This window comes from Chrysemys picta, chromosome 1 (assembly GCF_011386835.1).
Source record: "Chrysemys picta bellii isolate R12L10 chromosome 1, ASM1138683v2, whole genome shotgun sequence".
Classification (NCBI taxonomy): Eukaryota; Metazoa; Chordata; order Testudines; family Emydidae; genus Chrysemys; species Chrysemys picta.
Window position 1 is genome coordinate 308,772,472 of NC_088791.1, and position 72,089 is coordinate 308,844,560.

The following is a 72,089-nucleotide window of genomic DNA, read 5'->3' on the forward strand; positions in this document are numbered from 1 at the left end:
ATTTGTGCAGACATAGGCAGCCTGCAATATGGTTCCTGCAGGAGCCTGGGGGAATAGGGGCTTCATTCTCTGTGATCTCTAGAGGTCCCCCCAGACCTACCCATCTCATGGGAGAATGTATTGGAAATTCTTGGAGCTTAAACCTTGAAAAATCTCCTAACCCCCAAACCTACTTCCTTAGTAGTTTTGCAGGCAGGTACATGTTCACCCAATCATTCAGTAATATTCGGGAAGCATTATCAGAGCTAATCTAATACCTGTAAATTTCCATTGTTAAGTAAGGACTGTGCAGATTAGTAGAGACACTGCCTTTTATCAAAGGGAGTTACAGTTGCTTTTACATTGACTTTTCCCAGAAGCCGATAGATTATGTCACCAGAAGCGTACATGGTGCAGCACAATAGGTGAACAGCACCAGACAGATAACAAATCACTGATCTGAAGAGCTCTGAAGGACATGAGACAAAAAGGTACAACACAGAATAGTGCAGTGGCCCCCAAATTGTGGGGCATGCCCCTTAGGGTGGCGTGGAGGAACGTTTGGGTGTGTGTGGTGGGGTCCAGGCCAGCCCCCACAGGGGTTCGGGAGGAAACGCCACCCAGCCCTGCTCTGCCCCCAGCTTCGCTCCAGCTCTGCCCCCAGTCCCAGCTCAGCCCCTGGCTCCCACCTGCAGGCATGGCCAGGTTCCATTACGGGTAAGTGGGGGCAAGGGGACAGGACGGAAAAAGTTTGGGGACCACTGGAATAGTGTATGGTCATTATGACAGGAAATCTTCAAGGAACAGCTGCATTTTCAAACATGTGTGAGAGAAGAAGCTTGGCATATTATCATTGGCAGGTTCTTCCAGGCATGCAGAGTGGTATTAAAGAAGGCAAGAAGTCAGGAGTGGGTGAAATGGACCAAAGCAGAGATCAGGGAAGCTTGGGTGGTGAATAGGGATGAGAGGATGAAGGAGGCAAGCTCCGGGTTATTGAGCTCCTTGAATGTTAGGACAATAGAGGTTAATGTAGCAATTCAAAGTGGCATCAAAATTCATTTTTCTGACTTTCCTAAAACAAATTCTAGTCCTTGATATTTCATATGCAAAAACAAAAACAAAACAAAAAATCAGTTAGAAAAAGAACAGTTCAGTCATGTAAAGATGTGAAATCAAATTCTGCTCTCACTGTTGCCAATCACCCCCACTAGTCCCCCCTCCCATGCCAACCAATAGGAGGTAGAGAAGCACCTCCCCATCCTCCAAACACATTCCAGTCTGCATCAAAGGCCAGGGGTGGGGCTGTCTGGTAGTACCCCGCTTGCCTCCCAACTCAACTGGGGAGAGCATTTACCCCAGCATACAGTAATTGAGAGCAGAATTTGGCCTGTGACATCTGGAAAAGCATCCATGTTAGGAAAAGGTTAACCATTTAAATCATCAGGTTAAACAAGACATGATTACAAATTACTGAACCAGTTTCCTGTGGTAGGATTCATACAAGAATCATTTTGTTTTAAAAATAAGTTACACTTACATCAATTATTGTTTTAGAAGACATTTAGGAAAATTAACATGTTTAGCTAGTGAGCTCTGAACTGGGGAAGAAAGACCAAATTAGTCCTAATTATACTGTGTCTAGTTTGACTGATTCATAGCTAGCTCTTTTCTACTGTGACTTTTCCTATAGTTCTATTATCCATTTGTATATAGTGGGGGGTTTGTTTTTTAATTTGGCCTTTTATCATATGGTGGACACTAGTTCAGCCAACATATAGAAAACAGTTCTACACTAAATAATGCATACCTTTTCCATAGGTGTTTCCTTTGGCACAAGGATCCAAGCTCCAATGTACTTCTAGAGTTCTGGCAGTGGATTTATTACTAATATAGGTATAATTTAGTGGGCTAGCTACTCTGGCTGCTCCTGGATCAGGATATTGGTATGACTAGAACACATATGACTAGTATACCTGGCGTGGGGGGGGGGGGGGGCGGGGAGGGACCGGCGTTATATGCACTATTTTTATTTTCATGCATCTTACTTGTAGGTTTGAATTTACTTTTAGTTGTGCATTAAACATTTTAAAAGTGCATTAGTTATTGATTTGTTTGGAAGGTTTACAGAGAGCTACAGTACCACCTCTCTTGTTTTTACTTTCACATACACCGGACAGTGTGCAAGTCTGTTTTGTATCAACATTTACAAGCTGTGATAACAAGTGATAAATACCCTAATTCTAAACAGCTATTGTGTACCTAGGAGATAATTAAAATTCCTTGGACAGCTGTTCATACTACATAAGTATTTAGTAAACACTGGAACATGTCAGAGCCGGATTGTTTTATCCCAAGACACTTCAAGCATTTCAAAATAAAATTTCTTATTAAAGAGCAGTTTTGCAATGTTGTTTAATGGGAAGGCCCCTTTTTCCAGATTACAAATTATTCGTTTTCACACCGTTCCATATCATTATTGGGTCTGTGCTGGGGATACATCATGAGGTTTTACAATAAATGATGAATACATAATATAAAATATTTTCGCTGTTCTTAGGGTTGCCAGGCATCCAGTTTTCGACTGTAAGCAGCTGGTGTTTCCCTTTGGATTCTAAGCAGAGGCTTGGCCATGGGGGCTCCGCATGCTGCCCACGCCCCGAGCACCAGCTCTGCAACTCCCATTGGCTGGGAACCACATTGGCTGAGAACCACAGCCAATGGGAGCTGTGGGGGCAGCACCTGTGGACGGCGCAGTGTGCACTGCGCAGAGCCAGAGCCACCCGGAGCCTGCACCCCACATCCCCTCCTACACCCCAACACCCTGCCCCAGCCCTAAGCCCCCTCCCGCACCCAAACACTCTTCCAGAGCTCGCACCCCCTCCCACACTCCGAACCCCTCAGCCCCAGCCTGGAGCCTCCTCCTGCACCCCAAGCCCCTCATCCTCAGCCCCACACCAGAGTCCACACCTTCAGCCAGAGACCTCACCCCCTGCACCCCAGCCCCCACACCCTGAACCCCTCATTTCTGACCCCAGCCCAGAGCCTGCACCACCAGCCCAGAGCCTATACCCACTCCTGCACCCCAACCCCATGCCCAGCCCAGTGACAATGAGTGAGTGAGCGAGGGTGGGGCAAGGGTGTTCGGTTTTCTGCACCGGGAAAGTTAGCAACCCTAGTTGTTCTTGATTAAATCTTTCATCCCTTTAGCACAAGAAATCCTACCAAAACACTTAAAATAGACTTTGCTCAATCTCCAACTAAGGGTTTCTCTTTGCTGGTCCATCATGTGATGTTGTGATCAACACGTGCTCTATTCAAGACCCACCCTCATTCAGTTTCACTTTACCCACCTTTCCTGAAATGAGTAGGTGGAAGATGCTGTAGCGCTAACAGGTACTCAAAAACATGTGGGATTTTGATTCAAGTATTTTTTCTTATTTTAACCATTGAGTAAAATAAGTTACCATGGCAACTCTGGGACACACACACACACTACTTCTGACATGCTAAGCACCTTAAAGAAATACCCTGCAGTATGACAGTTATGTTGAAAAAAAATAACTTCCAATTCATATTTGTCAATTAAAATCCTATTTTCTTCTTTCTTTTTCGATAGTTTAAAAAAATATATAGGTCTGTGTATTGGAATTTGTGTGCCTTAAAAACAACAAAAAAGGAGAAACAATTCCATTTACCGGGGGAGAAAGGTATTGGTGTTGCTATGAAGGAGAGCAGAAGTACTGGAGCACGCTGCTCTGTTTCTGTTTTGTTTCAGTGGGGAGCAGCATGGAGAATTAATGTTTTTGTGTTTGCTAGTAATAAAGTATTGAAGCAGACAGCGCCATATTATTTCCTAGGCCTAGGGTGGCAAATTTGCAGGGGCGGAAGCTCCCCTCCGCTCCCCGTCCCCCTGCTCCAGCTCACTTCTGCCTCCTCTGCAAGCGCGCCGCCGCGTCCTGTTTCTCTCCCCTCCCAGCGCTTACACCGTGAAACAGCTGTTTCACGGGGCAGGGAGGGAGGGGGGAGGAGGGGGAACGCCACGCGCTGGGGGGGAAGAGGCGGGGCTGGGGGTGGGGATTTGGGGAAGGGATCCAATAGAGGAAGGGAGGGGGCAGAGTTGGGGTGGCGACTTTGGGGAGGGGGTTGGAATGGGGGCGGGAAAGGGCGGAGTCAGGGCGGGGCCAGGGCGGCAATTATTTCCCGGCCTAGGGGCGGAAAAATTATTAATCCGCCACTGGAAGCAGAACAGAGTCCATCAACCAATGCCAGATTTCACTCTCAGGATTAGGAGGGAGGTCAACTGTGTGTGCATTGTACATGCACCCAAGTACCCTAAACCCTCTTTCACGGGGTATGGAGGAGCACTGAACTGCTGCATTATTTGCCTGACTTTTTTTTCTAATAATCAATTGCAGCTGTTTTTGGAGTAAGTCCTTAGCTAGGCGCCCAAAACACCAGCAGCCAGACGGGAGCCTGGACCTTCCCCCCAGACCCAGTCCAGTGAGCAGCTGCAGAGCTGCTTTGTAGAGTTTAATTCAGTCCAGTGGCTATTGCTCAGCGCCCACTATTCCAGCTGCAGTCAGAGGGAACTTTGGGTGCTCAGCATCTCTGAAAATCAGACCCTCCAGGTCTCAAGCTGGGCTTCCAAAATTAGAAGCTGCTTTTGAAGCTGAGACTATTAAGGGCCACTCTGAAATGTAATTACAACTATGCAAGCATGCTGGGTAAGTGAACAAATTCCATGATGCACCCTTTTAATTGAAGTTTATGCATACAGACTACAATGTGCTTATGCACACCCCGATATGCACCTACGCTTTGAGGTATTTATTCACCTACATTGGCCGCTCAAATTTTTGCAAACTTCTGAAAATGGAGCCTTTTGTGCAAATGTAAGCAGAGTCAGGATGAGCTCTACCCTGACATCTGGTGGTGAATTATGGCGAGTGTGGAAAAGAACTCCAGGGGCTGATCTTGTTTGCATAGGCACACCCACCCGCCTGGCATGAGACAACAGCAACTGATAGTGGTTACTTTGGATGGGGTGGGATCCCCAGTTTCTCTGTTATTGGGGCAGAAGGAATAAAATGTTGTTACCCTGATTATGTGAATCAAGGACAATGAAACTGTTTTATGACAGAGTGTCTCACCATCATCTAAGTAGCACTCGCTAGACATGGGTTCCACAACCCAGTGAATTGAGAGAGGATGGGGACAGGTATTTGTACCTGATGGCATAGCTGCTCCCCTCTGAGGGCTTGAAACACCAATTATACCGTCTCCTCTCTCCACTGTTGAATGTCAGAGCTAACTTTGATTCCATTAGGAGTCTAGTTATAAGCTGCTGAGCTGAATTCACTTTGGGCCAATGGTGCACTAGCACTGGGGCTTCCCTACTACGAGCTGAAATCACAAAAGAGCTAAAGTTATTAAGAGCTGAGATCACTAAGGCTGTGTTAAATAGTGGGGGAGCCTGAAGCTATATTGCTAAGCAGCTGGTGGAGCAGTTTGTGGGGACGGCTGGAGGAGCGGCGTGGAGCCTTGCAGGGATGGTTGGAGCGGCCCAAGGAATGGCGAGTGGAGCCGTTTGCGGGGACGGCTGGAGCGGCTCACAGGTCGGTGAGCAGAGCCATTTGCGGCGACGGCTGGAGCGGCTCACAGGTCGGTGAGCGGAGTGGAGCAGCTCGTAGAGCAGCGCAGTTTGTGGGATGGCAGGAAGTGGACTGGCTCGTGGTGAAGGTTGCGGCGGAACCCCACGGAGAGACGTGCAGCCAGCTTCGGATCACGTAAGGTGCCCCTTAACACCCTGCGTGCCCCCCTTTTACTCTGTGGCTGCACTGACCAGGGACAGAGACTTTGGGGGTTGTTGGACTTTGGGGACTCTGGGTGATTTTTGGGTTGCTGGATTCAAGAACCAAAGGGAAAGGACACAGCCCAATTTGCTGGGGTGGGTCTTTTGCTCATGGTTTGTGTTATGAATCCTGTTTGTGGTGCTTTTCCAATTTAATGCTGATGTCGTTTACCTCATGTTATTAAACATTTTCTGCTACACTCAGACTCCGTGCTTGCGAGAGGGGAAGTATTGCCTCTTAGAGGCGCCCAGGGGGGTGGTATGTAATTGTCCCAGGTCACTGGGTGGGGGCTCGAGCTGGTTTTGCATTGCGTTATTGAAACGGAACCCCTAGATACAGAACCCAGCCCTTGTTGCTGCCAACTCAGATGGGCAGAAGGGTTACACAAAGAATGATAATAACTTGAGATAAAGCATATGAAAGCACATCGGCAGCCTATGAGATGTTATTCTGTGTAAATTAAGAACTCAAACTCCAAGTGACTCCACATAATCCAGGTTAATTTACTTATTGTTGCTATGAGAAACAGAGTCCAGTCTTGATTGTAATTTGCAAACAAGTCTAACAGCAGTAAACTTTTCCTGTAATGATATTGATACCACAGGTACACCTTAAGGCTAACTACATGGCAGGCATGTTACCATTTTTCAGCCTCACATCCAAGGGAGCAGAGTAAATGGTTGTTAGCAGCTGACGGCTGTGTTGTAGATGTCTAGTGTGTCAATTACCTACATTTCCTATAACTGCTACCCAGAAGGAAAATAATGTGCAATTGTTTTCATTTTATTCAGGTTTATGGTTTTTTGTCAGCGGGTCTCCATTTGTCATTTTTTTTCTGCCACTACTGTTTTGATTTATTTTAGACCTCAACCAGCTTCTGATTAACACCTAAATTAACTTGAGACACCAGAATTTCTGGCAGAAATTGATGGCTTGTAGTCTTGCACCTAATGCAATGCAGAAATTGACCAAATTGTTAACTCTTTACAGCATTGTGCAATCTTAAATTAGACTCTAGAGAACATCAAAACAGCAAGCTTGAAAGAGCGGCTGTTATAGCTGCAATCTCAGTTCTCAAATCACAACTAACAGACTTTTGGCACTACCAAGTGATGCGATTTCTGCATTTTACTGAAGAGAACTTCAAGAACAAATGGAAAGGCTACTGGTCTGACCTTAATTTTACACTCTTTGGACTTGTTAAACATGATGGAAAATCATCATAAGTGAGATTCCAACCCACCCTATAACACGGGAAAAGTTTGTTCTAGATGTAGACTTTTTGTTCTTTTGGCTATACTCACTATTGTTGTTACTAAATCAGAATTCAAAACTCTACTACAGGCAGTCATAATGGGATCAAAGACTGGAATTGCTTTGAAGTTTGCCTTGCTTTGCTCTATTATAAATCCATACCTCCACTAATTTAGCAAGGTTTTCCTATACTAATCAGTCTCTTCCCCTCCCTAAAAAGAAGAGACATTGTACACACATTTTTCAAATCCCCGTTTGTTTGTGCTCATCATCCATATTCATTTTGCCAGGGCAAGATTTAATTTAACCATTTGTGAACCATGTAGTACAAGGTGGCCAGTGCTGTTTTCAGATAACTGTGGGCTAAAAGAGGTTTATCAATAACATAGAGGAATATAATTTTGGCTTTTTAATGTAGTTATTACTAGTAAGGAACATAGTGCTTTATTTCTGCATGTGACAAACTTGAAAGGTTTGGATGCTAACTATATAATCTTAATGAGATGATCAACAGCGTGTCTAACTTTTTATTTTATTCTTCCCTCTTCCTGGTCAATATAGATCAGAGAAAGCTTTTACCTTGCCTTAGTTTCCTGTTTTGTTTGAGAAAAATGTGCTGGGTGATTTAAAACAATGGTTTGCTGCCATTACAGGGAAGCTATATATAATAAACATGTGTTTCATTAACATGGGACATTATAGGTCTGCAACCAGCTTCCATTACAGAGCCCTATTTTAGCTGTAACTTTAGCTTAGAAAATTCAGTTAGTCTGAAAATTGCCAGAGTTACTGGGAAGGCAAAGGAGAACATTTCTACAAAGTTTAAAGAAATTGGATCAAAGTCATTTTCAGTTAAACGTCATTTTTAAAATTACCCTGATTTGAATTTTTGACTTGTCTGGCATTTCTTTGCCTCCCTCTAACTCAAAAAACATTTTGTGACAACCATGGCAAACTTCCCATACTGTTAAATCCCCTTTATTCATCAGCTATATTTGGAGAAAATATATAGGAATACAGCACAGTTTATAATGATTTTTGTCACTGACAGTGTTTGGTCTAATTGCGCACTCATAGAGGCATATATTTTGAAGCCAGAAGGCACCATTCTGATCATCTAGTCTGACCTCCTACTCAACATAGGCCATAAAATTTTACCAAATTTTTTTGCTATTGACTTCAGTGGGTGCAGGCTAGGACATTACTGCCTACATTTTCAACAGTGGCTTTCATTTCAGGATCATTCAATTTGTGTGCACCTAATTTTGGACACCTACAGGCCTGAATTTCAGACACCGCACCAGAGCTCCAGCTGAAGTTAATGAGAGTTCCAGGTACTTGGCATCTCTGAAAATCAGTAGGTGTCTCTATTTAGACTCTCCAAAACGGAGGCACCCAGAATTGGTGAACACTTTCTGTTGACCTATATGTGGCTGTGAGCAAGACAGAGAGGGGTGCAGGAGGAATGTTTGTGGAGCTATAGGACCAGGGTCCTTGGCCCAGCCCTGCCAGGGTGTGTGGTTTACTAAGGGGAGATTACGAAGATTGAAACCATGGTTACATTATAAGGCTGATTTAGTTTTGTAACTCCCAAAGAAAAACAAAAGCAACCAAAAAAAAAAAAAAGCCCAGAAAAGTCCTTTTGTTTTAAGATATTATCACTGGCACCTGAGTTAGCAGTACTAATTGAAAGGAATGGGACAGCTCACACCTCAGAGCTACCGTTTCAGCTTCTCTGCACATTCAGGCAGACAATGCTGCACCAGTTATTTCATGCTTTGAAGGTTTTCTTCACATCTGTAACACGATACTTTTTTGTTTTTAATGAAAGCCAAGACTCCAGAGAATGGCTGCGAGGCCTTTCTGGACCCTGTTTTCCCCTGGTTAGTTTTGTGTGCCTCCTTAAGGGATGTGACCCACAATTTGGGAAACACTGGCTTAATACAATTTCTGTCTAATGCAGTTGAAAACGTACTTCCTACTAGAGAATACATCACCGTATTCAAGTCAGGGGAAAAAAGACAAGGAAAAATAGCTGGATTTGGGGACTGGAAAAATCAACAGGAAGACATATATACAAAAATATACAGAGATATTCTTTTCATAGAGAAAAACCATTCTGGATTTACATAATTACATATTTTAGATGAATGAGTATTTCATAGCACCAAGTTACACTTCTGATGTTTCTACCTCTCTGGAAGCAATCAGCAGTTGATTCAAGATTTCTGTGTCCACTTTAATTTCTTCTTCTCTCCACCCACCTGCATCTGTTTGATTACTCTGATACCTTTTCTTAATATTATGGAAATCCAATATTCATAAAGCAAGCAAAGAAAGGCCAAAAAAAGTGTGAAGCTGTGTGGTGAAATGTGTAGGTTGTAAAAGCGATTAGTGTATGAACACACTACAAACCAAAATAAAATTAGACTGAAGCGTTTCCTATTTCTACAATTTTAACCATCAAACATTTGCTGACCTGATATATTATTAATGAAGCTTATAGAAGCACCCATCATCCTATCCTTTCTCTGCCCCACATTAAAGGAATTCTTTAGTTCCTAGAATCATGGGTAGAGACTGAATAGTGTTATCTTTTCTAGTCCATTCCCTTGCCAAGGGAGAACTGTTTCTTACACTATGCTGTTATTCTATTTTAAGAATCTTAAGCAAGAAGGCTTTCATCACTTGACTTGGAAGATTATTTTTACTAATAGATTTTACGACTAAGAAGTATTTCCTGATTTAAAACCTACATTTTCCATGTCTTGAATTCATCCCAGTTATCTCATTCATACCATCCTAAACAATGTTTCCTTTTTTGGATTTCTCCCCAAGTGAGGCTGTATTACACTGTTTGGTGAAGTGTTTTCTGTATACTACTTACAGCACTTTGGAATCCCTTTAGATGAAATATACAAAATAAATTATAAATGTTATATTAAATGAGCCAGTAGAAATACCGATACAAGCAACACAGATAATATTAAAGCCAAGAATTATGAGAACTGTATGCTTGTAACACATACAACTGAAACAAAATCACAAACATTGTAATATTGCTATATAATAAACTATAGAAGTGTATATATTAGAAATTACACATGACAAACAGAAAACTTTAGCATACTGTATGGAATTCAGCATCAAAACTTTTAAGACAAATTACGTGAGAGGTGGATATGGAAGGAGCTAAAGAACTGAAAATCTTAAATTCTGAAAGAAACAGTCATTTCACAACTGTTGTAGGAATTCGTCCTACTCAGATCCAACTCTCACTGACTTCAGCCATTACCTTATAACTTCTTTATTTCTCAACCAACTCTTCCTCTTGGCAAAATTCTCAGTCTCCCAAAATGAAGATTAAATACATGGCACATTTGAACTTCTGTATTCTAACCAATTCTGAGTATACACAACATTTTAATAATTTACCTACAATGTGAAAAAATCCTTTCAAAACCCATGCTCAATTAAAGGAAAACAGCTCATCACATTTATTCAAATCCTAACAATATTAAGCAGTGGGCTGAAAGCAAGCATACATTTGTAGCTCATGGTTAATTTTGAGCAAAAAATGGTGTTTGAAAATCTCCCCCTATAATGTAAAGCTACCTCTGCTACTAGTGCTGATATGCCCATTCCATCCTAAACATCTTCTTTCAAAGGTACAATGGCAATTAAGTGCTGAACTTCAAAGTCATTGTTAAGTCTCACTTATCTTCCCAGACAAAAACAAAAAACAAAAAAAAAACCCTCTAGGTTAAACTGGAATTAATGTTGAGAGTACAAATTTGTAATTTAAGGGTAGAAAACAAAACACAAAAACAATCATGAGATTGTTGCAGTTAAACCCAAAACAAGCATTAAAAACCCAGGAAATACAGAGATAAGTTTAAACTTAAAATTAATCTAAACACATAGAGATAATTCACAAGAAATGTCTAACAACTGCTACATAACTTACAGGACCCAGTTTTACTTAATTTTAACTGAAACTGATTAACATATGTACTTGAAACTTCTCAGAAAATTCATTCTGTACTCAGAGTAAATATTGTAAACTTGGGGATGATGCACTGTCTTCTTCATATAGAACAAAGATGCTCAGACAAAACACAAATCAACCTTTACCAGAGAGTCACAGCTAGTGTCTCCATAGTGTGTTTATGGACCGGATACCCCTATGACACTCATGTGACTTATGAGTAACCACACTGAAGCCAACATATTGTTGCCTAACACATTTCTTTATAACCTTGTTTTAGTCACACACATGCACACACATACCCCGGGGGCGGGGGGGCACATGCACTCAGAATATCCATGTGATAAGTTGCAGAACCCTGTGGTAAATTGCAGAAATATGTGATTAATCAATCTATGGTGTACCTTTGACCATCTCACTTGCTTACTAAGCCATCTCCTTATGACTTATTCTAACAGTTCAAAACACCAGAGCAGGGATCGGCAACCTTTCAGAAGTGGTGTGCCGAGTCTTCATTTATTCACTCTAATTTAAGGTTTTGTATGCCAGTAATACATTTTAACATTTTTAGAAGGTCTCTTTCTATAAGTCTATAATATGTAACTAAACTATAGTTGTATGTAAATTAAATAAGGTTTTTAAAATGTTTAATAAGCTTAATTTAAAATTAAATCAAAATGCAGAGCCCCCCGGACCAGTGGCCAGGACCCGGGCAGTGTTAGTGCCACTGAAAATCAGCCCACGTGCCACCTTTGGCACGCGTGCCATAGGTTGCCTACCCCTGCACCAGAGCAACAGAACACTTTTTTTTTTTAAATCAATCTGCCACAGAAATGTTTCCTCTTCCTCCTGAGTGTGGAATTTCTCTGAAGTTGTCTGCTTAGTCACTACTATGCAGAATTTGGAAATAAATTTGTGTTTCCTAGCATGTGTAAATTTATGAGGTTCTACTGTATCCACTTAGAATGTATTGTGCATTGTGTTGTTTATAGAAATAAATACTTCTGTTAATGGAGGTCAACCTTCTGCTCCACCCACAAAGATGTGGCCTTTTACATTTTTGCAGCCAGGTATCTATTGTAAAAATATTAATTGCACAATTAAGCACACTTAAACCACAACAAATTGCCCACATTGAATGCTGCAATTGTTTTACGTTGTCCCAATTATTAAAAGCATGCTTGCATGAAAGCAAAATTATTAACAGTTTGTTCCACTATAACAAAACACATTTTTTATTGACAACTACCAAGGACGGCATTATTGGATACAGTGTCCACTGCATCTGAATGAACACTAATATTTTGGTGCAGGAATTTTATGTATTGACTCACTGTTGTTTCACAAACAAAATATGGAACAGGACACTGCACTAAATCCTATCCAAAGTCCCAGACACTGAGTCAAAAACTTGTGTCAAGCACCAAAATAAATATAAAAATGCCAGTTTTGGTTTTCATAAGGAAAAACATTGTTCTTACTTCAGCCCACCCATTATTTCTGGCCCTCAGCTCTTATAGAGTGGGAAAAAAATGGAGGAGCCATCCAGTCTACAGTACAACAATAATAATTCAGATGGACATAATGATCAAAATCAGCTTTGAAAGAATGGCTCAACCCAATTGGGACCCTGGGGGGGGGGGGGATAGCTCAGTGGTTTGAGCATTGGCCTGTAAATCCAGCATTGTAAGTTCAATCCTTGAGAGGGCCAGTTAGGGATCTGGGAAAAAATCAGTACTTGGTCCTGCTAGTAAAAGCAGGGGGCTAGATGTGATGACCTTCCAGTTCTATGAGATAGGTATATCTCCACATATTTATTTTAACCTGGAAAGAAGTTGCGCCAACATCAGCAACAACTCAGTCTTGTCCAGATTGAACTTCAGATAGCTGCTAGCTCCCACCCAAGTTCCAGTCTTAGCCAGCCACTGGGAAAGCTGTATGATCGCACCATCCAAGTTTGATTTAATGGAGACATGGGGCCAGATTCACCAGTGTGCTTGATCCACTTTGCCTGTAAGCAGCACAAAGTGGATTTAAAATGGCTGGAAATGGCCAGTTCAGAATTCCCCTGTTCAAGGAAACTTCCTGCCAATAGAAAGCTGGTGGAGAGACTCTACCCCCTCCATAGGTGGCATATGAGTGTTCCATTCGGGGAGACTTACATGCGAGCCCCTCTCCCATCTGTTTCCTCCCCCAAGACACACACACCCTGGTTTGCCCGCTCCTCTCCGCCTCTTCCCATGAGGACCCCCCTCGCCCGCCACTCGCTCCTCTCCACAGAGAGAAGCGAGCAGCTGCTGGGGTGGGGCCACAGGGGAAGAGGCAGGGCGGGGCCATGGGGGAAGAGGCTGAGTGGGGGCAGGGCCACTGTCTGGGCGCCAGTGCCTCCCCACACTTTTGGGGAACTTCGCTTCCGGCGCTCCAAAGGTGGCGGGCTGGAGCACCTCCAAAGGGAGGTGACCCGCGCCGCATCTGTGCCCTCCTGCATGGCCAGCCTTTTTTGGGGAGGCTTAGCCTCCCCCAGCCTCTTATATTCAACACCCATTACCCCAGCTGATGCCAGTCACTTCTCTGTCCCCAGCAGAGAAGCCGGCAAGATCATGGGCAAGCACAATTCCACTATGCCTGCTCCTCCACTGGCATACACCAGAGCTGCTCACCTACAACTTGATCTGCCCCCGGAGCAGTGTCACCAGCAACTCAGGGTAATGCAACCTAAGCTCTCACACAATCTCGCATAGCAGCCTAACTTACATGAAGCACCAGAGGGGTGAGAGAACAGAACTCTGTGGTACCCCACACAGGAAAGACCTCGTAACTAAAGGTAGAGCTGGGTGATTTTTTTGGCCAAAGAATTTATTTACCAAAAACTGCAAATATCGGCTGACTCAAAACTATTTGTGAATTTGACCTGACAATTGTGCCCAAGGAAAAGTTTTTCAGGACCAGCAAACTATGTGAGTGTGCGTCCTTTTATAAGCTATATCCCAAAGGGTAGGACACTTGCTGGGCCTGGGGGGAGACCCAGGTTTGATTCCCCACTCTGCAGCAGGTCCTTAAATTCTGATCTCCCCACTGCCAGGGCTATCGGCTATTCTGAGGTAGGTCACTTTCAATTTCTCCTGTTGAAACTGTTGCATGTTTTATAAATATTTAAATATTCATTGTGCCAATAACCAACAGCAATGAGAACGACTCTACAGCCTGGTGACTAAGGCACTCGTCTGGGAGTTGTGGATTCAAATCCCTCCTCTGAACTAGGCAGAAAGAAGATGTGGATTTTTCCAATTCGCTGACAAATCACAAACATTTTCTGAACCAAACCAAATATTTTCCCTGATCTTTTTGGTTCCCTGGCAGTACTTTAAAAAAAAATAATTATTCACTCTACTCACAGCAAACAAGAAATCACCGCTCTGGGTCCTCTTTAAGTGAAAAACAGAGCAACTCAAATGTAATTCTCTTTATGAGAATCAGCAAGCGCGCAATCTTTATCCATTGCCATAATGAGATTGTAGACCAAGGAAAGCAGAACAGGATCTGTGCCATACCCAGGCTTAAATCCTTCAGGAAGGTCAAGAAAAATTGAGAATTTGGGGTAATGCCAGAGCTGCCTCACCGCAACCTCATTAATAAATTTATCCAAAAAAGGAATGTTACATATCTCCTTAGACAGCCATCATTCAAAGCCATTTATGTGTGTAGAGGGTATTTAATGAATCCATATTAATTTGCTGAAACGAAACAGTAGTATAGTTGCTTTGGAAAGTAATATGACCATTACGTATCACTGCAAGAACTAGCACCTTAAAACATCCAAGGAGAGAGAAAAAAGAGTCAGGAACACTTGAGGAAAAGATCATCTGGATCTAACATAATCCTTTACTATATGTCCCCCCACTCTGCAATTATAGATATCTGCTTGCAGAAACAATACTTTACTATTTGCTTACAAGAATATGTTTGTTTCACTATGACAGATATCAGATCCACAACTATACGCCCCTCAATTTACTGTATATTTGGACTGCTAAGGTGTTTTCAATAATATTCTGTCTTCCTGATACACAGTGGTGCTGCTTAAATAGGAAATCATGTTATCTTTAAAGATTTATAAAGATTCATCATTTAGCACTCTGCACCCCACTGAGGCAGGATATAAATATTCAAAGTTTACCCTGCCCTCTGCTCAGCAAATGAATCTGATTTAGTTACATCTTATGATCCAATTTAGTAGTTATAAGATCAGCTATTTATATTAAATAAAACTATTCTTCCAATGGACAGCAAGGGAATATAAATCATTTGTCCTGTTAAGATTTGTTATATAGTTTCCTTCCCACCACTTCTCTTTTGTTCTATGCAATAGATGCTCAGGTACCTCAGTGACGTTGGTGGAATACAAACCTCACTGGAACAGAATAAACTTTAGTCTAATTCAAGCACACTAGGTGTGATACCATTGGTTCAACTTTCCTTTATCTACAGAGTATATTCAGGAGGAGTTGGGAGTTACAGTCTGATAATATTTCAATTACAGTTAATTATTCAACAGTAAGAAAATAAAATGCAATATCTCCTATTAGTTATTTAGTTATTTATTTAGAAAGAAATCCAGCTGACCAAGTTTAAGGGATAGGGAGTGAAGGGTGTTACCCATTATCCATATTGGGTTGAAGGCAAAATAAAAGTAAGTTTTGCTTCTAGTCCAGAAATCTCCTGGTTACTATACATCTCATGTACAGACACAGTGCTTGGAAGATGTATACGGCAATACAAAACTCACCTCTCTGTCCTTCAAGAAAAGGATTTTTCCATGCATTCAGATGAGGGGAAGACTGTTCTTCACACTTCTCAAATGCAAAAAGTGATCTGGTGGTCTGTGGGCAACAGCATGGCCCTGGCAGACACAGGAGCTGATAAGGTTCTATTTTTGGCCCTGCTCATGAGTCACAAACTCAGTATGTGATAGGTAACCACCAATAGTTACAGATGGGTCCAGCCAAAACCCCAATTCCAAACACACAAACTTTGGAGTTGTTCAGAAATCCTAACACAAATCTAAGTTTGACTTGTACAAATGGTTACAATCTTTAATCAAATGGTCTGAATCAAAATCTCTGATCCAAACATCTCCACAAAAACTGTGGTGTTGGAAACTTGGATCCAGATGTTGTGGACCGAGTCCATCACTACATACAAACTAAACTACCTCTGTATTTCAAACTCACCAAAACTTGGACTCAATTGCCTGGATTTCATATGACTATATACTTCTTCCAAAGTTTATGGGGTTTTGTACTCCTTGGGGTACACACAAAGCTAGATTCTGATCACATTTTCATCAGCATAAATCCAGAGTAACTGCACTGAAATCAACGGACTCCATATTTTGGAATTGAGAATCTTACTCAGAGAATTTACCAAAATGAAAATATTCTAATATAAGAGGTTGGAATTATAGATATCACCAATATCTACTAAGGTTGTATTACAGCTATACACACACAGTTTCTAGCTGAAACGTGGTAGCTTGGATTAAATCAGTGGTGACATGAGTTTTTTGCCACCCTACAAAGGCCATAGTACCTGATAAAAGACAAATTTTATGAACACACAAAATTAGGGCAAAAAACTTCAGAACAAAAGAACATTCATTATGAGACAGGTAAGAATAAAGAAGAGTCCAACAGTGTAATAAGGATTCTAACATACGTTTAGCTTTCAAAACCATTGTGTGTGACAGAACTCATTAGATGCATTAATCTCCTGCATTTCAATGACCCCATATAAAAAAGTGCAAAGAAGAAGAAATCCTGAGGATTTTTTGTGTATTTTTGTTTTTATTTACTGTAGTTCATTTAAAAATTAATATAAAATCTAAAAGATTTAGGACCCAACAGCATCCTAAAGCCTCTGGAATTTTATGCAATCTGGCACATTCAATTTGAACCACTTCAAGACTGATAACAGTTGCTTTGAAATTGACATGGTTCAGGCTGAAACCAGTCTTCAAAGAAAAACTGGCATTAAAAATCCTCAATCTCCATTTATGTCCTGAGCCCATGGCGTGTGTGTATGTCACAAAGAGTGCACACTCCAGCCGGCGTTATTTAGTACTTAATAAAATTAATATTAGCTACAGAAAATAGGATTTGAGATGACATTTCAGCCAAGGGATCTTTCCAAGACTGGAGAAGAGACCAACACTAAGAAACCAATTCTGATCCTATTTTGTACCCTTCGCATTATTTGATTAACTTTCTCAACCTAGTTTAGCACACAACACATTAAGAGATGTGCAGAAAAATAGTAAATGAGAAAGAATACACTATTCAGTGCATATAATTTTCCCCCTAAAATGCCTGTTGTCCAGGATTGCAGTGTGCTGACCAAATACATCTATATTTATTTACTTAAGAAGGAAAATTCTCCAAATAAGTAAAAATAGAGTACAAAAATGAATTAAGTGCATCCTTTAAAGCAATTTCCTCTGCAATAGGGAGAGCAATCCCCTCCATGCAATTTATCTCTAGTAATTATTCATCGACCATTATTTATTAAACATTTTCAAATGGGAAAAATCAGAATTCTAAACCCCTAACCTTATGGAATAGAAGAGACTGTTAAGGTGTCACGAGGATTAAAATAACCCTTCCATCCAGGCTCCCTTTTGAGCATATTTGGGATACATTTTAATATTTAAAAAAAGAATGTTTTTTCTCTGACTTACGGTTGGTTGTTCTGCTTTGATCACTCTGAACGCTGTCATTTGACTGGTTGCTTGAGACAGAGGATACACTCGAGCTCCTGACAAAACCAAATGCTGCCAGCTTAGCTGCTGGCAAGCGTGAATAGCCAGGAGGACGAAGTCCAGATTGACATGGCTTGGGGAGATTGGATTTTGCAGCATTTGGGCACGGGCCTTTTTTTAGATCAACTGAAAAAAGAAACAATTTGGTATTAAAACTAGGAAACCGGGACACGTCGCAGAGTATTTAAAATAAATCAATAAATTAACGTAATATGAAAATGAACATTAGTATTAAAAGCTGCCTAAACTGCACGGCCTTTCCTCAGCCAAATATACATTTAAAACTATCACAGTTCACAATGGATTACAAAAGGTGAAATACACTGAGAATCAGAACATACAAAGTCAAAAATCCATCCAATTAATAGACTAACAAGCAAATAAAATCTTTTATAAATGAGTTATTGTATCACTTTCTACCGTTAAATCCTATTTTAATTCTGCAAGCTAAAAGAAATATATATATCTATGATTTTGGAAGCTACACGGTAGAACAATTGTTTCAAAAATGGCAGCATAAAGCTGTATTCCCACAAAGAAAAGGATTCTTTAAAAGCCAGATAAAGTTGCTAAATGAAATCACCCACCCATCCAAACTCTTAAAAGAAAGGAAATGTCCACATCAGATTCCAAGACCAGAAAGGATCATTGTGATCATTTATTCTGACCTCCTATAACACAGGCCAGAGGCCGTTCCAAAATAATTATCTTTCAGAAAAACATCAAATCCTGAACTAAAAATTGCCAGTGATGGAGAATCCACCTCAACCTTTAGGAAGTTGTTCCAATGGTTAATTACGTTAATTGGTAAAAAATTATGCCTTATTTCCATTTTGAATTTGTTTAGGTTCAACTTCCAGCCATTGGATTGTGTTATATCTTTCTTGCTTAGATTGAAGGGTCCCTTATTAAGTATTTATTCCCATGTAGGTACTTATAGACTGTAATCAATTCACCCTTAACCTTCTCTTTGTCAAGCTAACTAGATTGAGCTCTCTCAGAGCTTGGCTACACTTGCAAGTTAGAGCGCATTAAAGCAGCCCTGGGCGCCCTAACCCCTGACGTGTCCACGCTGGCAAGGCATGTAGAGCGCCTGGACTCTGCAGCTGGAGCATTCCTGGTACTCCACCTCCATGAGAAGCATAAAGCTTGCTACGCCCTGGCTGAAATGCCTGGGCATCACAGTATGACCGAGGTGTTGCATTACTGCGCTGTGATTGGCCTCTGGAAATGTCCCATAATCCCCTGAATTCAAGTGGCCACTCTTGTCATTGTTTTGAAATCTGCAGGAATGCAGATATCCCCTTTCAACGCTCTGTTTCTGACAGCCAGCATGCTTATCTGCTCTGGGACAAAGCAAACCATTACTGTGGAATGCTGTGTGTGAGAGAGAGAGGTGGGGGGGGGGCGGGCGGGAGAGTGGGGGGTCTCTTGCTGTATGAACTTACAAGACAGCATGCTGACAGTCTCTGCACCCCAAAACACACTGTCTCTCCCCCACATACACACAACACACTCCCTGTCACACTCCACCCCCCACCCCTATTTGAAAAGCATGTTGCAGCCACTTGCACACTGGGATAGCTACCACAATGCACTGCTCTTTGAGACGTTGCAAGAGCTGCTAAGGTGGCCACGTCAGTGCGCTTCCAGCTGACAGTGTAAACACACGGCAGCGTTTTCCTTGCTGCGGTCTCCAAAGGCTGGTTTAACTCCCAGCGCTCTACATCTGCAAGTATAGCCATGCCCTCAGTCTATCACTATAAGGCAAGTGTTCTAATCCTTTAATCATTCTCATGGCTCTTCTCTGAACCATCTCCAATATATCAACATCCTTCTTTAATTGTAGACACCAGAACTAGACACAGGATTCCAGCAGCAGTTGTACCAGTGACAAATACAGAGGAGAGACACATCCCTTAGATTGCGCTCTACAAAGGAAGCCATCTAAGTTAGCCAATGGAAGATGCCAACAAGAAGGGTGTGTGCTAAGCCCCATCTCACAGAGACAGGTGCCTAAATTTGGATTGCAAGGGTTTGCTGATCTCTGCTAGTGATTCACGAACGGGAAAAGATAGATGTTCCTCCACCTTAGTCACATGCAGGGCCCAATCCAGTAGTGTGCTCAGAGGCTGCCTAACTCAAAGGCTGCAAAACAGCTGGCGGAGAACCTCCCTTTAGCCCAGTGGTTAGGGTACTCGTGTGGGACATGGGAGACACCTAGTTCAAATCCCCTCTCTGCCTGATGAAGAGATTTGAACCATCTCTTGGTTGAGTACCTTAACCACTGGACTATGGGAGGTAGATCTTCCTCAGTCTCTCCTACTGAAGTTTTTTCACTTTAATTAAATATTAGGGCTGGTCCCCACTTAGTCCGGACTTCGGACTAAGGTACGCAAATTCAGCTACGTTAATAACGTAGCTGAATTCGAAGTACCTTAGTCCGGACTTACCGGGGTCCAGACGCGGCCGGAAGTCTCCCCCCGTCGACGCTGCGTACTCCTCTCGGAGAGCTGGAGTACCGGCGCCGATTGTGGGCACTTCCGGGATCGATCCGGGATCGATTTATCGCGTCTTAACCAGACGCGATAAATCGATCACAGAACATCGATTGCGTGCCTCCGGACCAGCCGGTAAGTGAAGACTAGGCCTTAGTTGGTCCAATAAAGAGTGAGAATGACTCTGAGACCCAGCATTTAGAGCAGGAGGGTCAGAAACTGGAAGGGATAGCATCCACACTTTGTTAGGTACCAGTATTGGTACCAAAGATGGTAGCAGGTAGAGAACAGTGCCTGGATGGAGATCTTGTAACACAGTGCCATGGATGAGAAGCCCTGGACTCTTTTTATTCTCGGCTGGCAGCACAAGGATGCTGCCCTGATGGGAACCGCTATGGGAAAAAGTCCTCTGGCTCCAACGCACTGGTGCGCAGACACCTGAAGTGGAACGGACACATGCAAGCACTCCAAGAAGAATTAAGTTATTTTAATGAGCAGCTTTCATTTTAATAAAAATCTGCCAAAATAAGCTAACAAAAACTGGCAAAAATCTTTCCAGCTGTCTGCCTGCCTGAAGTGAATTACAGAATTAAGAATTGTTGCCTGTACGTTACATGAGTCAGTTTCTGTGACACTTCAGCTGTTTCTATCTGGGAACGAGAAAGCATTTGCAGGTGGTCATTGGTAACACAAGACAGACGTGCCTTAGAAGCCTCAAGGAAACTACCAAGCAATCATTTTGTAAGCATTCGTGCAGCATGTAAACTCCATCTCCATACATGCAAATAACTAAACAATAACTTTCAAGTGAGCTCTCTGTGAAATCTGAAAATGTTTCAGCTAAAACAAACAAATAAGTTAAAGAAAATGGCTGTGTACATTTCGATAAGCATAAAAGGGAACTGTATCTTGACAACTCAAACCCTCCTTGAAGTTCAGGACCCTTCAAGTTTTTGTTTTTTTGTGACACATTTTCCCCCAAAGATACCATTTTCCCACAACAGGGACTTGAAACTGGATTTTCTACATCCCACGCCAGTAGCCTAACCTCCTCACCCAACACACAGGTTTTGTATTTGAAAAATGAACAGTTCAACCAATTCCATTTTCATGAAAATATTCAAGGTTTTATTTTCATTCAAATGAGGGGGAAAAAACATCAAAAACTTGAAAGTTGTCACAAAATGGAACTGATGTTCTCCAGCTCTAATGGTTACCCCCATGTAAATGTAAACAAACTTTTTTGTCTTAGCAATTGGCTGATTAAGAAGTAGGACTGAATGGAACGTAGGCTCTAAAGTTTTACATTGTTTTGTTTTGGAGTGTAGTTATATAACAAAAAAAATCTATATTTGTAAATTGCACTTTCACGATAGAGATTGTACTACAGTACTTGTATGAGGTGAATTGAAAAATACTATTTCTTTTGTTTATCATTTTTACAGTGCAAATATTTGAAATAAAAATAATATAAAGTGAGCACTGTACACTTTGTATTCTGTGTTGTAATTAAAATCAATATATTTGAAAATGTAGAAAAACATCCAAAAATATTTAATAAATTTCTATTGGTATTCTATTGTTTAACAGTGCAATTAAAAGTGCGATTAATCACCATTAATTTTTTTAATCACGATTTATTTTTTTTAGTTAATCGCATGAGTTAGCTGTGATTAATCGACAGCCCTAAAAAAAGTGAACATTATTCTGGGATGTATTAGCAAGAGTGTTGTAAACAATAAATGAGAAGTAATTCTTCTACTCTATCCTGCACTGATTAGGCATCAGCTGGAGTATTGTGTCCAGTTCTGGGCATCACATTTGGGGAAAGATGTGGACAAATTGGAGAAAGTCCAGGGAAGAGAAACAAACATGATTAAAAGTCTAGAAAACATGACCTATGAAGGAAAATTTTAAAAATTGGGTTTGTTTAGTCTGGAGAAGAGAAGACTGGGTGTGTGGGGGGGACATGATAGTTTTCAAATACATAAGAGGTTGTTACAAGGAGGTGGGACTGGACTAGACCTCTCAAGGTCCCTTCCAGTCCTATATCTCTATCATCCTATGACTCTATTCCTGAAGCCTGTTCTGGATCACAGATTTCCACACTCACTGTGTCTAGAAGCTAGATGATATTAAGCGAAGTCTCATGAGAAACTGCCTTAGGAGTTAACTGAACGGCAATCCTCAAGAAGATGGCCAGAATGTATTTTGGAGAATGGCTGTAGTCCCCTTACAATTATGTCACACCATGGATAGCTCTCTCCCTTTCCAACTGCCTTTACACCCTCCCTTCTTAACTATGAGCTTCCTCGAACTCATCTGCTTTTTTCACTCTTGTCTCATCCCACGTTTCTCCTTTTTCATTATCCACTTTCACCTTCACACCTTTTCATTTCATTTACACACTGATTATGGAATTATGTTAAGCCCTCTCTGTTTCCTAACTCCCCATAGAAATGCATCCTGTCAGATTTTCTATGCTAGGGTGATATCGAAGCAGTACATAAGCACTTAGTATTTAATAATCACTTTAGCATTTTCCTTGCACTGTACAAAAATACAGATTGATGCAATGTATTTCAATACTGTGACTGACAATGTCTGTGGCACCAGGTGTAGAATTACAATGTGACATAGAACAATGGAGACAGGCAGAGAACATGGCATGTAAAATGTTACTGCAGGTTGTTTACTTTAAACAGGCAGTATTAGCTGAGAGAGGGGAAGGAGAATAGAGCTAGGTTTCTAAGGTGGCAATAACTGTCCTTCATATAATTCTTCTGAAGAGATGTGTCATATTGAGACACTTCTAAATCTCCACAAAAACATACAAATCACCATTCTGCCAGCTGAAAAAGTAGGCAATGCTGTTCAGAATCATTATGCTGGAGTAACTAGGAGATACAGAACAGAGCACTATAACATATTCCTCCTTGAATTCTGAGTGTATGATCTCTCTCTTCAAAAAACTAAGAAGCTCAACAACTCAGATCTGCCCCCAGACCCAGGTTTATGAGATTGCAGAACAAGTGAATAAAATTGAAGCCTGAATAGCATAAATACAAAATTACAGGAAGCAACTTCAAAGTGCAATTCTTATCTTCAAATCTCATTTGATATTCAGTAGCCCTGAGTGAGAACATAAAAAATAAAGAAGACACAGAAGGAGACATAGTGGCACTAGTGATGTACTTTACGTATGTGTGTGTGTGTGTGTGTATATACATGTGAGAGAGAAAAATACAGTCCTGTTTCTATCTCTTGAAAAAAAATGCATCTCCAGAGGGATTTGGAAACTCTTAGCACCTAGATGGGGGTCCTGAGCACCTGTCAGGATTGGGCCCCAACTCATTAACAGAGAGAAAAGTATAAGCGCTTTGACTATCCTTTTATTAATAACAGATTTTGCTTTGATTCAATTTCAATTGTGTGGAGTTGGTTCAAGATTCCCACAAAATCCTATAAGCCATTAAAATGGTAAACATCATAAACTAAAAGGGGGGAAAATTTAATTAACTCACATTGCACAAGGAAAAAATATTCATAAACATCAGGGAAAAATAGTAGACGTTTAATTTGCTTTAAAAGATGATCAAGGGATCACTATTTTACTTTTCAAAGTCAGATAGTCTGCCAATCAAAATCAGCCAATTCACACAAACATTACCATATTTGCTCCAAAAAGTCTTCATAACAGAGAAAAGTATATTAACAATTTATACATTAAGTGTAAAGTGTCATTAAATACTTGTTCAACATTTGATGGCTCTTGTAGAAGAGGTAAGGAAAATTTATGCAGAATAAATGAGTGTTAAGCTCTCAGAGAGAGAGAATGACACCCAACTCCCTTTGAATACATCACAATTCATTGACTTACTATACCTCCTATAGCGTTGAGCACTTTTCCCCATAACAATAACACTTTCTTAATCCTTGCCTACCCACTTTATATCCTCCTCTTAAAGTTAGTCATCCATTTAAGCATTTCTAAAGAGCAGTACCACTAAATACGAAAATGACAGTATAACACATGCAGAGGTGCGCCATGGATTGAATATATTACACATACAGAATTGTAATCAACTCAATCACATTTTTAGCCTCATCGTGTGATGTTTACCAGCATTATACACAATACCATTCATTATTAGATTTCCCTTCCACAACACTGCCTTACTGGAGTGCAGTAATCCAATGAAAACTATAACTGCTTGAAACTAACAAGACCCTTAATGCATTGCTCTGTGGCTTGTCTGATAGCAGGAGTTCAGGGATTTAATGCTCAACTGCTTTAGAGACAGTACTGTCTTCATTATCCTTATTGTCTGAGAGCCGAAATACTCAGTGCCATGCAGCACCACCAAGGCTGGTTAAAAGAGTTGTTGTACTAGGGAAGGCAGAGCGGAGAGGAATAAAATCTCCATTACAAGGCACTGGTTCTGCCCTGGCTACTGTACTGTGGCAAGGCAGATTCGTGTAGTAGTATAGTACATCACACTGTGGGACTGGCTAGTTCCTTCCATTTCCACCACTCGAAAACCTAATCCTGCAAGACTGAAATCAGTGAAAGGCTTGTCACATTAAGGGCTCAAGATCAGCCCTCAAGTGAGTGCTAACTTGAGTTTCTTGCTTGTAGTAATGGTAGCCTAGCAAGGGGAAACACTACTTATACCACAGCTGATTATGCTTTAATCAAGCAAACTTATAAATGTGCACTTTTAAGAACAAAACATTGCCTTCATTTATATCAAGGAAAGTGCTTTGGTTTATGTGTGTATGCTTCATTTGATTATATTAAGTTTATCTAAGCTACATTTCATCCTGTTGCTCTAATACCACATAAAAAAACAATAAGGCAGATAAAAGGAAATAATTAAACATAACACCACAACAGTCTGTCAAATTAAGGGAAATAAGTTGACAGAAAGAGATAAAAGGTGTCAAATTCCTGGAGACGTAATAGGTTTGTTCTGACCCATAAAAAAGTTAGATTCAAACAAAGCAAATACTGATATTAATCTATCAGATCTGTATGTCAGACTCAGTTTTCTGGATAGGATGGGTTCTGCTAGATTGCGCTTTTCATTTCAAATTATAAACTGATGCTTGAAAAACTATAAACAAAATGGAATTCCACTCGTCACTTTCAGTGCAAAAGTGAGAGCTAAACGCAACCATTTACATAGACTCAGTAGGGCAAATTTTTAGGGGATTTAGCATATGCGAAAGTGCCAGCTTGACAGGCTTAGACAATGAAGTTCTCTATTTTTTCACATTACACATACAGCAACAGTGCAAGCTTCCCAATCTTGCTTCACCAATGTGCCTTAATCCTTCTGGATCTGAGACAGTAGTTCCAGGCCCATTCCTTCCTTGTCTTCTTCACTAAAGTGATGCTGTATGATTGAATATGACCATTTGTATCATTATTGCTACCACTGTTCTACAGTTGCAACAAATCTTGTACAAAGCAAGTCACATAAGGTGTGAATGGAAAAGTTCTGATTTGCTAAGTATGATTATCCTGTTTATATGCATGTATCATCTTTGTATCTGAAGTTATGAATATTGGCTATGGATTGGTATTTTACATTTCTGGGTAACACCCCCCAGAGAGAATTTATATTAGGGCCAGAGAACTATGTGTTGATGGCCCATTAAGGACAGTCAGCTCACAATGGACCTTTTAAGAAATTTATCCCACCCAGTAAGCCTTTCCTGTGGATGCCTCAGGAAGAACAGGGGATGGCTGCCACTGTGAGTCATCAAAGCATGTAAGGGCATTAGGGCTGCCAACTTCCTCATCCCACAAAACCGAACACCCTAGCCATGCCCCTTCCTCAAGGCCACGCTCCCTGCCCCACCCCTTCCTTGAGGCCCTGCCCCCCACTCACTACATTCCCCCTCCTGGCTGCCTGGGAGAGAAGGGAACCTGAGTAGAGTAATGCTGGGGAAAGGCAAGAGGAGCTGGAGAGCTCCAGCCTGGCAACTCCCCAGGCTGCAGGCCTTATGCAAGGCCTACAGAGATACTGGGGCTGCAGAGGTGTAGCCTGGGGTTAGGCAAAGGCAGCAGGTCCAACCCCCCCTTGCCAGTGATGAGTGGTTTACAGACTGCAGTTTGCCCCAGGGAGCGGGGGCTAAAGGATGACTGGCAGTAGCCACTGAGGCAAGGTGGGGATAGAGGGTTGGGGGTTACTCTGGGAGGGGAGACCCAGATGGTGGGTTACTGCTGGGGCAAAACCCCAGGGTAAAAGGCACTGGGGTCCAGAAGGGACACAGGGCCAGCGGCAGGTGAGACACTGGCCAGTAGGGGCACTCTGAACCTGGTGAAGAGCTAATTCCCAGGACAACCAGCAGAAGGTGCCACACTGTTGAGTCAGGCTTCGCTACAGACCCTAATTCTGATGAAACTGGTTTTCAGTAACCACTCATCATAAAGTCCAGTGTCTGGATGGTGAGCCAAGGGCTGGAATCTCTAAAGCGATTGTGTTTTTGACTTCTTGTTAACCAATGTGGTGACACAGAAGTTCACTTTTGTTACTGGCTTGGTATAATCTAATGATAGAATAACCACCAGTTTGGGGTGCCCTATTTCTCAGCACTGTGTCCTGAATTTGGTATTCTCAGGCCTGATCTACACTGGGGGGTGGGGGGATCAATCTAAGTTGCACAACTTCAGCTATGTGAATAACGTAGCTGAAGTCGATGTACTTAGATCTACTTACCACGGTGTCTTCACTGTAGTAAGTCAATGGCTGACGCTCCCCCATCGACTCCATCTGTGCCTCTTGCCCTGGTGGAGTACCGCAGTCGACGGGAGAGTGCTCGGCAGTCAATTTATCGCATCTAGACTAGACGCTGCCCGTCGATCCAGCCAGTAATGCAGACAAGCCCTCAGCTGTGATCCATTGAGGCACAGACACAACTAAGCCAGCCAGCCAAACTGGCAGTTGTGAGAACTGTACTGACTCCAAATGCTCATTTCACATGAGCTGTTCAATGGCTATCAGAAAATAATGGGGTTCAGCAACTGTTCACCTGAGCTGGATCTGAAGAGATGACTGAGAGGTAAAAGCTCTGTATCAAATTACCAAATCATACGTGCCATCAAGTGAACTGAAACAATTTTTACTATATGATGGCTTGTGGTTTAGATGAAAGAAGATATTTGTTTCAGATTGGGTTCTAATAGAGAGGTGTCCACAATACAAGAATCATTCTCACAATTATTGCTAATTGATACTTTTATTGGCAGTCTAATCATTGAAGCAAAGGATAGAATAGGCACGAATGGTAGACTGAACCGCAATTTGTTCTAGAGAGTGAAACATATTGCTAGAAAGCTGTGTGGAAGCTTACATTGCCACTGCTTATATTATGTCTGTTCCATGGTTAAAGGACATCATTTTCCCATGCTGTCACTCTGCCATACTTCATAAGCAATATATTCCTTTTCAGAGACATGGTGAAAAAAAAAAAGATGGATAAAGATGGCTTAAGAAGTCAAAAAGCTGTCAAAGGGAAAAACGGGTTGTATAAGAATTAAGGATCCAAACTATAAAGATGACAAAGAAAAATACTAACCAATACTGAATGGGTATTAAGGAAAGAAAATACTGCAAATAAAAGAGGCATTGCCCAGGAAGTAAAGGAAAACAATAGAAGATACTTTTAATAAATAAAAAGAATTGATCAATAAGGAAAGCCAGTGACTCACTAGAGAACAGTGGAAAGAACTTAACAACACAGGAAGAAGATCCAGCAGAAAAATTCAAGTTCTTTATCTCACTGCTCATAAGGGAAATTGGAGGTGAGATGACAGAAATGAAAATAACGTGTCTGGGGCAACACAATGAAAAATTAAAGGCATTAGGCAATCACTCCGGAACAAGTTTTGTGTCATTTAAAAATCAATAAAAACAGATGGGTTACACATCAAGATACAGAGGGAGATGGCACAACAGATCATTAGCAGAGTTATTTTTAATAGTATCTTTGAAAGTGGTGAGATAACAATGGGCTGGAGAGATGCAAACATAATGAAATTCTTTAAGAAGGAAGCTATGGGGAGCAAAGAAATTAACTCTGGCCTTGGTGGCCGACAAGATCCTAGAGATAATCAGTGATGAGATCACAAAATAACTAGAAAAATATGACTTGATAATTAATGGCCAACTGTTTCATAAGGGATAAAGCTTCTCAGTTAGAAATTTTAAGATGACATTACAGAAAAGAAACAGAGGCGAGGCACAGACAGATACTGCTTGGATTTCCAATTGGTGTTCCATACAGTAAGAGATGAGGTAGGTGAGGTAAAATCTTTTATCAGACCAACTTTTGCGGTGGAAAGTACAAGCTTTTGAGCTCCACAGAGCTCTTCTTCTGGTCTGGGGGAGGAGGCCCAATCCAGAGTGTCTGAGTTAAACACAAGTTGGGATAGATTGTTAAGCAGAAGGCATAATGTGTTGGAGCCAGTCACTTGAAATGAAGTGGACAACTGGACATTAGATTGTTAAGCACAGATTGTTTAATTGGGCAATTAAAGGTAGCAGGCAATGTGGTGCAGTACAAACTGTTGTAATTAGCCATAAAATCAGTGTCCCTATTAAATCCATGGTTTTTGGTGTCTACCTCACCTACCTTCTCTCTCTTATATGCTGGGACCAACATAGCTACAACAACACTTTAATGAAGTAAGACACAATGCATAATCTAGACAAGTCTAATACGTGGAAGACAGCATGTCCTTGAATGAACAAAGAAAATGGATTGGCAAAAGCAGGGATTGCAAAATGAAAAGTACAGAGTGAATAAAATAATTTTATGTATGAAGAGGATGAATAAAAATCATTCATTTGAACCATCAGATAAGTGACTAAATATGTTAGCATGCCCATTCCCTGTGTTTCCCTTCCCCGTACACTTACGATGTCTCTGAGTTTCCACCTTTTAAGGACTGTCTCATCCTTCCCTTCCTTCAAGCTCTTACATCTCCTGTCAGTGTCAATATTGTTTCTAGTTTACTTGCCCTCCACTCTGCTCCCCCTATATTCCTGTGTCACTTACAGCTTTACTACCTTATTCTGTGATCTTGTAAATTCTCAGAAGTTATGCAGAGATTGGCTTGGCTAATATTTGCAAATAGGGCCACAGAGAAAAAAAATCCAGGTACTGAGGCAATACAGCACCAATTTCACCAAGATGGCGATAGGAGGCACTGTGCTGCTGGAGGTACTGACTTTCTGATGAGATGCAAAACTAAGATCCAGACAATGTGTGCCTTTTAACTATCAAACGGCACTCTTTTCAAGGGCAGAGGTGGTGTTAAGCTCAATGTTAGGGTCATATTCCATTCTGCCTATCTAAATACCTTTGGGAGTTTTTAACTACAGCTTTACTTCTTGTCCTACATTTCTATGTAGTGTGGTATGCTGTTAAGTGGCTGCCATGTTCCATTCCAGAAAAGGCTGCATTTCAGTGGTCTGTGTACCAGATCCTCTCTCTCTCTCTCTCTCTATATATATATATATATATATATACACACCCCACACACCCCACCCCATTAGTCTGCTTGATCTTGTGCTGTGTTCAATGTTCTGGCACAGAAGAGGTCTGTGTCAGGCCTTCAGAAGATCAGGACTGTAGTAAATGTCACTTCTCTGCCAGCATATTTTAACACTGTGAGGCACATCAGAACAGAACACAGTGTTATGGGGGAGGGGACAGAATGAGATAGTAAATTCTAAAAAAGACTTTTGTGATGGGGAAAAAAGTGTTCAATTAACTTCCCTGCTACAACAGCAAAGGTAACTAGCCTCCGACTACTGCAGATAAGACATTTCAGACACCTACAGGGAGGAGGAAGATCAGGTACATAAGCACTGTAATGACTGGTCCTGAAACTGAGCCTTCCTCCTTGGCAAGAGACCCAGTAACCTTCCTACAAGTCCCAGGCTCCTTAGTCAGCAGAGTCTTACCTCAGACTAGATAAAGGCATCTTGTAGAGTGATATTAGAGCTTTCTGGTATCAGGCCAAGGTATTGCTCGTTTTGTCATATGCCTGTCTGAAAAAATAATTACTGATTATAGGTAAAAGACAGGAAGTGTTTGTAGTTTACCTGAAGCCTCAGGATGATAAAGGCTGGAAGCATTTGTTATTTGTCCTGGCTGATGGAGGCAGCTATCTGAGGATCTTTGACTTGCAATCAAAATCCTACTTTTTGCAGAGGGCAACCTGGAAACCGCACCCAGTCCTAACTGTGGTTTAAGTATCATGGCAGATCGATAAAAACTTGGAGATACCTCATAGTGGGTATATGGCGGAGAACAAAATTCTTCTTTCATAGGCCTTTTCCCAACCTATAGAGAAATAAATGAAACAGATATCACTGCAGTGTATTCACATATCCAGGAAACAAGGAGCTCACATTTGCTTGTAAAGACTATGACTAATTTCTCCTCTTTGTGGTTGCTGGTTTGAGATCAGCATGGGAGATTCAAAATGTGATGGTTTGATCCTATTGATCACTCGCCATGGAATAAAAATTTCATTCGCAACCAGGCCAAATGCAACACACCGCTGACCCTTGCTCTCAGAAAAAGCCTCAAGTAGTGAAAACAAAGTGACACTATTAACACCTGAAAGGTAAATCTCCTTGAACATGGAGAATGATGTGCCAAGGAAATGAGTAAAGGGAATTTTTGTTGGATGTTATTTAAAATATTCCTTATTTGAAGATAAACTAGAGTTCTTCCTTTTTTAAACAAAGACACTCATCTCTAGCAAAGTTTCTTGAATGAGCAAGTTGTCTTTTATTACAAGAATGTGGAGAATTTAATTCTTACACCATAATGAATGAAACAATTAGAAACACAGTTAAAAGTACTTTTACCTAATTTCATCAGAAAAATAATCTCATTTGAGATTAATATGTTCAGATTCATTGTGATGAATAAATACAAAGAAACTTGGCCTTATTCGTTCACAAAATGACCCTGAGTCCTATGAATTTATTTGCTATTCATAAGCATTTGCCAGATAGTTTGGTATGAAAACATCAGCATATGGGCTAATCACAAACTGTTCACTTTGGCTTTTGTTATTCATTATTGATGTCTGTATGTATGTTATGTATGTAGTAGGTAACCTAAATTAGATGGTGCTGTTTCTGCTCCTTGAAACTGAAGCTTCTTAAAAGAGAGAAACATTTTTGACAAATGTGTGGTCCAATTCATGAAACTTTCAGGATTCATGTCCCAGGCTGTTGTCTGAATGCTGATGAAAGTCACAGCCCCATAAACAACAGCAGAACAAATTCTCCACATAAAGGCCACGAATCTGCAAAGACCTATACATGTGCTTAGCTACACACACAAGTGTAGTCCCACTGAGGCTCGGTCTACACTACAAACTTATGTCAGTTTAACTGAAATCCACCCCCTGAGTGCACTATGTGAATGGGAGGACTTCTCCTGGTGGCACAGCTACCAACTCTCATGGAAGTGGAGTACCTATGCTGATGGGAGAAGCTCTCCCGTCAGCTTAGGTAGCGTCTTCACTAAGCGCTACAGCTGCACCGCTGCAGCGCTTTAAGTGTGGACCTGCCCCGAGTCCACCTCTTCAGGCTGTGGGCTGCTTTCCATGACTTGGGATAAAAGAACACAGCAATGTCACATACTTATGGGTGTTCACTCCTCCACAATTTGCTAAGACACATTTACACTATTGCCCCCATTAGCACTCTGGGTTGGAGTCCAACTTTTGAAGACTTTTCTTTTAAAATATAAATCATAATTGTCTGTTAAGGACCCTTTAATATTTTCCAGTGTGAACCAGTTAGGGATTTGGGGGAGGGGGGAGTGGCTTGGAAATCAGGGTTAAACGTATTTTAAAAATTAATAAAAAATTACATAGACAGAAGTATATCTACTGATAAATGAATTCTGCTGTAAATTACCATGTATTTAATATGACAAGCCATATCTTTTCAGTAATTATAAGCATTTAGAGGATGCGTGGCTATAGGAGCTTTGATCCTAACAGGTTCATAAGCACATCTTTAATATTTCAAAATACGTAAGATTGGCCTTAAACTATTACAGAAATCAGTTTAGAATCTTTTAGGGTTTTGCATATTTTATACTGAAATTCTGATAAAACAGATATTGTAGATATTTAGGGCTTGTCCACACTTAAAACGCTGCAGCTGCGCTGCTGTAGCACTTCAGCAAAGACACAACGTATGCCGACAGGAGGGGTTCTTCTGTCAGCGTAATTCACCGCCCTGAGGGGAGAATTCTCCTGTCGACCTAGCGCTGTCTACACCAGGGGTTAGGTCAGTTTAACTGTCACTCATGGGGTGTGGATTTTTCACACCCCTGAGCAACGCAGTTATACCTATCTAATTTCCTAGTGTATATCAGGCGTGAGCATTTTATCTTTGCTCTACATTTCTCACCATAAATGTAGCCTGTTTTTCTGTTCGTTCAAATGAGAGGCAAACTCTTCTAGTCCTACTGCATGTCACCAGTCCAGAGCTCTTGCTGGACATACCTGCCAACCTTCCTCTGGAGGAGGAAAAGCCCCTGTTTACCATAGTGTTTACCATAGCAAATAGTGACCATTTTCTACAGCTGTCTCTTCAAAAGGCTCGCCCAGGCCCATGTATGTCAGCGGAGTTAAGAGACATGCCTTTCTCTCTCTCCAATGTTCCCATTTATAGCTTTTGAATATTAGGGGGTGATTGTGTGCTTCTGGGAAGCACTGTGACAGTACGGCAGCTTCCAGCAACAGACCATTCACCATCACCAACGTCAGTGTCAGAAATAGTTAATAAAGTTTGTTTACAATACCCACATATATCCCAGTACTGATTTACTGTTTTCAGGTTTTACCACCAATCTCTGCTATTTTCCTCAAAGAAATAAGTAAACAAACGTCAATAGGTGTACAAAAGAGGTGGTTATCTCCTTACCTCCTGTAAAAACTTTTCACTCATTTGACCAAAATGATGTCCCGGGGGCTTAATGCCAGATACCACAAGTCCCGAACCATAGATTCTTGGCTTCTGCAAGTCGGGTTTAAATTTGTCATACAGAATGTTAGATGGTTTAATATCCCCACCACTCAATATCTGCTGTTCTTTTGCCATGGGCATACCACACACAGGGGGACCATACGGCAGCTCAGTTGAGGCAAAGGAAGAGTCAAGATGGTCTATAGACTGAGGATTTCTTCTAATGTAAGTGATGATCTTAGGTCTCACGTGTTTGGGTTTGGGTATGACCGGTTTTATCTCAATGTTTTCTTCAGGCTTTTCACTGCTGTCACTCTCCGCATCACCCTTGGCTGTAAGGGAGCCCTTGGAATGCACAAGGATTGGTTTGGGGATTCCACTGTTCACAGCAGTCTTGATAGGCACTTTAGGGGATATGTTTAACAACTGGGTACTGTCAATGGGAGGTAGGACTGAGGAGGGTGACAGCTTGTCAACATGAAGTGCATAAAGTTCCTTTAAATTGCTGTTTGAAATTGTGGGCTGATTATTAACATTCACAGTTGCCACTGGGCGCAAGGAAGTTGGGACACAGAAAAAGGCATCAGCCCTTGCTGAAATTTTATAACTCTCTGATGCTTCATCTGAAAGATATTTCTTTGCAATAGCTGTCTTTTTATTCTGAACTGAAAAGCTTGCAGTTTCCACATCACTATCCTGGTTGTTTGGCTGTTCGTTTGACATTGTGTCTGTACTAAGCGCTCTGTGTTGATCTGAGAGATCAGAGGCAGACACTGTGTTTTCAGTGTTCCCTTTGACTAGCATCAGTTTATTCTCATTAACTTTCATGGTTTTGCTGTAAGGGAGACTAACGTTGTGTAGAAAAGATATATGCCCACCAACTGTTTGAATGCAACTTGTACCAGCTTCAAGTAAGTTTCTATTTCTTGTAGGTGTCAGTTTGCCACTCGATTTGCTATCAAATACAGATCCAATTTCTTTGTCTGCTATGTATTCCTGACGACCTTGATTAGCTGCCCTGCTTTCATCATCATTACTTCCTCTTCCTAACCCAGGGCAGGTGTTATTACCACTTCGTAGTCTGTCCTCAGCATAGGCTACCACTTGGTTTAAGAGTGGATCCCCTACTTTACTACAAAAGTCTTGAAACTGGGGAGCTTGCATTTTGGACACTTCAGCTCCACATCCTTTCTTCTCTTGTACTAATGTACTTTCTTCTCTTTGACATCCTAGAAATTCTACCAACATAATTCTCTCAATTTTTTGTTGACAAATGTTCTTAGATGGTACAAGTGGTGGATGTTTTAGCTCCAGTTTTTTACTTGTATGACCCTGACCTAGTTGTGCTTCTGACTTACTAGAGACTTCACTGGGCTTACCACCTAAATTTAGATCTACGTGAGTAGGATGCAGTGTGCTTTTGCTGTTAACATTTGGTACATCTTCCACATCCATTTGGCTCTCTGGGATATTTACTTTCTTGTTCTCTGAGGTAGATGGTTTCGAATAAAACACCATATTTTCCTCTGAGGTATTGTCAAGTGGATGAAAAACCATACCTAGAAAATGATCCGCTGGTGTTTTCTGTGATTTCTCAGTATCACCAATCAAACTATGTGATGTATCAATGGAATCCAGTGATGCAGAAAGTGAACGTTTACACGACACACGTTCTTTTGAAAATGCTTCTGTTTTAGTAGAAAATTTACTTGATCTTCCCAAAGAAAGCCTTTTTATTCCTTCAGCCTCCATGGTCCTGATCATTTTATCCTTAGAAATATGCCGGGTAAATTCAACATCATCTTTTGAAAGACACCCTGAACTGGTATCATTTGCACTGCTCTTCAAATTAGACAGACTTTTTCCTCGGCTAATACGAATATTCTTTGAAGTATCCTTAACTTCATCAGTCTTGTAATCTTTATCCAATTCCCTGTTTACGGTAGAAGGCAACCTAAATTCTTGTACATTGATGTCACAAATCTGAGATTCCTTAAAGACCAGAAATTTATTCTGCTCTGTATCCAACCGCGTAATGTTCTCTGACCCACCAGTATGCACACTTCCAGGATCAGTTGTCAAATCACATCTCTTGACTTCCCCTTCAGTGCTTCTGACCTTTGTCATAATTTGGTTGGCATTTGTATCTCCCATACTTATTATGCTTTCATTGTTATTTTTTATTTCATTTCTGTTGTCCTGCAGCTGGGTGTAACATGGCTCACTTGGTACCAGTGATGCACTCATTTTGAAATTTCAGGTGACTGCTTTTTTGAAGAGCAAAAGGAGCAAGCTCTCTCTTCAACCAGTTTAACTACTATGCAGGCTTCAGTTAAGGATTTAAATTACAAACTGATCAGTAGAAAATTCTCTCTCAAGTTGTTTGGAGTCTTGTTAGATTCACATTTTTATGCTGCTTCAATTGCTTTCAGAGCAGCTTCCAGACTTGAGAAATCTTTTTGACATACAGTAGAGATTTAATTAAAGCAAGAGATATCCATTAGGTTCCCTCAGAATGAGAGCCAGTTAGTCCATTTAACCTATAAGGGAAGAAAAAAAAAATCACACATGTTGTTAACTCAGATGATGTCACTAGCAATACTCACTGTTGCATCCACAGATTAATGTTTCATAACACTTTATGTAAATTTTCAATTATTGCTAATAACAAATATTTGTAGACCATGGCCTGGTCTACACCAGAAAAGTTGTATCATAATAACTATGTTGGAAAGGGGTGTGATTTGTGTGTGTTATACCCACATAAGCACTAGTGTGGATGTAATTATATCATAGCTTTTTTCACTTCCCATACAGGAAAAAGCTACACAGGTATAAGCACTTGTATACCGATATAACTGAGAGAATTATGCCACTTAACTATCCCAGTATAGTTAAAATGACAACACTTTCTAGTGTCGACAAGTCCTGAGGAACAAAATTCTGGCGACTTCAGGGAAAGTATACTTCGCTTCCCACCCTCCCCCAAATAGCAGTGATACACACACTAAGGCTATATCTACTCTAGGAGCTAGGGATGGGCTTCCATGCTTGCAGACACATACCCATCCTAGCTCAACAAGAGCTAGCGTGAGCATAAGTAGCAGCCGCGGTAGCATGGGTAGCTGCAGTGGAGGCGTGGCTTAGCCGTGTTCGCCCCACCAGTTTCGGGCAGGTTTGTCGTTGCCATGGCTAAGCCGTGCCTCCACTACCGCTGCCAGTGCAGCTGCACTACTATGTTGGGCATATTAGCTCAGATCTGAGCTAGTACAAGTATGTCTACACCAGTTGGAAATCACATCCTTAGTTCGTAGTGTAGATGCTAAGCTATGTTACCGCCATCAAAGCAGACCCTCCCTGATTTTTTTAATAGGGCGCTAAAAAGGAGCAGGCATCCTCTGTCAACTGCAATGTCTAGAAGACAGCTTTCTACACTTGTCTCCTCACATTTTATCTCAAGTCATTCAAAAGTAATTATTAATAAAGAATAATATTTAACATGTAATAATATGTACATTTGGAAAACTAGAAATGAGCCAAAGTTGCAAAACTGAGATCCAGTTTTGAAACCACCACCAATACCCTAAGATACTGAGATTCCAGTTAGAAGGTACTGAATCAGGCCATTTTAGAGAGACGCTCTATCTATAACATCTGAATGCAAGTTTAGGTCTGTATTTCAAAATCCCTCTACGCTCAGAGGTTCCAGTTCAGCCCATTCTACAAAAGGGCCCTGATCCTAACTTTCAGATCAGAGTTCAAGTCCAGATTTGTGCATGTGGTTTGGATTCCAGTTTCTGGCTCAGTTCCCTCTCTAGAACAAACATTAACTGATTACATTAATTCATGAAACAGGACATTATATCAGAGCTCCATTTCAATATCACAGAACCGTATTATTATGCATCTTATTCTTGGAGCACTTTAGGATATGAATTTTAAATTAATGCTATGTTCTGCCCTTACTCCCAGAGATTAAATTATTGAACTGATTGTAGATATTTAAAGGTTTCATTTAAAATTTGGACTTTCTCCAATTAAAATCTTTTGCAGAATTACAGAACCAGAATTTACACATTAATTGTGAAGGCTAAACCCTCAACCTACAGGGAATGACTCATGTTGCTAAATGGTGACCCTCAGGTTCTCTGGTAGACAGTCAATGGTTAGGGTGCATGGCATCAAAGGAAAGAGATTTTAAAACAAAAAGAACAGTGAGGAGAGCCTCAAGGCTCAGAAAAGGATGGGAAAACTCAAATTCAGCCTCTACCCACCATCCCTTCCCTCTTCCTAATTCCATCCTCCCACCTCCAAAAAACCTCAAACACTATACATACTACAGTTGCACTAATAAAGACATAATAGAGAGGATACATAGCAGAATCTTGTTTTCATTGTGTAATTTGCTGAGAAGGAATGAAAAACAGAGCTGATATGAAACAATGGGGTTCCTTTCCTCACCACTCCCCCTGGGGGTTAGGGAGAATATAAGAGAAGAATGTCATAAACATTATGGTTCCCAGGTATGTAACCTAAGTTAATGCTATGAGTCACTATTTGACTTATTTATTTATATGGTCAGCATCAAAGGTATGAACTATGCTTATTCAGATCAGGTGCTCAGTTGTCTGTGTTCCATGCCTGGGGGGGGGAGGGGGAAGCAGGGGGTGGAGGGAGGGAGGGAGGGGAGCAATGCTATTGTCATAGGCTAATTTGCATTCTGTTCCATTACTTTTGTATAGAATGTATGAACAAAATAGTATTTTAACAAGAAAAAAAACAAACAAAACTAAAACCCCAACCTTCTCTTTGTCACTTTCCTCTCACCAGTTATGCAGATCACTTTTGAAGTACACGTAAGGAAATATTATTCACAAATGTGTACTGTGCTTGCCAAATACAATTTTTCAACCAAAGAAAAACCAAAAGTCATATATATTCACCTCTTAGTCAACAAAGTAAACTTGTATTTGCTTAGCATGTGGAATGTACGTGATTAATTTTATTGGGAATATGGTTTCCCCGTAGTGGAAAGTTGACCAATCTGACTAAATTGAAGAGATGTGCTCAGGCTTTGTTCTTCAGATAGAACTGTATTTCCCTCAAATGGAAAGCAAAACTGACAAGGACAATACAATTTCATTATTTTTTTTTAGTAGTGAGTGATCTTGGTGTCAGATATTTTGCAATAATTTAAGTTAGTTTAAAAAAAAACTTTATCATGTGCTCTGCAGATTAGTAGGGATGACACCACTAGAGTATGTTACTCTCGCCCTCCCCCCTCCCCCCCTCCTGCAGGAAAACTAATAGGAGAACATCTCTGATATTCCTTCACTGAGATTCTCCCCAGTTATTCTGTCAGCTCACCAGAGGGAGGGGCTCCCCCCAAACAACAAGCAGCAGGGTCCATCATTGAATTCCATGAAACCCCCAGGATCTGATGAATCCCCTGAACCAAAAGAAGACCAAGCATATTCACACAGATGTCTCATACATCTAGGTCTCTGGCACACCCTGCAGCAGAACTCCAGTGGAGCTACACTGACAGTACTTCTGAAGCTAGCAGCAGCTGTCAGGAGCCCCCTTAAACAGGATCCCTAATGGGAAAGTAAAGGCTTAGATTCAGTAGTTCCCAAAGTTGCATTACATACCCTTCCTCAATAGCACAAGGCGGATGGACCCCTCTGGCCTTGGCCCACTAACTCCTTGTCCCTTCCCCACTTATGGATTCTCGGACCCAGGGAGAACAATCTAGGCGCTACAGCAGCGCCAATAAATAAATAAATAAATAAAATAAATAATGTGGCTCTCAGGTGCACAATTAGATCTTAAAAAGCGACAGAGTCCGGTGGCACCTTACGGAAGTAAGTAATACTAACGGAAGTATTGGAGCATAAGCTTTCGTGGGTGAATATCCACTTTGTCAGATGCAACGTATTCACCCACAAAAGCTTAAGCTTCTGTTAGTCTATAAGGTGCCACAGGACTCTGTCGCTTTTTACAGATCCAGACTAACACGGCTACCCCTCTAATTAGATCTTACACATTTTTAAATGTACAATTCGATTAGTACTGTTGCTTGTTGATGGTTTTTAAATAAATGTCTTACAAAATACTAGAAGGGAGTTAACAGAGGCATTTAAGATTGTGGTGGATAAGGTAAACACTAGGTAGTACCCCCTCTTTACCCTGCCCCATGATGTGAATACAAGTGGGCACTCAATGAAACTGATGGGAGGTAAATCTGAAAAAAAAATTAGAAACACTTCACAGAACATGTGCTTATCCTGGAGCATTCACCACAGTGGAACATTACAAAGCTAAAATGAGATAGTGAAACATCAGGTTTCGGGGCATAAACTGATCACTGATTAATTTACAGCATCAGGTGTTGGCCACTTCCCAAGGGAGGAACCCAATCTACTTATAGATTCAAGATCAAGAGAGACCATTGTGATCATCTAGTCTGACCTCCTGCATAACATAGGTCAGAGAATCTCAGCCAGTGATTCCAAGTCCATCACTTTTCTCTCACTTGGAGCATCTCTTTTAGAAAGACATCCATTCTTAATTTAAAGACTTCCAAGGCTTGAAGAATCCACTATATCCTCTTGGTAAGTTGCTTCAGTGGTTAATAACCCGCACGGTTAAAAACGTGTACCTTATTTCTCGTTTGAATTTGTCTAGTTTTAATATCCAGCCATTGGATCTTGTTATGCATTCATCTGCTAAATTGAAGAAACTTTTAGTATCAGAATCTTCTCCCCACAGAGAACCTATAGATTGTGATCCAGTCACCTCTTAACCTTCTCTTTAATAAACTACAGGGCTTGAGTTTCATTAATCTTTCACTATAAAGCAGGTTTCCCAGACCCTGACTCATTCTCGTGGCTCTTTTCTGAACTCTTCCCAGTTTTTCAACATCCTTTTCAATGTGTGGACACTAGATTTAGACAAAAGTGGGTGAAATCCTGGCTCCATTGCAATCAATGGCAGGACTCCCATTTGACTTCAGCGGGACAAGGATTTCATCCAGTACTCCAGTAATGGTCTCACTAACACCATATACAGAACTAATGCCACTTCCTTACTGCTACCCAATATTCTCCTATTTATACATCCAAGGTATGTGTTAGCCCTCTTAGCCATACTATTGCACCATCGACTCCTGTTCAGATGGTTGTCCACCATGACCCTAGATACAATCCACAATCCTGTAAACATGACATACATTCTTTGATTAGATAGACCAATAGTTGGATCCATATTAGAAAATGTATGCCATATGATCCCTGTAATCTAAAGTTATGCAATGTAAATATAGCTGTCAGGATTATCAACTCAGAGGAATGTGGCAGTGGTGCTGGAATAAATCTTAAGGCTCCATTCTGACTTAAAATATACTCACAACTGTAGGTTTTCTGCAGAATCAATGCATAAAATAGAGTTAAGAATCCATAAGTTGATTAATAAATATACTGTTTATTCAGGCTTCTGTGATAAGGAATCCAAACATTTTTTTTGTTTGAGTCAGCACAATAAATATTTTAGATGACTATGACAGATATATTTGAGTGTATGATTTATAGTTTTGTATCAAACGTAGGCACCTACTGCATCTGATCATTCTAATATAGATAACTTCTATGTGAATAAATTATGTCACTGGGAATTGAACAGCATAGCTTTCCCTAAAAGGCATGTCTAACCCTAGCTTCAATAGGCTGTTTGGGAGTCATTAGGACGAAACAAATATCAAGAGGGAAGTGAGAAGGAGATAAAGGTGTCTGAGTTCTTACTAAATCAACTTGTTAGCAACTGGTCACACACACATAGCTTACATCACTTCTTGCAGCTCTGGAAGGTCTTAACAATTCCTAAAAGGAAACCTTTTAACCTAAACCACATCCGAAGAAGTGGGCTGTAGTCCACGAAAGCTTATTCTCTAATAAATTTGTTAGTCTCTAAGGTGCCACAAGTACTCCTGTTCTTTTTACGGATACAGACTAACACGGCTGCTACTCTGAATCCTAAACCACTGATGTCACACATCAAAGACAGTGGCATCAAATCCCCTAGAAGCAGTGCCGTGCAGATCCTGGATAAGGAGTAGGACTGAAAGATTTAAAGATTGGACTTAATACACAAAAGTCTCGATGTGGGTAAAAGTCTCATATTACAATACGAAGCAAGGTAGAAAATGTTTCTTCTGAATTTGTGGGCGTGGAAACTCACGATATGTTACAGCTCTTGAAATCATGGCAGGATACAATTTCAACATGCTGTGAACAAAGTGTACAAAGCAAAATAGACATGCTGGTGAGCGGAATAAGACGAGCCATCAATCTATGATTACTTGTGGTTCCTATAAGGAAGAGAAAAGTTCTGAAAAGCCTGAGACACTGCTAAATGGTTTTGTTAGTTTCAGCAACCTCAATTTCCCTCACAAATGTCTGCCTTCAAGAAAGTCTACCTCTGTGTATAACCACAGGACAATGATGATTGCTTGTGAACATGTAGCTATTACAAATCCAAACTCCTAATTCCCACTGACCTGATGGGGAGATTCCATGCATGGAATTATTTTAAAGATTGAACACAGAGAACATAACCACAATTAAGCAAAAGGGGTGGGGGAAAAGATTTGAGAAAAAGAAAAATACTGGGGGTGGGAAGATAAACAGTTTACTTTAGAACAGGGATCGGCAACCTTTGGCACATGGCCCATCAGGGAAATCCACTGGCGGGCCGGGACTGTTTGTTTACCTGCAGTGTCAGCAGGTTCGGCCGATCGCAGCTCCCACTGGCTGCGGTTCGCCATTCCAGGGCAATGGGGGTTGCAGGAAGTTGCGCGGGCCCAGGGATGTGCTGGCCGCTGCTTCCCACAGCCCCCATTGGCCTGGAACGGCAAACCAGGGCCAGTGGGAGCTACGATTGGTCGAACCTGCGGACGCTGCAGGTAAACAAACTGTCCCGGCCCACCAGCAGATTTCCCTGACGGGCCGCATGCCAAAGGTTCCCGATCCCTGCTTTAGAACATTTTAAAAATGGGAGGGTGAGATTTGAAATCATAACCCCAAGTGAAAAGCAGCAGAAATTAACGATCAACTAAAAACAAGGCAAAATAACTGAGGAAAAACATACTTTAAATAAATAAAATATAAATTCTGGTCACCATAAAATCTCATTTGGCCACCATAATCCAGTAGGCAGTCATCAAGCTAACTAAGGATTTCTTTCAACCTGTAACAAGGTCCCTAATCTCATATGTCCTGGCCTCTCCTAAACTTCATTCTTACCAGCTGATCCCAATCTACCACCTGCAACACTGGGAAGAAGGTGAAGGCAGAACTGGATGATTTATGTCACACCACACACTGTGGGGACAATAATACTATATGGCCCTTTTTAACAGAATAGGAGCACCTAGACCAGGAAGGTGACATTCCATTTTAAACAACAGCAGCAACTTTTTTCTTTGTTATTGTAAAACAGGCACATTAGGAATTACACTGGAGGAATGTGCTGTTTGTATTCTCAGGAGGCACAACATAAAAGAAAAAAAGATAAACCATATTATTGGGGCTTTTTTTGTTTTTAATAAGAGACAAAAAATAGAGCATCAATAATCTTGAGGTCCACAGAGGAATTCTCAAAAAACATTACAAGAAATAAAAGGTAGAAACAAAGAAATAAAACCAGAAGCTGGTTGCAATTTTTGACCAGCTCTAATAAAAACTATTTCCTGAGCATAGAATTTCATAAATATTCCCTCATCGCCAGCACTGCAGCTCTATCAACTAAATATTTATTATGTTAAATTGATGCTAAAAACATGTTGGCTGGTACTGTACAGTACCTACAGCTTATGCTGACAGCTCTTTCTGGTTTCTGTTCTACAAGAACTAGAAACAAAAAGTGGGATCTGAACATCCAATGCCTCCATATGCCCCCATTGCTTCTATAATACTTCCTTGTTATTTCTAGGTATTATTCTGAATAGAAAGTAAATGAATTGAAAATTGGTAAGGTGTGCCTGTGGGTTTAACAACAAAACAAAGTGGTTTTCTCCCTCCACAGCTTTATTCTTGAGCCTTAGGGACTGAACCAAAGCCCACTGGAAATCAATGCTAACATTCTATTGATTTCACTGGGCTTCGGGTCAGGTCGTTAGTACCCACAGGTTTTAAAAAAAGAACCAAAAGCTATTTATGTGAACACAGAACTGCAGCATATAGTAGCTGCTCTGTCAATTTGAGCATAGTTATGTTCTGCTGGGCAAAAAGATCTGGAAGCTAAGGCAATAGGCCTTTCAGTGTGATCTTCAATATACGTAAAATGGCTGCTCCTATTCCATATCTTTATAGGCAAAGTTGCATTGTAGTGTGTAAAGACTCTTTCAAACGCTATAATCTTCTTGGGGTCATCCAAAGCCTGGGTACACTGCGTGGACCAACGTCATTTCTGTGACAGTTCACTCAGAGGATATAACATTGTCACTATATTAGATGAGAACCTATGGTAATAACTGACCATTTCCAGAAAGGTACGTAATTGTGACACATTTTGCAGTTTGAATGCCTTGTTTGCTCTATGACCGTGCTCAGACAGTCTCCCACGGACCTTCTGGAGGTTCCCAAGGTGCTCTTTATCACTAACTCCCATGAGCAGTGTATTGTCCAAGTAACAACAAGTGCCAGGAATATTCTTAACAATGGCTCACTGCCAAACAGCGGGTACTGATGCTCTGCCAAACATTCTCCTGTTATACTTAAATAAACCCTTACAGGTATGAATCATGAAAATACTTCCTGCCACTTGTGAAAAAGTCCAAATAATATTTTGGGCTAGTCTACACTACACAAGCTTTGCTGATACAGCTAGACAGGTGTAGCTATACTGGCAGAGCCCTCAAGCGTAAACACAGTATATGCCGATAGAAAGTGTTTTTCTGCTGGCCCAGTAACCTACCTCCCTGAAGAACATTAGCTTTGCTGACAGAAGCAGTCTTCTGTCAGCATAACTCCATCCACAGTGGGGGTTTTGCTGGCATAGCTATGTTGGCCTAAGGGGTGTGGTTTTTTCACACCCCATCAGATATAGCTTTGCTGACAAAACTTTGTAATGTAGTTCTGGCCTCTGTTCGTTGTCTTTAAGTTAAACAGGTGCACAGATCGACTTCCTGTTGTCATTTATCTGCAAGCTGCTGAATCTGAAATCCTCTGGAGTTGCCCTTATCAGGCGGCAGTTGTACTTGCTGCACTGCCCTGCACATTTTTCGTGTGTACCTGTTTGTTACCGTTTTTAAAGATTTGCCCTCTATTTGCATTGTAAGCCTGTTTCCCACAATGAAAGCATGCAGTGTAGGTGTGTTGCCCATGTTGTGCTTTTTGCATGATGCCTCATGTATTTGTTGCACAGATTACATAATGATGCTGCTCCCTGACATCTTTAGTAGTTGTCTTCCTTGATACAGCAAATTTTAGTGCACATTGTAGGGTCAAATTAATCTTGTCAATAGCTGGTTTTGGATTGTTTCACATACCACATATCAATACATCTCTTAATGCATCATTTAAATTCTCTCCAAATTGGCAATGCTCTGTTAATTTCCTTAATTCAGCCACATTCAGAAATGTTGAATTTTCTTTTGGATTCTGTTTATAAAAGCATAAACATTCTGCAAGCACCAGTGGCTCTAGGGATAGGTGATTTTTGTAGCATTTCCACAATCTCAGCAAATGCTTTGTCTGCTAGTTAATAGGAGCTGTTGGGCCATGCAGCAGGTTACAGGTTTTAGCCCCATGACACTTAGCAAAACTGCCACTTTCCTCTCATTGCGATATATTTATTTATATCATTCTATCATGCACAATTGGCCAGATGTATTCTGGAGTTTTTTTCACACCTTTCTCCAAAGTATCAGAGATTGGCCACGGCTGGAGACGGGACACCAGACGGGGTGGACTAGGGCTCTGAGGTGGTACAAAGAATCATTTCTCTGAGATGCCTGGCTGGTGTGTCTCTAGGGTGACCGAGCGTCCGGTTTTCAACCAGAACACCCAGTCGAAAAGGGACCCTAGCGGCTCAGGTCAGCACTGCTGACTGGGCCGTTAAAAGTCCAGTCGGCAGTGCTGCGGCGCTAAGGCAGGCTACTCCCTACCTGTCCTGGCTGGCACCACGCTGTGCCCTGGAAACAAACAGCAGATCCAGCTCCTAGGCAGAGGGGCCACGAGGCTCTGTGCACTGCCCCCGTCCCGAGCACCAGATCTGCACTCCCATTGGCCAATTCCCGGCCAATGGGAGTTGGGGAGGCAGTGCCTGTGGGCGAGAGCGGCGCATGGAGCCTCCTGCCTCCCCACCCCCCCTATCCCCCCCATCTAGGCCCCGGACCCACTGGCTGCTTCAGGGGCACATGCAGCACGGTGCCAGGACAGGCAGGAAGCCTGCCTTAGCCCCCACACTGAGCTGCTGACCGGGAACCACCCAAGGTAAGCCCACACTCCAACCCCGAACCCCAATCCCCTGCCCCAGCCCTGAGCCTCCCTCAAACCTGGAGCTCCCTCCTGTACCCCAAGCCCCTCATCACTGGCCCCAACCCAGAGCCTGCACCTCCAGTCCAGAGCCGTCACCCCCACTGCACCTCAACCCCCTGCCTCAGCCCAGAGCCCCCTCACACACCCTGAACCCCTCATCCCCAGCCCCACCCGCCTCAACCCACAGCCCCCTCCTGCACTCCAAATTCCTCGGCCTCACCCCCCAGCCTGGAGCCCCCTCCTGCATCCCAAACCCATCATCCCCAGCCAGAGTCCTTACCCCCCACACACTCCAACCCCCTGCCCCAGCCCACTGAAAGTGAGTGAGGGTGGGGGAGAGCGAGCCACTGAGGGAGAGGGAATGTAGTGATCAGGGGCAGGGCCTTGGGGTGGGGGCAGGGCCTTGGGGAAGGGGCAGGGCTAGGGTGTTCGGTTTTGTGCGACTAGAAAGTTGGCAATCCTATGTGTTTCACTCACATACTCAGGGTCAAACTAATCACCAGATTCAGCACCAGGAAGGAATTTCCCCCAGGTCATATTAGCAGGGACATTGGTGGGATTTCACCTTCCTCTGCATCATGGCGCATGGATCACCTGCTAGGATCATCTGGGCACATCTCACGTAATGAATTCCCTGACATTGAAGGGGATTCAGGCATTGGTGGCTCCTCAGTCTCTCCTGTTCTCTGCCATTGGCACTGAACAGTTGTCTCCTGAGGACTGAAATGCTTTAGTCTCACTAACGTCACTGGGTCCTATTATAGGGTAGCTGGGTAAAATGTAATGGTTTGTGTTATACTGGAGGTCAGACTAGGTGATCTAAGACCCCTTCAGGCCTTAAAATCTAATGGTCTCTCAATATAGGTGAGCCAGTCTTCTAGTGAACTATCGAAGTCCAAAATCCATTTGCCCTAAACAGATGCATATTTTAAGCCTTCTTTCTCTCTAAATCAGCAGTGTTCTCACAGTCCTAGTGGCTGGAGGGCTTTTCAGTTGTACCAGGCCTCTGCAGGCACGCTCTGTGCCACTGTATTCCTGGATCAGTATCCCAGGCTCGCTGCCAACTGCTGTGTCTTTTGCTCTTTACACAACAAATGTAATATGAAGTAACCACATGGCACAGCGGAGGCCAAATAACCATGTTTACTAACTACATGCAACATGCAAGGCTGAGCTCCATACATGCACCACTGCTTTTGCATATTTTTCAGAACACAAAGAGCACCATCAGAGGGCTCACTAACTATTTAAAGGGATTCTACCCAATTCCTATACAGTATCTCCTCGCTTAACGTTGTAGTTATGTTCCTGAAAAATGCTACTTTAAGCGAAACGATGTTAAGCAAATCCAATTTTCCCATAAGAATTAATGTAAATGGGGTGGGGGGTTAGGTTCCAGGGAAATATTTTTCGCCAGACAAAAGATATTATATACATATACAGTATAAATTTTCAATAATTTTAAACAAACTAATACTGTACTCACCAATGATGATTGTGAAGGTTGGTTGAGGTGGGGCATAGTGGGATTGGGGCACGGGGACTTGCCCTACTCTGCCTGTCTGGCGCTCCTGCCAGGGAGTGGGGTTAGGGGCTTGCCCGCTCCCAGGCTGGGAATGTTGGGCAGGTGGAGTGGGATAAGCCCCTGCGTCCCAACCCTGCTCACCAGCTGGAACGCCAGGTGGGTGGAACGGGGCAAGCTCCCACTTCCCGACCCCTCTCCCCAGCTGGAACGCCGGGCAGATGGAGCAGGGCAAGCCCCTGCACCCCGACCCCGCTCCCCGGCAGAAGTGCCAGGCGGGCAGGTGGAGCAGGGCAAGCCAAACAACCTTATAATGGAACGTTGCGCGACTTTAAACGAGTATGTTCTCTAATAGATCAGCAACTTCATAATGAAACAATGTTAACCGGGACGACTTTAAGTGAGGAGTTACTGTACAATAAAAGAACCCAAACAGAAAAAGCCAAAAGCCTTCGCCTCCTCCCATGTTATTTCTCTACCTTAAGCCTCAAGGAAATATCCAGGAGGTGAATTAATTCCCTGTTTGCTGGAAATCAACGGGGATTTCTTCAACTTGTCACACACATCATTCCCGAAAGAACAGCCAAAAGTAAATGCAGCAGAGCCACACTCTTCCCACCCCACAATGGAGAGAGGGGAGCTCAGCATCTCGGTGCATCTTACATGACCTGTGGCACACCATGAAAGAACAGAACTGAAGAATCATGTTCCAGCAGGCACTGTAGGAGCAGATTTTTGATAGCCCAGAGCCCAGCAACGTGTTTAAACCACTGCCAGTTGCTGGAATACCAATTGTTATGCTTATTGCTGAAAGCAGCTAAAAGAAGGCCTTTCTGAAACCTTAGCACAACTAACAGACCAGGAGGGGAGTGGGAAGTGAGTGACCTCGCGGAGTAAACATGACCCTATGCCCTCGTGACTTGAGTTGTTTTTCCCAAGCATGCGGTTTTGTAAGACTGAAAGTCTGGCAATAGTTAACTATTGCTATACAGGGGGTTAACTGATGGAATGTTCTCTGCCTGACAGGCTGGAAATCTCCACACTTAACTTAGTTTCAGCTCAGCAGTTTGTTTGGGGTTTTTTTGTTTTGTTTTTATTTTGATGAACAAGTTATGTAATACTAACGAATTGGGCATAAAAAGAGGGAGAAATCTGAGCTCTATGGACACGTGAACACCTCTCAAATTCCCCTGCAGACAGAAGACCGGCCACTGGACGTTTGTAGTTATCCACTCAAGACCTCTTCAACACTGTGGGCAAATATGAATCTGGGATTTTGGGGGGGTGTATTACTAACTTGTTGTGGAGATAGGGTTGCTATCCCTCCAGGATTGGCCTGGAGTCTCCCAGATTTCCCAGTGACTATTGAAAGGAATAGTTGGCAACTTCAGTCAGAGCTGGCAACCCTATGTGGAGGTGTATAAGTGCTTGAGACTAAAAGTATAGCTTTAAGTGAAAGCACTCTTGTATTGTGCTGTTTGTGCCAGACATCTATCGGCTGAACAGCTGTGTCTCCAGTGATTTATTTCCTGCCACCGCTTCATCAAGAGTAAAAGTTACCAAGAGCTTTGGGTTCAGAAACCCTGGGTAACACCACTGGGATCTCTCCTTGCTTCTGTCCATTGAAGGGGTGCACGATCAGTTTACTATTCACTTTCCTTTCTCAGTAAGAAGCCGAACCGACAGCACCTGCCCCACGAGAAGCATTTTGATACAGTTTAACTTCCTTGTGCATGGCATGTGGTGGCAGGATGAAAGGGGGCCCCAGCCCAGGAGGGATAGCAAAGGGATTATATTGCCTTCAGAGCTGCTAACTCTCGGGATTTTTTCAGGAGTGACAGGAGTTTGGCCAGGGCTGGAGCTGGTCTCATGACAAGGTGAGATGCTCCCACACTCTAGCCAATTTCACACCTGCCAGGTGGGGATGGGACCTCCTCTGATTGGCTGCCTATCCCACTAGCCCACCTCCTGGGGGTAGAACAGCCAATCCAGGCTGCTGCATGAAGCAGACAGAACTCCCTCCTGCTCTCCTCAGACGCCATATTTCTCACAGGAGGGGAGGCGGTGGGGGGAGCACAGGGCCCAGCAGCTCACTCCCTCTTCCCCCTCCCTTCCTGTGAGCAAATGGACTCCTCCTCTGATCCTCCCCCCGCCTCCTGCAACACCTGGCCTGGGAAGGGGCAGAGAAGGGGTGAAGAGCCTCTGGAGCTGCCCCCCAGCCTGGAAGGGGGAGGAGACCCTGCTGCAGGCCCCAGACCCAGAGAGAGGCTGGAGAGCTCCAGGAGGATCAGAAATGTGGCAGGGGGAGGGAGGGAGTTGCAGAACTGATGGTGGCTGGGCAGATGTGGGGGCTGAGTGGGGCTAGGGAGACTCTAGGGTTGCCACCTCTGAAGTACAAAAATCAGGATATCTCTGAGCTGGGGAATGTGCGGGGGAAATAGGAGATGGCTCTTGGGTGTGGATCGGGGCCCTTCTGAGCAGGAATAGCTGCCATCATGGCGAGAAGCAGGGCACTGGGGGGCTATTTCCTTGAGCTCTTTTTACTGCTCTGAGAGACTTTTTGGTCAGGTAGGAAGCTGCTGCTGCTGGCTTCTTCTCGGGAACTGCATGGTAGCCAGTATCATGGGGAGCAGCAGCACGAAGAGGAGGAAGACGAGACTCCCTTCCTCCCCCTCCCCCCAGCAGCGGCCCAAGAGGTGACTCCTCAATGGACAAAAACCAGGAGTTAATTCACTTTTAATGTCCTGGGACAGCTACCTCAAAAAAAAGGACAGTCATTGGAAAACCTGGACTGGCACCAACAGAACAGATGTGGGGGAGGACAAGACAGGTTTGGGGAGCAAAGTTAATTGCTGGGCAGGAGACAGGCAGACGGGGAAGTGACAGCTCGTGTAGTGAGAGCCAAAATCAACTTACTCAGTAAATTTGGGAGAGTGCGCAATGCTAATGGTCACACACTGGGGATGTGCAGAAGGGGGTTCAAAAACAAAAATATCTTTTTAAAACCTCATGGTTTTGGGGGTCTGACTCAGGATTTTTAACTTTTGGGGTTGGCAATACTGTGCCTGTTTGACAGCCAGAGACCCCTTTTCAGTAAGGGAGTAATTGATATCACAGGTCTGTTCCTGAGAGGAAATGGCCTCTGACACATGCAAGTCCGGCTGACTAACGGGAGTTGTGGGTGTCCAGCTTTCTAAGGCCTGGTCTACACTACGAGTTTAGGTCGACTTTAGCAGCGTTAAATCGAATTAAGCCTGACACGTTCACATGACGAAGCCCTTTCTTTCGACTTAAGGGGCCCTTTAAACCGGTTTCTTTACTCCACCTCCGACGAGGGGATTAGCGATGAAATCGGCCTTAGCGGGTCGGAATTGGGGTAGTGTGGACGGAATTCGACGTTATTGGCCTCCGGGAGCTATCCCACAGTGCTTCATTGTGACCGCTCTGGACAGCACTCTCAACTCAGATGCACTGACCAGGTAGACAGGAAAAGCCCCGCGAACGTTTGAATTTCATTTCCTGTTTGCCCAGCGTGGAGAGCACAAGTGACCACGCAGAGCTCATCAGCACAGGTAACCGTGATGGAGTCCCAGGATCACAAAAGAGCTCCAGCATGGACCGAACGGGAGGTACGGGATCTGCTCGCCATATGGGGAGATGAATCAGTGCTAGCTGAACTCCGTAGCAGTAAACGAAATGGCAAAATATTAGAAAAGGTCTCCAAGGCCATGAAGGACAGAGGCCATAACAGGCACGCACAGCAGTGACGCGTGAAAATTAAGGAGCTAAGGCAAGCCTACCACAAAGCCAGAGAAGCAAATGGAAGGTCCGGGGCAGAGCTGCAAACATGCCGCTTCTACGCGGAGCTGCATGCCATGCTAGGGGGTGTAGCCACCACTACCCCAACCGTGTGCTATGACACCGTCACTGGAGAAACACACAGGGAAGAAGGTTCGGGGTATGAGGAAGAGGAGGATGAAGATAATGTAGCTAGCTCACAGCAGCAAGGAAGTGGAGAAACCGGTTTCCCCAACAGCCAGGATATGTTTATCACCCTGGACCTGGAGCCAGTAACCCCCGAACTCACATTCAGAGGTGCCCGTTCCTGCTCGGCTGAACAGAAATGTTCCCCGCTGTTAGCCACGTGGTGGGGGGAGGGGTGAAGTGATCATCCCCCATAATTGGGTGGGAGGGGTGGGAGGTTAGTTGGGTTTGTGCTGCATGTTAACCCGGGAACCGCAGCCCCTCCTTTTACATTGCAAACCCATTTTAAATGGCCAACCCAATGGGTGCTTGGTATGGGAAATGAGGGCGCTACTGGTTGAAACCATTCCCACATGTTAAGAAGGTTAAAAAAGCCAAAAGACTGTGGCTTACCATGGCTGCCTGCAAGCCGAAATCTGTTGCCTGGCACTGCGTGAGTGATCTCTCACACCAAACCAGCCCTCAATATAAGAGGAAAAATGCGACCTTGTAACGAAAGCACATGTGCTGTGTAATGTAAACAGCAAAATTTAACGTGAAAGAGTGTACCCATTGTTCTCTAAAATGTGTCTTTTTTAACCACCTCTCCCTTCTCCTCCACCAGCTGCAAATGTTTCTCCTTCACAGAGGCTAGTGAAGATTAGAAGGAGAAAACGGCGGACTCGGGATGACATGTTCACGGAGCTCCAGATGTCCTCCCACGCTGAAAGAGCACAGCAGAATGCATGGAAGCAGTCAATGTCAGACTACAGAAAAGCACAGTATGAACGAGAGGAGAGGTGGCGGGCTGAATCGTGGGATGAACAGTGCAAGTGGCGGGCTGAAGATGATAGGTGGCGTCAGCTTGCAGACGCAAGACAAGAGTCGATGCTCCGGCTGCTGGAGCATCAAACTGATATGCTCCAGGGTATGGTTGAGCTGCAGGAAAGGCAGCAGGAGCAGGGACCGCCGCTACAGCCCCTGTGTAACCAACAGCCCTCCTCCCCAAGTTCCATAGCCTCCTCACCCAGATGCCCAAGTACACAGTGGGGGGGCCTCCAGCCACCCAGTCACTCCACCCCAGATGATTGCCCGAGCATCAGAAGGCTGGCCTTCAATAAGAGTTAAAGTTTTAAACTGCAGTGTGTCCTTTTCCTTCCCTCCTCCCCCACCCATCCCGGGCTACCTTGGCAATTATCCCCCTAGTTGTGTGATGGATTAATAAAGAATGCATGAATGTGAAGTAACAATGACTTTATTGCCTCTGCAAGCGGTGCTCGAAGGGGGAGGGGAGGGCTGGGTGGTTGGTTTACAGGGAAGTAGAGTGAACTGGGTGGAGGGGTGGGGTGGAGGGTTCATCAAGGAGAAACAAACAGAAGTTTCACACCGTAGCCTGGCCAGCCACAAAACTCATTTTCAAAGCTTCTCTGATGCGCACCGCGCCCTGCTGTGCTCTTCGAACCGCCCTGGTGTCTGGCTGTGCATAATCAGCGGCCAGGCGATGTGCCTCAACCTCCCACCCCGCCATAAATGTCTCCCCCTTACTCTCACAGATATTGTGGAGCGCACAGCAAGCAGCAATAACAATGGGGATATTCTTTTCGCTGAGGTCTGAGCGAGTCAGTAAGCTGCGCCAGCGCGCTTTTAAACGTCCAAATGCACATTCCACCACCATTTGGCACTTGTTCAGCCTGTAGTTGAGCAGGTCCTGACTACTGTCCAGGCTGCCTGTGTACGGCTTCATGAGCCATGGCATTAAGGCGTAGGCTGGGTCCCCAAGAATCACGATAGGCATTTCAACATCCCCAACGGTTATTTTCTGGTCCGGGAAGAAAGTCCCTTCCTCCAGCTTTCGAAACAGACCAGAGTGCCTGAAGACACGAGCATCATGTACCTTTCCCGGCCATCCCACGTTGATGTTGGCGAAATGTCCCTTGTGATCCACCAGGGCTTGCAGCAGCATTGAAAAGTACCCCTTGCGGTTTATGTACTCGGTGGCTTGGTGCTCCGGTGCCAAGATAGGGATATGGGTTCCGTCTATCGCCCCACCACAGTTAGGGAATCCCATTGCAGCAAAGCCATCCACTATGGCCTGCACGTTTCCCAGAGTCACTACCCTTGATATCACCAGGTCTTTGATTGCCCTGGCAACTTGGATCACAGCAGCCCCCACAGTAGATTTGCCCACTCCAAATTGATTCCCGACTGACCGGTAGCTGTCTGGCATTGCAAGCTTCCACAGGGCTATCGCCACTCGCTTCTCAACTGTGAGGGCTGCTCTCATCCTGGTATTCTGGTGCTTCAGGGCAGGGGAAAGAAAGTCACAAAGTTCCCTGAAAGTGCCCTTATGCATGCGAAAGTTTCGCAGCCACTGGGAATCGTCCCACACCTGCAGCACGATGCGGTCCCACCAGTCTGTGCTTGTTTCCCGGGCCCAGAATCAGCGTTCCACGGCATGAACCTGCCCCAGTAACACCATGATTTGCACATTGCTGGGGCATGTGCTTTGTGAGAGGTCTATGTCCATGTCAATTTCCTCATCACTCTCGTCGCCGCGCTGCAATCGCCTCCTCGGCTGGTCCTGGTTTTGCTTTGGCATGTCCTGGCTCTGCGTATACTCCAGGACAATGCGCGTGGTGTTCAGAGTGCTCATAATTGCCTCGGTGATCTGAGCGGGCTCCATGATCCCAGTGCTATGGTGTCTGGTCTGAAAAAAGGCGCGAAACTAGTATCTGACGGATGGAGGGAGGGAGGGAAGGAGGGGCGAGTGACGACATGGCATACAGGTACAGGGAATTAAAATCAACAAAGGTGGCTGTGCATCAGGGAGAAACACAAACAACTATCACACAGAATGGCCCCCCCACCCAAAGACTGAACTCAAAACTCTAGGTTTAGCAGGCCGTTGATTTCACGGAGGGAGGGGGAAGCAAATGAATACAGAACAAATCTATTTTTTTACATCTTAAGCTGGCAGATGACGGTGCAGCATGACTGCCCTCGGCATCTTCTGGGTGCTTGGCAGAAAATACTGGGCGCTTGGCAGAAAATAGCATACTACGACTGATAGCCATCATCGTCGAGACTATTCGATAGGACTGAGCATGTCTGCCCAGGTGCCCATGATTGACAGCCACTGCAGTACGACGACGACGGATATCAATCATAATATACCATCTTCTAACAAAAGGCAAGGGGCTGCTGCTGTGTGCAGTGCAGCCCCACGTCTGCAAGCCCCACGTCTGCCAGCACCCATATCGCCGATGAAGGCTACCAGTCATGCTGCACCGTCTACTGCCAAAAGGCAATTAGCTGCTGCTGTGTAGCAATGCAGTACCACGTCTGCCGGCACCCAGAGGACATATGGTGACGGTGAGCTGAGATGAGCTGAGCGGGCTCCATGCTTGGCGTGGTATGTTGTCTGCACAGGTGACCCAGGTAAAAAGGCACGAATCGATTGTCTGCCGTTGCTCTGACGGAGGGGGAGGTGCCTGACGACATGTACCCAGAACCCCCCGTGTCATAACTATAAAGGGAAGGGTAATAGCTGTCCTGTGTACAGTACTATAAATCCCTCCTGGCCAGAGACTCCAAAATCCTTTTCCCTGTAAAGGGTTAAGAAGCTCAGGTAACCTGGCTGGCATCTGACCTAAAGGACCAATAAGGGGACAAGATACTTTCAAATCTTGGGGGGGGGAAGGCTTTTGTTTGTGTTCTTTGTTTTGGGACGGTGTTCGTTCTCCGGGAATGAGAGGGACCAGACATCAATCCAGGTTCTCCACATCTTTCTAAACAAGCCTCTCCTATTTCAAACTTGTAAGTAAATAGCCAGGCAAGGCGTGTTAGTTTTCCTTTGTTTTTCTCAACTTGTAAATGTACCTTTTACTAGAGTGTTTATCTTTGTTTGCTGTACTTTGAACCTGAGACTAGAGGGGAGTCCTCTGAGCTCTTTAAGTTTGATTACCCTGTAAGGTTAATTTCCATACTGATTTTACAGAGATGATTTTTACCTTTTTCTTTAATTAAAAACCTTCTTTTTAAGAACCTGATTGATTTTTCCTTGTTTTAGATCCAAAGGGGTTTTGGATCTTGATTCACCAGGAGTTGGTGGGAGGAAGGAGGGGGGATGGTTAATTTCTCCCTGTTGTAGATCCCAGGGGGGGGGTTGGAACTGATTCACCAGGAGTTGGTGGGAGGAAGGAGGGGAATGGTTAATTTCTCCTTGTTTTAAGATCCAAGGGGTTTTGGATTTGTTTTCACCCGGGATTTGGTGAGGGTTTTTCAAGGCTTCCCAGGGAGGGAATCCATTGATGGTGGCAGCCGAACCAGAGCTAAGCTGGTAGTTAAGCTTAGAAGTTTTTCACGCAGGCCCCTACATTTGTACCCTAAAGTTCAAAGTGGGGATCTCAGTCCTGACATGGTGAATAGCGGTGGGATCATTTTAAACCCAAAAGCCAGTGAGATTTTTTTTTCCTTCTAGCTGCTTGGAAAGCCGAGCTGGAAGTAGATAGATGCATATCTTATCTCTCCTTGCCTGAAGGCAGAGGTGTTAAGTTTTTTTTTACAGGTCCTTTGTTAAGAGAAGGGTTCAATTAGCAAATGACTGGTAAAAGGTATTTACAAGCTGAATTGTTTTTTTTTTCTTTTTACATCCTCGGGAGTAGCTAGTTAGAAAGTTACTGTTAACTCCGCAGCAGCCAGAGCTGAGAGCTTCCCAGTTTGTCAACTGCAAAGGGGGTTACCCAGCACAAGAAAACAGGAAAATGACTACCAAAGAAGTAGCTAACAAAATAGAACTGGCCAAACTAGAAGCAGAAGAAAATGAAAGAAAACATCAGAGACTGCTTCAATTAACAAAACTCGAGACAGAGCAGAGAGAAAGAGAAGAAAAAGCCAAAGAGGAGGCCCACAAGAGAGAGATGGAGCTGAAAGAAAAAGAGATGAAGATGAAAGAAAAAGAGATGGAGCTGAAAGAAAAAGAGATGGAGGAGAGAGAAAAAGAAAGGAAGCATGAACTGGAAGTAGCAAAGGCTAAGCAGGATGCACCAGCCAATGCTAACAACCCCCCTCCAGGTACCACTTCCCATCCCAGAAAATTCCCCATCTACAAGGCAGGCGATGATACTGAGGCCTTCTTAGAAAATTTTGAAAGGGCCTGCCTTGGATACAGCATCACTGCAGACCAGTACATGGTAGAGCTGAGGCCGCAGCTCAGTGGACCCTTAGCAGAGGTGGCGGCTGAAATGCCTAAGGAACACATGAACAGTTATGAACTTTTTAAAAACAAGGCCAGACTCAGAATGGGGCTAACACCCGAGCATGCCCGTCAGCGGTTCAGAGCCCTAAAGTGGAAACCAGATGTGTCATTTACCCGTCATGCCTACCACATTGACAAAAATTGTGATGCCTGGGTATCAGGAGCAAATGTTAAATCTCTGGAAGATCTGCTTTCCCTAGTAAAAATGGAGCAGTTTTTAGAGGGTGTTCCTGAGGAAATAGAAAGGTACATCCTAGATAGGAAGCCCAAAACTGTAACTGAGGCGGGGGAGATTGGAGCCCAATGGGTGGAGGTGGCAGAAAAGAAAAAAACTAGTAGCAGTTGGAGCGAATATCAGAAGGGGCAAGCCGAAACAAAACCTTACCACCGGGGACAACCCAAGGCCCCACCCACATCCCAAGGGAAACCCCAGACGCCTTCTCACCCCACCACACCAGTCTCCACCAACCAACCTCGTCCCGGTGATACCTTAGCAGGGCGATGTTTTAAATGTAATGGACTGGGACATATAAAGGCTCACTGCCCCAAGAACCCCAACCGATTACAGTTCATTACACCCCAATCACACCAAAGATCCCCAAACCCAGATGCCTCTCTCATACCCTCGGAGCGAAGGGAAACCTTGAGAGTGGGCGGAAGGAAGGTTACCGCTTGGAGGGACACTGGGGCTCAAGTGTCAACTATCCACCAATCCCTAGTGGACCCCAAACTCATCAACCCAGAGGCTACAGTGACAATTCAACCCTTCGTGTCACAATCTGTAACCTTGCCTACAGCCACGTTGCATGTCCAGTACAAGGGCTGGTCAGGAATGTGGACTTTTGCAGTCTATGACAATTATCCCATTCCCATGCTGCTGGGGGAAGATTTGGCCAACCATGTGAAGGTAGCCAAGAGGGTGGGAATAGTCACCCGCAGCCAGGCTAAGCAAGCTTTCACCCCCATCCCTGTTCCTGAGCCGTCCACCAGGGCCCCGTCTGTGTTACCGGAGACCCAGACAAAGGTGGTGGAACTGGATCCTCTGCCAACGACTGCAACAGCCGTAGTGGATCCAATCCCAGAGACCCAGCCAAAGCCAGTCCCAGAACCGGAACTGGCAACGCAACCAGCACCAGAACCATTGCCAGCCCTGAGTCCAGCGCTTGCAAACCCGTCTACAACTCCAATGCCAGAGGGCACCAGCGAGCCTGAACTGGCAGAAGCAGCAGATAACCCTACCCAAGAGGCTCAGCCAGAGCCTGAGTTACCACATAGTGCACCAGCGGACAGCGGTTCACAGTCAATGGAAACAGCCCCAGCACCTGCATCACTTCCAGAGGGACTAAGCCCCAGTCCACAGTCCAAGGAGGAACTGATGTCTCCAGCATCAAGGGAACAGTTCCAGGCCGAGCAGGAAGCAGATGACAGCCTTCAAAAAGCTTGGGCGGCGGCGCGGAGCACCCCACCGCCTCTCAGCTCTTCTAACCGATCCCGGTTTGTTGTAGAACAAGGACTTTTATACAAGGAGACTCTTTCTGGTGGGCACCAGGAAGACTGGCATCCTCAAAGGCAGTTGGTAGTTCCCACTAAGTATCGGGTAAAGCTCTTGAGCTTAGCCCATGATCATCCCAGTGGCCATTCTGGGGTGAACAGAACCAAAGACCGGTTGGGGAAGTCCTTCCACTGGGAGGGAATGGGCAAGGACGTTGCTAATTATGTCCGGTCTTGTGAGGTGTGCCAACGAGTGGGAAAACCCCAAGACCAGGTTAAAGCCCCTCTCCAGCCACTACCCATAATTGAGGTCCCATTTCAGCGCGTAGCTGTGGATATTCTGGGTCCTTTCCCAAAGAAGACACCCAGAGGAAAGCAGTACGTACTGACTTTCATGGATTTTGCTACCCGATGGCCGGAAGCAGTACCCTTAAGCAACACCAGGGCTAAAAGTGTGTGCCAGGCATTAACAGACATTTTTGCCAGGGTAGGTTGGCCCTCCGACATCCTTACAGATTCGGGAACTAACTTCCTGGCAGGAACCATGGAAAGCCTGTGGGAAGCTCATGGGGTGAATCACTTGGTTGCCACCCCTTACCACCATGAAACCAATGGCCTGGTGGAGAGGTTTAATGGAACTTTGGGGGCCATGATACGTACATTTGTAAATGAACACTCCAATGATTGGGACCTCGTGTTGCAGCAGTTGCTTTTTGCCTACAGGGCTGTACCACATCCCAGTTTAGGGTTTTCACCATTTGAACTTGTGTATGGCCGTGAGGTTAAGGGGCCATTACAGTTGGTGAAGCAGCAATGGGAGGGGTTTACGCCTTCTCCAGGAACAAACATTCTAGACTTTGTAAGCAACCTACAAAACACCCTCCGACATTCTTTGGCCCTTGCTAAAGAAAACCTAAAGGATGCTCAGGAAGAGCAAAAGGCCTGGTATGATAAACATTCCAGAGAACGGTCCTTCAAAGTAGGAGACCAAGTCATGGTCTTAAAGGCAATCCAGGCCCATAAAATGGAAGCGTCGTGGGAAGGACCATTCACGGTCCAGGAGCGCCTAGGAGCTGTTAACTATCTCATAGCCTCCCCCACCTCCAACATAAAGCCTAAGGTATACCATGTTAATTCTCTTAAGCCCTTTTATTCCAGAGAATTAAACGTTTGCCAGTTTACAGCCCAGGAAACAGATGACGCGGAGTGGCCTGAAGGTGTCTACTACGAAGGAAAAAAGGATGGTGGCGTGGAAGAGGTGAACCTCTCCATGACCCTTGGACGTCTGCAGCGACAGCAGATCAAGGAGCTGTGCACAAGCTTTGCACCAATTTTCTCAGCCACTCCAGGATGGACCGAACGGGCATACCACTCCATTGACACAGGTAATGCTCACCCTATTAGAACCCCACCCTACCGGGAGTCACCTCATGCCAAAACTGCTATACAAAGGGAGATCCAGGACATGCTACAGATGGGTATAATCCGCCCCTCTAAGAGTGCATGGGCATCTCCAGTGGTTCTAGTTCCCAAACCAGATGGGGAAATACGCTTTTGCGTGGACTACCGTAAGCTAAATGCTGTAACTCGTCCTGACAACTATCCAATGCCACGCACAGATGAGCTATTGGAGAAATTGGGACATGCCCAATTCATCTCTACTTTAGACTTAACCAAGGGGTACTGACAAGTACCACTAGATGAACCCGCTAAGGAAAGGTCAGCCTTCGTCACCCAGGCATGGGTGTATGAATTCAATGTACTCCCTTTCGGGTTGCGAAATGCACCCGCCACCTTCCAAAGACTTGTAGATGGTCTCCTAGCGGGATTGGGAGAATCTGCAGTTGCCTACCTCGATGATGTGGCCATTTTTTCTGATTCATGGGCAGAGCACATGGAGCACCTGGAAAAAGTTTTCGAGCGCATCCAGCAGGCAGGACTAACTGTTAAGGCTAAAAAGTGTCAAATAGGCCAAAACAGAGTGACTTACCTGGGGCACCAGGTGGGTCAAGGAACTATAAATCCCATACAGGCCAAAGTGGATGCTATCCAAAAGTGGCCGGTTCCAAAGTCTAAGAAACAGGTCCAATCCTTCTTAGGCTTGGCTGGATATTATAGGCGATTTGTACCCCACTACAGCCAAATCGCCGCCCCGCTGACAGACCTAACCAAAAAGAAACAGCCAAATGCAGTTCAGTGGACTAATGAGTGTCAAAAGGCCTTTAACCAGCTTAAGGCAACACTCATGTCTGACCCTGTGCTAAGGGCCCCAGACTTTGACAAACCGTTCCAAGTAACCACAGATGCGTCCGAGCGAGGCGTGGGAGCAGTTTTAATGCAGGAAGGACCGGATCAAGAATTCCATCCTGTCGTATTTCTCAGTAAGAAACTGTCTGAGAGGGAAAGCCATTGGTCAATCAGCGAAAAGGAATGCTATGCCATTGTGTACGCGCTGGAAAAGCTACGCCCATATGTTTGGGGACGGCGTTTCCAACTACAAACAGACCATGCTGCGCTACAGTGGCTTCATACCGCCAAGGGAAATAACAAAAAACTTCTTCGGTGGAGTTTAGCTCTCCAAGATTTTGATTTTGAAATACAACACATTTCGGGAGCTTCTAACAAAGTGGCTGATGCACTCTCCCGGGAAAGTTTCCCAGAGTTAACTGGTTAACAATTGTTTTTGGAATGAAACATATTGTTAGTTTTTATATAATCAGTCGTATGTCTAAAGGTACATGTGTCTTATTAACTCTGTTTTCTCCTAAAACTCCAGGAAGAAATCACAGCCAGTGTGGAACCGAACATCCAACACTATCTGTGATTTGGGGGGGCGTGTCATAACTATAAAGGGAAGGGTAATAGCTGTCCTGTGTACAGTACTATAAATCCCTCCTGGCCAGAGACTCCAAAATCCTTTTCCCTGTAAAGGGTTAAGAAGCTCAGGTAACCTGGCTGGCATCTGACCTAAAGGACCAATAAGGGGACAAGATACTTTCAAATCTTGGGGGGGGGAAGGCTTTTGTTTGTGTTCTTTGTTTTGGGACGGTGTTCGTTCTCCGGGAATGAGAGGGACCAGACATCAATCCAGGTTCTCCACATCTTTCTAAACAAGCCTCTCCTATTTCAAACTTGTAAGTAAATAGCCAGGCAAGGCGTGTTAGTTTTCCTTTGTTTTTCTCAACTTGTAAATGTACCTTTTACTAGAGTGTTTATCTTTGTTTGCTGTACTTTGAACCTGAGACTAGAGGGGAGTCCTCTGAGCTCTTTAAGTTTGATTACCCTGTAAGGTTAATTTCCATACTGATTTTACAGAGATGATTTTTACCTTTTTCTTTAATTAAAAACCTTCTTTTTAAGAACCTGATTGATTTTTCCTTGTTTTAGATCCAAAGGGGTTTTGGATCTTGATTCACCAGGAGTTGGTGGGAGGAAGGAGGGGGGATGGTTAATTTCTCCCTGTTGTAGATCCCAGGGGGGGGGGTTGGAACTGATTCACCAGGAGTTGGTGGGAGGAAGGAGGGGAATGGTTAATTTCTCCTTGTTTTAAGATCCAAGGGGTTTTGGATTTGTTTTCACCCGGGATTTGGTGAGGGTTTTTCAAGGCTTCCCAGGGAGGGAATCCATTGATGGTGGCAGCCGAACCAGAGCTAAGCTGGTAGTTAAGCTTAGAAGTTTTTCACGCAGGCCCCTACATTTGTACCCTAAAGTTCAAAGTGGGGATCTCAGTCCTGACACCCCGCGACACTGTTTTGCATCATTCAGGTATTGGGATCTCAACCCAGAATTCCAATGGGCGGCGGAGACTGCGGGAACTGTGGGATAGCTACCCACAGTGCAACACTCCGGAAGTCGACGCTAGCCTCGGTACTGTGGACGCGGTCCGCCGACTTAATGCACTTAGAGCATTTTATGTGGGGACGCACACAATCGGCTGTATACAACCGATTTCTATAAAACCAGCTTCTATAAATTCGACCTAATTTCGTAGTGTAGACATACCCTAAGGAACAGGCCTACAACTTACCACACCATAGAAGTGGCAGCAGCAGTGCAGAGGGCAACAAGCTCTCTATATCTCAAATAACATTTCCTCAGTTACACTTTGGGGTTCAGTGCATTTTAAATGAGAACAGATCTCAGATCAAAAACCTTCTGAGAAAATATATCAAATATTTTTTTCATAAGGTAACTTATGAATGCTTTTTAAAACCAGTATATTTTAAACAAAAATTTGAAGAGCTAACCTAATAATTCATAACCTGTCAGTCTCTAATCCCCAAGGATATTATGTGGAAAGAATCCTGCTTACTGTTATTTCAAAAGAGTGTAGGCTTTAGGATTAAAGATCCTGATTATCAAAACTGACAAATTATTTTAATAATTAGCATCAAACAAGTTTCCATAAGGCATAAGTCATAATAATTGTGTACTTCCAACCCTAATTTTTTAAAAATTCACAGTTGGAGAACTTCACATAATGCAATATAAGCAATCCCATGAATAAGGTTCCAAAAAGCCCTATGTCTCTGATCTTCTGAATAAAGTCAACCACACAGCTAATTAGATGATCATTTCAACTACTCTTGAACAAGTTTCATTTTTATTTTAGTTTCAGATTAGTTTGCTTGTTTAAACATATAGGAATTTGTGCATACTGTACAGAAAACTGAAGCTTTCCATTTAGTACAGTACAATTTAAGGACTAAAACCCAGGACAACCCAGAGCTATACCCCTGTGGAGAGATACAGAGCTAGATGAGTGCATATTGTCAGTCCAAGGGGTAAAAAGAGCAAGTGGATCAGTAGACGTGAAGCCAAGTCAGCAAAGTGAGATCCCAGCAAACTGTTCCTGACCAGTGAGGTGAATAGCACATAGCCACGAGCAGCCAGGGCAGTACCGAAAGTGTAAAAAGAGGGCGAGATCTTGAGACAGATAAAGGAAATAAAGTTGATCACATTTAGATAGACCAAGTTAGTAATATGAAAATGGTAAAAGCAAGAATCGACAAGGAATTTATTTTAGAGGAAGATGCTAAGTATATGTAGAATGATTCCCCCCCTACACACACTTTTCTAAAAAAGAATAGAACTGGAACTTTAAAGGATAGTAGGAGGTAGAGGAAATAAGAATAGTGAGGTGTAGTAGTGGCTTCCAAGCTCCAAAAAATGTGACATAAGCCAGCATCTCGGGTGCATTACAATCAGAGGTCAGAACTACAGGCACTAAAAGAGGAATCCATTATGGCCATAGACACAGGCATGGTCCCCATACTCATATTCCTGGATCTCACTGCAGCTCTTGACGCAATAAATCACAAAGTATTGCTAACCTGCCTGGATGACATAGAAGGAGTAGATGGGACAAGCACTACAGTGGCTCCAATGGTTCCTCTTCAGCAGAACTCACAGTGGTGATGGGTAACTGCTCCTCTCTTAAGTTCCTCACCTGTAACATCATACATGGATTGATTTTATATCTGCTTCTCTTCACTGATCTCATGAGACCATTGAGAGAGAGAGTGAAATTGCATGGGTACAGCTGCCAACAATATGCAGACAACACTCAACTATCTAGCCCATTCTCGGCTGATGCAGGCACCATCACAACTGAGATGTCAGAATACCTCCTTGGATAAAGACCTGCTGGCTCAAACTGAACCCAGCCAAGATTGAACTGATGTTGATTGTGTAACGCCGACAGACCCCAGTCATTGGCGAGCAGAATTGAACCAGGGACATCTGGAGCTTAGCGCATGAACCAAAAGCCAATTGGCTGTTAGCTAAGGCCGTAGAGCAGATTCATTTTATCTCTCTCTTTAAGTGGTCTTGGTGCTACTAGATGGGACTGAACACCACACCCCGTAGGTGTGTGGGTTACATACTTCCCCTAGCTAAGGAAGCACGTCCCGAGCTTCAGTGTCTTCCCAGTTGAAATCCCAGACGAGCCCCCACTTGTAACACCGACAGACCCTGGTCATCGACAGGCAGGATCAAACCAGGGTCCTTTGGAGCTTAGTGCATGAGCCTCTACCGCATGAGCCAAAAGTCAACTGGCTGTTAGCTAAGGCCGTAGAGCAGACTCATTTTATCTCTCTAAGTGGTCTCGGTGCCACTAGACGGGACAGAACACCACACCCAAAAGGTGTGTGGGTTACAGTTGCAAGGGGGAAACACTTTGAAAAACCAGCTGAGATACTGTCTACACCTTCCATTGAAGATGTACAGCCCCCATTAGTCAAAGCAGTGTGAGGCCTTCAGTCTGGTGTGACGCCTCATTAAGATTGGATGACCACATAACATCAATGTATAAAAATGCCTTCTTTCATCTCCAGCTCTCCAGGAAACTTTGCCCATTTTTCCTGGACGAGGACCTAGCCACAGAATCCATGCATTTGTCACCTCCAGGCTTGATTACTATGACTCACTGTATCTGATACTGAATGTAAAGACAATGCACAGTCTCCAGCTGGTACAGAATGCAACCACCTGTTTCCTCCATAGTCTTGGCTCCCAGGAGCATATAAGGACCATGCTCAAGTCTCTCCACTCTCCAGTCAATTTCAAATACCAGTTTAAGGTCTTGGTCACAAAGTGCAGGATAATGCACAGGAGAACAGGGGACAAAGCATCTCCGTCAAGGGAATCTGGCTATGGAACAAACTTCCAGAGCAGATTACACTCATCCAGAGTCTTTAGGAAATGCTGAAAATCTCTCCTCACTAGAGCCCTTTTACCACAGCAAGAAGGATAATCTCAGCATTGAGTCCCCATCTACCCATACCTCTACCCAAATATTTTAAACTGTAATCAATCAACCAACCAACATGCCAAAAAAAAAGTCAAGCCCCTCAAACAGTAAAAAATATCCAAAGCAGAATGTTTACCCTGAAAAGGGAGATGAGCCAGACACTCCACAAGAGACTTCACTATTGCTATTGATTTTACATAGAAGTTGGTCAGACACTCCAGAAAGTAGAAATAAAAAATCCTAAAATGGATCAATGGATGCATGGATGGTTGAGGGAGGGATTTTTGAGAAAAGGTAAACACTAGAAGTTGATTATTGGGCTTTTTCTGCAGCTTTCTCAACTTCATTCCATTCTATAAAAAGCAAGATGAACAGATCAATATAATGCACCTCACAAAACACAAACTACGGATTATCATAAAATCTACTAACACCTGAAGATCAGATATTTTGGGCCCCAAGCACTTTTCTACCCAATCTATTGTTGTACAGTACCAAACCTGTACATAACCTGTGAAGTGTGTAACATTTAGAAAGTGAAGCATTTTGTTAAGATTGCTAAATTGTTCCCCTCTTGCAAAACAGCTGAGATAGGGGAGAAATGTATATACACCTCTACCTCGATATAACGCTGTCCTCGGGAGCCAAAAAATCTTATCACATTATAGGTGAAACTCATTATATTGAACTTGCTTTGACCCACCGGAGTGTGCAACCCCGCCCCCCCGGAGCACGGCTTTACCGCGTTATAGCCGAATTCGTGTTATATTGGGTCACGTTATATCAAGGTAGAAGTGTAGTTGCAAAATTTAAGCACGTGTAAGTTTGGAATTTTGCTTTCTGAGGAGCAAGAAAGAGAAGCTCATAAACCTTGTCTATTTTAGCAAGTTTACCCATTGCTGATAATGCAGTTACAACTAGTGCTGAATTCAGTTTAACTGCAAGTGTAGCCAAGGGTAAACTATCTTCAACACCAGTTTCTGAATCCTGCTGAAGTCAATGGCAGGTAAATGTACCCAGCACTTTTGAAAATATGTGCACTCTTACATAGGTGCCTAAGTGTGGATTTAGAAGCCTAATTTTAGGCATCCAGGTTTGAAAATGTTAACACTCTAGAATCTATGCTAATTTAGGTTAACTGTCAAATCATCAAAAAATATCACTGCAGACATGTTGAACCAGCTAATAAGTATTAACAAAAAAATACAACAACCACGACACACACACGGTCAAAAATACTGTACATTTCCATTAAACTGTAATTCAGAATTAGCAGAGATAATTTGCTCTAAACTTCCAAAAACTGTTTATCCTTGACCTGAGACTCAATGGTCAAAAGGAGTTTTTATTTAACAAATTGGAGGGGAAGGGGTGAGATGAAAATAGTGGTTACATCCACATTACAATCTTAATTATGGGACCCTGATTCCATAAATTAAAACAACCCACTTTGACTGGTGTAGTGAGGTCAGTTCGTTGATTCTTTAGTTAATGCTCCATCCCCAGGTCTTACAAGGGATATGGGTTAGCTTCCCAGGCCCAGTAAGAACCAGCAGCAATTTCAGCTATTAGGGAACAAGGAACTCTTTGTGTTGTTCCATTGGAACCCCTGTGACGGAACAAGAAGCTGAACTGATGTGTGTCAGAAGTAACATCCAGTCTCTCCCCTCTTTCTTGGTGTGACGGGGCGCCTGCCCCACACTGGCCCTGAAAGGGTTAAAACCAGCCTAGGGAAGCTGAGCGGCCGGCAGCCAAAGGAGTGGCTGCAGAGGAAACAGCCAATTAGGGCGGCGGCTGCAGACAATTAGGGCAGTGGTTGTACCAGCCAATCAGGGCCCATCTGGCCCCATATAAAAGGAAGCTGCAGACCAGAATGAGTAGTCTGCTGCAGGGAAGGGCAGGTGCTAGCAGGGACCTGGGAAGCTTGGGAGAGATCCTGATGAGCTGATAGGACTTACAGGCTCAAGGGCCTGGGAAGAGGGCAAAGGAGCTGGAGCCAGAGGCAAAAGGAACTGAGACTGTGGGGAAGTGGTCCAGGGAATAGAGACAGTGAGCTGGAAGAGGCAGTGGGAAGCTGCTGTTTGCAAGGTTCCTGAGCCGGAGCCCAGAGTAGTGGGTGGGCCTGGCGCTCCCACCCATTAGCTGCTGAAGGAGGGGCCCAGCTGCAGACTGCCAAGCCCCTGCGAGGAGTTGAAGAGGGGGAACCAGATGGTGACACGGCTGGAGGGCTGTGCCACGAAGCAGACGCTGAAAGAAAGGAGCAGCAACAAGTCTACAGGTGGAGGCAAAGATGGGAGAGCCACCATCGCCTGAGGGTGCACCCGCTGGGACTGAGCTAATTCCCAAAATGCCCAGCAGGAGGTGCCAGTGTGGTGAGTGACCCCGTGACACTTGCCCAAGCAGGTTTTGGTGATTTGGCGCCAATCAAGGATGAAGGAGAAAGAAAATCCTCGTTAAGGATCACAGAGAACACAACCCAAACCTTGTCATTCAGAAATATCAAGCACAGATAATGCATCACAAGTCTGCTGTTACTAATTTTGAAAATACTACAAGGAAAATAGATCACAATGATCACTACTCTGTAAGCAATTATGTTTGTTCTGCTTAGAAAAATGTATATCTTAAAGCCATTTTCTGTAATTTGTCTGTCACGTAATTGCATTCTTCTTTTCACAAAACAGGGAAACAAGCAGATATTCTTTATGTGCCTTTAATATTTTCTAACCTCCTACCATTTCTAATTCTTATAGACAAAATAAAAAATATTCTCATTTCAGTTTTTTCTTCCATGCAAACTTTACAACAAGAAGAATACATGGATTCTAATGGGAAGATTAAATACATTTACACTCATATTTTATTTATTTGGTTATTTCAATTTCACCTAAAAATCACCTGTAAAAAGCTCAAGGTATCTGTGACATTAGAGATAAAAACAACTTAAACACCACAAATGCAAACCAGCAGTCTTGTCAAGTCCCTCCCCAAAGAGGAAAAAATGACACTCCATTCAAGTCACTGGCCCCAGCCCAAAATATTCCAACAATCCACTTCTTCTGGCCTGAGATTCTTATCTTCTCTCTCAAAAGTTGGGAAAAGATATGAGTTTTGCAGCATGCCCTTAAGCTCAACAGATTCTGGCTATTTCAGACAAAGTGGGGAAGTGAATTCCAAAGACTCAGCCCTGCATGAAAAACAGCCTGCCAGCAGTCCCACTCTGTTAAAACGAGGAGCTTCAGCTTGAATGCCTCTGTGGCTCAGGCACAGAGTGGGACATGTAATGCACACTGACCTGTGGGTTACACCAGCTCATATCAAACCAGCAGGTATGCACCTCTGATGAAAGGGGGAGAGAGAATCCTCACTATAGTTTCTGATTGCTTCCTTCATAGTACTAACATCTCTTCTATTTTATCTGAACTGAGCTCTAAATACCAGAACTGTAGACTGAACCTGGAATTTGAACATTACACTGAGTTCCTTTCTCCTCATTAGAGCTCAGTGGGAAACTGAATTTTAGGTCTGTGGACATTTTTGAATTTTCAGAAATATATTTTTCATCCCAAATTATGACCAAAAAAACCTCTCTAATTTTTGCTGAACTAAAATCCTGCAAAATATAGCGTTTCCAAAATGAAATATGCTCGCTGGGATCCCTGGCTGCCCATCTGGCATGGTACAGGAAGCCAGAAACCCTGGAAGCCTTGGCAGCTGCTGAGTGAAATTGACATTGTTGTCAGTTTCACTGCTGCCCACAAGGAATAGAAGGTGAAACAGCCAGAGTAGTATGACTAGGCTGGTCAGTTTCACAACTGCCATTCAGGGTGACCAAATGTCCTGATTGTATAGGGACAGTCCTGATAATTGAAGCTTTTTCTTATATGGGCTCCTATTACCCCCCACCTCCTGTCCTGATTTTTCACACTTGCTGTCTGGTCAGCCTACCTGGCAGGTACCCAGGGAGCCTGGAAGTCCAAGAAAACTTGGCTCCTTGGTAGCCCACCTAGAGGAGCAATTGGGAGCTGGTAGCTTGAAAGACCAGCTTCAAGGCTCAGCAAAATCTCCTGGATAGGGTTGGAAGTTTTTCAGAATCAAACCTTGTGTGCTAAATATTTCAGTTTCAACTAATTGAAATTGTTCTGACTGGCTCTACTTCTCATACATCACCACCAACAATAACAATACTTCTGCAGGCCAAATTATTCCCTCAGTTACACCTGTGCCATGTCTTTGTCAGAAATTACATCCTGAGGAAAATATGTGCCGTCTCAATGCCTTCAATATGTTTGCACAGGTCTAACTGTTTAGAACTCCATAAATAATTAATTCCACTGATGACATATAAATAGGAATAGAATCCATAGCTCACGCTCAGCTCTGCTGGGCTAACAGAGGTTGATTTTTTTAAAAGCACAGCTAAAAAAACTTCCTTTTTTTATCACAAAAGTAAGTAGATATGACTTTGAATACACACAGGACAGATGTGCTGTGCTTGAAGGTGTCATTGTCACTTTTCAGACTAGAACTACACTATAACTTTGGGGCATTTCCACCACATGGGTGGAAAAAGCTGGCTACTAAACTACAAACCTGCTATCATTGATCTGATAAAAAGTTTCATAATATACTCAATTTGTGTATGGTAAGATACGGTCTGTACAGTGTTAGGGTTATCAGATGGGAATCTATAGATTGTGCTCTTGCTCGTGTTTTAGTACAGGAGAATTTTTCAGGGTTATTGCTGCAACACAACTACTCCCACTTTTTAAGTTTAAACGAATTCTGTATAAATACTGTAAAAAATATTAAAACCCTTCTAAGTTCCTGTAATGACTGATCTCCTAAATGATGACACTGAAATCAGAAACCTATCTGATGCAAGGATGTTAGCCAAAGTTTGTCTGGGCCAGGTTTAGGCACAGACAATATGAGTTTAGTAAGGCGGCACTACAGTAGTATCTCCTCTTGATAAAATTATGCATTATACACCAAATTTAAACATGTAGTGGTGCCTACTATGCAATAGCAAATCTGCACTCGTGCACTTCAGAATCCTTTATCCACATGGCAGTTGCCATTGCGCCTCTGAAAGCAATGGTGCAGCCAGTACAAAACCTTCTGTTGGCAAGTTTGCAGGAGAGAAGAGCTCCAAACCCTGTTATTGCCTCGTGCACTAGCATGCCTGGCCTATAATCTATTAAAAAAAAAAAAAAGAAGCTTTGTTTGTTTTTCCTATACACCCATAACTCTTTTAAATTCAGACAGTAACATACTTGCCAGATTTGCTGCCCTATTTAATTCAAAAGGCATCCCATTTTTAATTAATTAATTTGCTGTTAATCCCCTTATAGTGAAGTTGTTACATAAAAGTGGTCCTATCAGTCCCTGGCCACCCTGCTATAACTCTCTCCACAACTCAATACATCACCATTTGCCATTCCTTTATCTGGGGTCCTTCCGACAGCTTTCATTACAAGTGACTGTATTCATATCTACTTCAATTTGAAGTTTGAAAGTACGATTTCAAGCATCCTGAAAAAACAACATAGTCATTCTACACAACCTTACAGTAGAAAAGCATAAGGAACAAGAAATGGTCACTATGACTCCAGGAGGGCCTGCTCCAAGGCCTGCAGGTTAAAAAATACAAAAGAAAACAGCAGGACAAGTGCAGGGCCGCCCAGAGGGGGGGGCAAGTGGGGCAATTTGCCCCAGGCCCCGGGCCCCGCAGGGGCCCCAACGAGAATGTCGGAGGCTCCCCCCCCCCCCCCGCCTTCCCCCATCCCCAGGCGCCTCAGTGACCCGTGGCTCAGGTGGGGCCTGAGGTCCTCCCGCTCAGAGCTGCGTGGTAACGGGGCAGGGCTGCGAGCTCCGGCGGGCCAAGCGGCAGGAGCTCCTGGACGCAGCTCGCTGAGCCTCTGGGAGAGGGGGAAGGCAGCATGGTAAGCCCCTCTGAGCCGGGTACCGCCTGACCCCCAACTCCGAGCCCTGACCCCCAGCTCCGAGCCCAGCTCCTCTGAGCCGGGCACCCCCCGACCCCATCCCCCCCAGCCCTGAGCTCAACTCCTCTGAGCCGGGCAACCCTGACCCCATTCCCGCCCCCCCAGCCCTGACCCCCAGCTCCAAGCCCAGCTCCTTTGAGCCAGGCAGCTCCTCTGAGCCGGGCACCCCCCGACCCCATTCCCCCCCCAGCCCTGACCCCCAGCTCCAAGCCCAGCCCCTCTGAGCCAGGCAGCTCCTCTGAGCCGGGCACCCCCCGACCCCATTCCCCCCCCCAGCCCTGACCCCCAGCTCCGAGTCCAGCCCCTCTGAGCCGGGCACCCCCCAACACTGAGCTCCGAGCCCAGCCCCTCTGAGCCAGGCACCCCCCGACCCCATCCCTCCGCAGCCCTGACCCCCAGCTCCAAGCCCAGCCCCTCTGAGCCGGGCACCCTGCGACCCAGAGCCCAGCTCCCCACCCAGCCCTGGACAACAGTAGCGCCACCCCCAGGCAGCGACAACCCATTGGCACCAACCATCACCATCACCCAGCGGCAGCCCATTATGTAATTGCAAATGTATACATACCATTAAAGCATTTAATGTTTTTAAATGTATTTTGTGTATTTTCAAATTATTAAAAATTAATTTTTGAATGTATTTCACTGGTTATTTTTTACATTTCCAAATACATGTTACTAGAGTATTGCAACTTTTTTTATGGAAGGGGCCCCCAAAATTGCTTTGCCCAAGGCCCCCTGAATCCTCTGGGCGGCCGGGGACAAGTGCAGAGGGAATCAAGGAAGAACATCCCGAGTCAGGTAAGTATTGCAGAGAAAAGATAAGAGCAGCAGAAAAGCAGTATATGTTAATAGTAGCTCAAGGTCTTCAGAGGTATAAGAAGAGCTTTATGAACACATCAGGAGTATATGAAACACTAGAGAGAAAGCAAGCCATTAAAATTGAGCTATGATTCTGAAATGAGGAGAGAGACAGAACCAACTCTGATTCAAAATCAATTCTCTGATGTTTTTTAAAATTGCTCTTTAACAAGAAGAGGAATTAGGCGAATGAATGATCTTGTCAGTACATTGTAGAAGAGAACACTTAATGGCAATATCAGCATAAAACTATTGGGCCTGATTCATCATTATGTTACTTCAATTGTACAGCGGCATAACTC

General features: G+C 43.6%; 1 protein-coding gene across 1 annotated transcript; it reads right to left on the bottom strand.

Moving 5' to 3' along the window:
- Window positions 1-14,521: 14,521 nt before the first annotated feature.
- On the bottom strand, window positions 14,522-35,651 carry LOC135972144 (microtubule-associated tumor suppressor candidate 2-like). Its single transcript, XM_065582725.1, has 4 exons — window positions 33,363-35,651; window positions 30,507-30,747; window positions 17,807-18,013; window positions 14,522-14,637 (listed from the first exon to the last, which is right to left on the bottom strand). Exons 1-4 carry the CDS (start codon window positions 35,649-35,651, stop codon window positions 14,522-14,524), a joined length of 2,853 nt encoding a protein of 950 aa, XP_065438797.1.
- Between the last annotated feature and the right edge of the window lie 36,438 nt (window positions 35,652-72,089).

Bases quoted from the DNA above. Each gene is read 5' to 3' on its own strand.
- LOC135972144 (XM_065582725.1), bottom strand. From the start codon at position 35,651: ATGAGTGCATCACTGGTACCAAGTGAGCCATGTTACACCCAGCTGCAG. The intron at 30,748-33,362 runs GTAAGGAGATAA...ATTTCTCTATAG, and splicing joins GTGAAAAGTTTTTACAGGAG to GTTGGGAAAAGGCCTATGAA. The intron at 14,638-17,806 runs GTAAGTCAGAGA...ACCTTCCTGAAG, and splicing joins TCAAAGCAGAACAACCAACC to GATTTAAGCCTGGGTATGGC.